Consider the following 72089-nt stretch of genomic DNA (forward strand, 5'->3'; position numbering starts at 1 on the left):
ATGCCTTTCAAATATCAAACATATTAGGAAAAAAAGTTTTCAATATTCAAAATCTTAGGAAATTCTGCACTTTTCAGTCTTACTTACAGAGTCTGCTAAAGAGGTTGATGTCATGTCATCGAAATGACTGAGAAAATTTTTGTCCAAAGCCTGATGGTGGGCATTTTAAAATATGTAAATGCTCACACACAATTAAACAAAGATGAGGATACAGGTAGACAATGAATGCATTATCATATGAATAAGTAGAAATAATTCAACTGAAATAATGGATGAGAAGACAGAAGAAAACAGGGGGAAAAAAGGTTATCATTATAAAGGCAACGGATGATTTAAAATCTCTTAAAAGGTAAAATAAGGAAACACAGCACTAAAGTCAAGAAGGAAGTTATAAGTCCAATTGTTGGCAGTAGAATAAAGACATGAGGAAAATCCAGTAAATATATTCCATTCCTAATTTTAATCTGAACATCAGAAGACACTTTGCTAATCATACCAGCAAGTAAGTAACAACTTAAAAGCCTGACAAGCTTGAGATGAGAGAAAAAAACCCAATACCTTATCTAAACTGCTGCTGCTGCTGCTAAGTCACTTCAGTCGTGTCCGACTCTGCGACCCCATAGACGGTAAACTAACCACGGGTAAGTCTGTATTTGCCCTCTGCCTCCACAACCAATATCACCATTGGCTGGCACTGTTTCCTTCATAAATTCACCCTGACTGCAAGATCAGGGCATCAGAACTGTGCTGACGCTGTGGTTTGGGATGATTTTCACTCATGTTGGAATCGGGCTGGGTCCAGGACTCAGTTACAACTGCCTACCTTGAACTACAGCCATTTGTGTGGGCCCATTTAGGGACTACCTAAGCAGTCCAGCAGTAAAGAATTTGCCTTCCAATCCGGGGGGTAAGGGTTCTATCCCTGGTTGGGGTAGCTAGGATCTCACACGCCTTATAGCCAAAAGCCAGAACATAAACAACAGGAGCAACATTATAACAAATTCAACAAAGACTTTTTTAAAAAGCCTCTTTCCACACTGTTCCAACCATGGCCACATCTCTGGGCTAGAAGACTCTAAAGAGGCGGAAGTCAGGAGGCAGGAGGCAGGAGGCAGCACCTGAGAGATACTGGGTTTGCTGTGTGTGATAGTTGCTTGGTCGTGTCCGACTCTTTGCAACCCAATGGACTGTATGTAGCCCACCAGGCTCCTCTGCCCATAAATTCTCCAGGCAAGAATACTGGAGCGGGTCACCATGGCCTTCTCCAGGGGATCTTCCTGACATAGGGATCGAACTCAGCTTTCCTGCAAGCAGATTCTTTACCATCCGAGCCACCAGAGAAGCCCCATTGGGTTTGCTATATCTGACTAAATGGCTCACGGATGCTGAGAGTTTTTTATGTTATTACTTCCCATCCAAAGCCAAAGGAAACACGCCTGTGCTTACCAATGGTGAATGCATGCGTTTGCCATGGATATGTCACAAATACGATGGTTTATCAGCTGTTACCTAGGAATAACACTGGGACCTAAAACTTGCAGGTTGCATGCTCTCCAGGTTTAACCTTTGAATTCATGCTTTACCACGGAAACTTCTTGCTCAGTACTTTGGAAGGGCCAAAGAAGAGCCTTTCCCCTTTCAATGTTCCTGATAATGACTTTCAAATGCTGGCATTTATGCATGAACAGAAACCACTTTTCAAAGGATAATGTATCTGAATTCATCTTCTTTTGACCTTTATATGACTTTCTGGTCTTGCCTCACTTATTTATCTTACTTCTTGGTTTTGCCATTCTCTCTCATCTTCTGAGATCATTGAGTCACGGTTTCAAGGTGATCCTCTTCAAAGAAAGAAGTCTTGGTATTAAGGCCTTGTCTGTTTTGGATCATGGCTTCAGAGCTTACTCCTGCAGAAAATTATAAGTAATATATCAGTTGTGCAATTACTTTTAAAAGCCTCCTCAAATGTAGACTTTCCTGCTTCTCAGGTAATGATCTGTATAGACTTTATTTGATATTTTAATGATGTTCCTCCCACAGAGTAATACTTTAAAAAATTTTTTCAAACTTCTAACTTTTTACCTAAACTTAATGAAGAAAAGCAGTATTTGGAGGAGGATTACAAAACAAAGTAGTTACACCTCTTTCTTATAACTATTATAAATTATAAAAATTACCAAATAAATACAAACAATGAGTGTAAACAGAATTTTCAGAGTCAATTTTCTGTCTGGAATTTCTTACTTAGACTATCAATGTGAGATAGACTATTGAATTATAAGAATAATAAACCATCAGAAATCCTCATTGTCTTTTATTGTTTTAGGTTGTGTCCAACTCTTTTGTGATCCCATGGACTGTAGCCCACTAGGCTCCTCTGTCCATGGGATTTTCCAGGCATGAATACTGGCATGGGTTGCCATTTCCTCCTCCAGAGGATCTTTCTGACCCAGGGATCAAACCTGCATCTCCTGCATCTCCACATTGCAAGCAGATTCTTTATTACTGAGCCATCAGGGAAGCCCATACAGCATGTACTGAGTTAAAAAAAAAAATTTTTTTTTTCAAAGCAAGTGAAATGTGATACCTATTGGAGGAATTGGGGGAGTTGTAATTTTAATAAATTATAATTTAGCCCAATAATTTTTAAGAGATCATCCATTTTTCTTGACTTTCATGGGTTTCAGAAAGTTAAATACATATAATCAAATAAAGTTCTATGTAAGTATATACATATGTGTGCCATATATAAATTTTCCTAGTAACAATAATTGTACAAAATATTCACCACTAATTCAATAAACTCCTCACTAATTATTCAAATATTTGCATATTAATCTTCTACTGGCTTCTCTGTGCCTTTGTAAGTGTGTGTGTGTGTGTGTGTGTGTGTGTAAAGAATCTTGCTTTAAAAAAGCTTTCTATTGTACATTAGGTTCAGTAAAACTTGAGATTTCAATATGATTGAAAAGCATTACCACCAGCTTACAAAGTGTCGGGTACTTTGCTAGATGCTGAGAAAATAAAGACGAATGTTCCTTATTTAGAGAGGAACACGGTCTAACAGAGGAGACTTTCATGTATATAGCTAAGTAAAGTGCAATATGCTGAGGGACAGGAGATCCCACAGGAAGGCGTGGTTTCCACCGTCTGCAGACAGTGAACATTCGTTTCCAAAGGGACTGTTAATAGCGTTGAATCAAGCTTTGTGAGACATGCTTTTCTTTTTACCCATGAACTGTGTATTAGCTCAACAAACTTGTGCTTGCATAGTTCCGGAATTCCATTTTCTTCCATGCTTTCGCAATTTTGGAGCCTGAATACACATGAGTCAGACTTATATGAAGACTTAGTGTGTGATGAGCTGTCTCCTTGATAATTAGTCTTCTCAATACTGTAAGATTTATAATTCTGACATCAGAGAAATGCTAAATGTCTCTAAGGAAATTATTTTATGGAGTGTCCTCATCTAATACATGATGAAACCAGGTACCAGAAGAATTATATTATTTTTTCAAGGTCACAGAATTAAAAAGTAAAAAGTCAGGAATGAGATTTAGCCATTTGGATTTCACGTGCTTAGTTTTATTTTGTTCCCTAGGTGACATTAATATCTTCCCAAATTTTATTTAGATTAAAAAATAAAAGTATCCTCTCTTCATTGTTTATTTGTGTGCTTATTGTCATCCCTAAGATGTCTACAGTCATTAAGAGAAATGATCCATGTAAGAGTTTATAGGCTGGAGATCAAAATATCATTCATTTCTTTTTTTTTTAATACTTTAACAGAGAAGGACCCTATGAGGCCTTCCCAGAGTAGACCTTCTGTTTTCTGCTTGTAGAAAACCTTTAGTCAAAGAATAAATTTAATCGAGAAGTGAGAAAAAGCAGAAAGAACGGAAAACATTCAGGCAAGGCAAAATAATAATTTAGCCATCAAAGTCAAGGGCTTTTTGTTCCTCTTCAAAGAGTATAGGTAATACCCTGAGCCATGTTCTTTGAGCTGTTTTGCAGATACTGAAACTCCCATTTGGAAGAAGTAATTGTGCACTGCCCATATGCATGTAGACCCCAGGCCAGTTGGAACCAGAAGGTTGCTAATTGTTGTTGCTCAGTTACGTCAACTCTTGGTGACCCCATGGACTGCAGTACGCCAGGCCTCCCTGTCCATCACCAATCACCAGAGTTGACTTAAATACACGCCTGTTGTGTTGGTGATGCCATCCAACCATCTCGTCCTCTGTCACGCCTTCTCCTCCTTTTCTCAATCATTCCCAGCATCAGGGTCTTTTCAAATGAGTTGGCTCTTCACATCAAGTGGCCAAAGGTTTGTAGCTTCAGCTTCAGCATCCATTCTTCCAATAAATATTCAGAGTTGATTTCCTTTAGGATTGACTGTTTTGATCTCCTTGTTGTCCAAGGGACTCTCAAGAGTCTTCTCCAGTGCCACAGTTTGAAATCATCAATTCTTTGGTGCTCAGCTTTATTTTTTATGGTCCAGCTCTCACATCCATACATGACAACTGGAAAAACCACAGCTTTGACTACATGGACCTTTTTCAGCAAAGTGGTGTCTCTGCTTTTTAATATGCTGTCTAGGTTGGTCATGGTTTTTCTTCCAAGGAGCAAGTGTCTTTTAGTTTCAAGGCCACAGTCACCATCAGCAGTGATTTTGGAAGCCAAGAAAATAAAGTCTGTCACTGTTTCCATTTTTTCCCCATCTATTTGCAATGAAGTGATGAGACAGTTGCCATAACTTTAGCTTTTTGAATGTTGAGTTTTAAGCCAGGTTTTTCACTCTCCTCTTTCACCCTCATCAAGAGGCTCTTTAGTTCCTCTTTACTTTCTGCCACTAGAGTGGTGTCATCATCATCTGAGGTTATTGATATTTCTCCCGGCAATCTTGATTCCAGCTTGAGCTTCATCCAGCCCTGGCATTTCACATGATGTACTGTGCATATAAGTTAAATAAGCAGAGTGACAACATACAGCCTTGACGTACTCCTTTCCCAGTTTCGAACCAGTCCATTGTTCCATGTCTGGTTCTAACTGTTACTTCTTGAGCTGCATACAGGTTTCTCATTCTTGCCTTGAGAACCCCATGAACAATATGAAAAGGTAAAAAGATCACTGATGCTGACTCCCAATTGGCTCACCATCAACCAATCAGAGGAAACATCCATGACTTGATCACAAATCCCACAAATACCCTTGCTCACCTAGTCTTTACAAACTTTTCCCTTTAAGCCTTCATGGAGTTCTGATCTTTTAAGCATTAACCTCCCTAGACTCCTTGCTTAGTGCCCTGTAATTAAGCTATTTCTTTCTACTTTACCCAGAACTCTATCATTGAGATTTAATTCAGTACTGAATTTTTCTTTTTTTTTTTTTTTTAGTACTGAATTCTGGTAGCACTAGTAACATCATGGTTTTGTCACTTGTTGATAAAAATATTTGCCATTTAATATTCTTTCCAGTAATTTCTTCATCCATAAAACAGTTACAAGAATTGAGGTGCTTGAAATATTCTGAATACTTTTTTCAAGTTCTTTATATATAATTATGAATAGTCTTAGCTGGTAAAGAACCCACCTACCAATGCAGGAGATACATAAGAGCTGGGTTTGAACCCTGGGTAGAGAAAATCCCCTGGAGAAGGAAATGGCAACCTGCTCAAGTATTCTTGCCTGGAAAATCCCAAGGGCACAGGAGACTGGCTGGCTACAGCCCGTGGGGTGGCAGAAGTGGGACGCGAGTGGACACCGACACACACCTGCACCGTGCACAGGCATGGATGGTCCGTATTTTCACACCTACGTAGGTCTTCACGACCACTTTACTTGTCCCTTATGTACTTGAATAGACCTTTATAATCTTCTTGAAAAACAATTCTGTAGCTCAGTTTGTCTATAAATTTTTGCCAAATCATTCCACTTTGCCCCTCAAGTTTTCTTGGACTGTCATTTCAGTATGAGACAAAACTCTACACAAACATATCTCTTCAAACAACACTTTTAGAAATTAGCAGATACTCCTCTGTCCCTGAGGTTCAGTCTGTTCAATATTTTAAAATATGGTCCTAAAACGTATAGCAGTTCTTTAAAGGCAACCCAACTTCTAACACTCCCAACTTTCTCTTTAGACTAATTGAGGTATATTGTTACAGAATTAAATAATTTGTTTCACTTACCTATCTGTCCAAATATTAAACATAAATAAATACATACATTTTAAAAGCAGATTATTTTAATTAAGTTTGATTAAGAATGAGAAGACTGTATATTCTAACAACCTTTGTAAGTTTTTCCTTAAATCTTTCTTTAATCGACGTTTTCTTCAATCCTTATCATTCTTTGTTTAATCTCATATGTTATCTTGTTTTAGGACAGTTTAATTTATTCCTTTACATTATTGATACTTAAAATCCATTAGGCAACAAAGAAATGTAAATTGATTTTAAACAGTTTCAAAATAAGGATGGAAAATAAGCAAGAAAAATTGAAAAATTCATAATTTAATATATAGATTTAGTAAAACAAGAATTAAACTCCTGTGAGTCAGCCTCTGAGCTTCCCAGGGGGCACTAGTGGAAAGAACCCTCCTGCCAATGCAGATAGACATGAGGCATGGGTTTGACTCTGGGTCAGGAAGATACTCTGGAGGAGGGCATCGCAACTCACTCCAGTATTCTTGCCTGGAGAACCCCATGGACAGAGCCTGGTGAGCTTAGGTCCATTGGGTCCTAAGGAGTCAGACATGACTGAGGTGACTTCACACACACGTGCGCACATATGTGTCAGTCTCTAGGCTAGCGATTCTTCCATGTATCTTGCTGAATACTTTCAATAACTTCATGAGCCAAGTTTTCTTAATCATGATTCACAGAAGAGGAGCTTCAGACTCAGAAAAGTGAAATATCATGGCTAGTGCACACAGATTGATTTTTGGAGGCCCTCACCTTGCTCTATGCTGTTTTCCAATTTTATTAAGTAGAAGATCTAGAAGTTGACTCATTCTTTTCCAGATTCCCCAGGCTATGCTCTAGTTCCCAATGTTTGGCTCTTTGTGGTACTCATAGGGTTGAGAATATTACGCTCTTGGTCATAAAAATGAAATTTCTGATTCAAGTAAGCATCACTCATCTACACACATGGGTCTAAACGTGATATTCAGCACAACAAACACCGCTTATAACATACACAGTAATCACATTTTAAAACATGGTTTCCCAGCACCACTTTTTGAAGAATCTGTGTTTTCTCCATTGAGTATTCTGGCCTCCTTTGTCAAAGATTAGGTGTCCACAGGTGCATGGGTTTACCTCAGGGCTTTCCATCTAGTTCCATTTGTCTCTATTTCTGCTTCTGTTCAAGTACCATACTGTCTTGATTACTGTAGCTTTAGTGTGCTCTGAAGTCAGGCAGCCTGATTCTTCCACCTTCATTTTTCTTTGTCAAGACTGCTATGGCTACATGGGGTTTTTGTGTGTGTGTTTCCATAAAAACTGTAAAATTTTTAATTCTAGTTTTGTGAAAAATGTCATTGGTAATTTGATAGGATTACACTGAATCTGTACATTGCTTTGGACAAAATAGTCATTTTCACAATATTCATTCTTCCAATCCGAGAACATGCAACGTCTCCATCTGTCTGTAGTGTCCTTGATTTCTTTTATTCATGTCATAATTTCTTCATACAGGTCTTTTGTCTCCTTAGATAGGTTTATTCCTAGGTATTTAATTATTTTTGTTGCAATGATGTTTGAGATTGTTTCCTTAATTTCTCTTTCTGATTTTTAGTTGTGAGTATATAGGAATTCAAGGGATTTCTGTACTCCAATGTTCAATCCAGCACTATTTACAATAGCCAGGTAATGAAACAAACATAAATGTCTACCAAAAAAATGAATGGATAAAGAAGTGTGGTACATATATGCAGTGAAATTACTCTGTCATGAGAGACAGAGTAATTACTCAGTCATGAGAAGGAACAAATTTGTCAGTTCTAGTGAGGTGGATAAATATAGAGTCTGTTCTACAGAGTAAAGCAAGTCAGAAAGAGAAAAATAAAATATTGCATATTAACACACATACATGGAATCTAGAAAAATGGTACTGATGAGTCAGTGTTTGAAGGTCAGGAATACAGACACGGATATAAAAGACAGACTTGTGGATATAGCAGGGAAAGGAGAATGTGGGACAGACTGAGGGAAGAGCACTGAGATATACGCATGGCCGTGTGTGGAATAGATGACTGTTGGGAAGGTGCTGTATAGCGTGGGGAGTTCAACCCCTTGCTCTGTGGCCTAGAGGGGCGCTGTCCCTAGATGGGACAGTGGGATTGGAGGGAGGCTCAAGGGGAGGGGATATGTGTATATTTGTGAGTGACTCATACAGCTCCAAGTAAATATAATATGCCTAGCCGCTGTTAACAGAGAAGGCAATGGCACCCCACTCCAGTACTCTTGCCTGGAAAACTCCATGGACGGAGGGCCTGGTGGGCTGCAGTCCATGGGGTCGCTAAGAGTCGGACATGACTGAGAGCAACTTCACTTTCACTTTTTCATTTTCATGTTGTTGTACGACAGAAGCCAACACATTATAAAGCAATTATCCTCCAATTAAAAATAAATTTAAAAAATAAATAAAACATGGCTTCCCAAGTATTTAAAACCGTTTAAATCTCTACCAACTGTGCTTCCAAACTTCCCTTTTGTATTTGGATTTTCTATTGATGGGCGGGGTTGTGTTCCCTCCCTGTTATTTGACCTGAGGCCAAACTGTGGTGGAGGTGATGAAGGTAATGGGACCTCCTTCCGAAGGTCCCATGATGCACTGCTGCACTCAGCGCCCCACCCTGCCGCAGGCCGCCGCAGACCCACACCTCCACTGGAGGCTCCTGGACACTCAGGGCAAGTCTGGGTCCGTCGCCTGTGTGGTCACTGCCCCTTTCTCCTGGATCATGGTGCACACAGGGTTCTGTTGTGCCTTCCAAGTGTCTCTTTCCCAGCCTGTGTAAGTTCTGGCGTCTCTATGGTGGGGTTAATGGTGACCTCCTCCGAGAGGGCTTATGCCAGACCCAGGTCTGTTGCACCCAGAGCTCCTGCCCCTGAGGCAGTCCACGGCTGACCCGCACCTCCACAGGAGACCTCAAACACAGTTCTGGCTCAGTCTCTGTGGGGTCTCTGGGTCCTAGTGCGCAAAAGCTTTGTTTGAGCCCTCTGAGCTTCTCTGGAGGGTGAGGGGTTTGATTCAAAACGTGATGTTGCCTCTCCTACCTTCTTGCTGGGGCTTCCCCTTTGCCCTTGGATGTGGGGTATCTCCTTAAAGTCACTCCAGCACCAGGCAGCCACTGCTCCAGCACCACACAGCCAATCAAGACCATCCTAAAGAAAAAGAAATGCAAAAACACAAAATGGTTGTCTGAGGAGGCCTTACAAATAGCTGTGAACAGAAGTGAAAGGCAAAGGAGAAAAGGAAAGATATATTCATTTCAATGTAGAGTTCCAGAGAATAGCAAGGAGAGATAAGAAAACCTTCCTCAGTCATCAATGCAAAGAAATACAGGAAAACAATAGAATGGGAAAGACTAGAGATCTCTTCAAGAAAATTAGAGATACCAAGGGAATGTTTCACGAAAAGATGGGCTCAATAAAGGACAGAAATGGTACAGACCTAACAAAAGCAGAAGATATTAAGAAGAGGTGGCAAGCATACACAGAAGAACTCTACAAAAAAGATCTTCATGACCCAGATAATCACGATGGTGTGATCACTGACCTAGAGCCAGACATCCTGGAATGTGAAGTCAAGTCGGCCTTAGAAAGCAGCACTACAAACAAAACTAGTGGAGGTGATGGAATTCCAGTTGAGCTATTTCAAATCCTGGAAGACAATGCTGTGAAAGTGCTGCACTCAATATGCCAGCAAATTTTAAAAACTCAGCATTGGCCACAAGACTAGAAAAGTCAGTTTTCATTCCAATCCCTTAGAAAGTCAATACCAAAAAATGTTCAAACTATCACACAAATGCACTCATCTCACATGCTAGCCAGTAATGCTGAAAATTCTCCAACTCAGGCTTCAACAGTACGTGAACCACGAACTTCCAGATGTTCAAGCTGGATTTAGAAAAGGCAGAGGAACCAGAGATCAAATTGCCAGCATCTGTTGGATCATCAAAAAAAGTGAGAGAGTTCCAGAAAAACATCTCCTTCTGCCTTGTTGGCTATGCCAAAGCCTTTGACTGTGTGGATCACAACAAACTGTGGAAAATTCTTAAAGAGATGGGAATACCAGACCACATGACTTGCCTCCTGAGAAATCTATAGGCAGATCAGGAAGCAACAATTAGAACTGAACATGGAACAACAGACTGCTTCCAAATTCGCAAAGGAGTAGGTCAAGGCTGTATATTGTCATCCTGCTTATTTAACTTACATGCAGAGTACATCATGAGAAGTTCTGGACTGGATGAAGCACAAGCTGGAATCAAGATTGCTGGGAGAAATATCAATAATCTCAGATATGCAGATGACATCACACTTAAGGCAGAAAGTGAAGAGGAACTAAAAAGCCTCTTGATGAAAGTAAAAGAGGAGAGTCAAAAAGTTGGCTTAAAGCTCAACATTCAGAAAACTAAGATCATGGCATCTGGTCCCATCACTTCATGGCAAATAGATGGGGAAACAGTGACAGACTTTATTTTTGGGGGCTCCAAAATCACTGCAGATGGTGACCTCAGCCATGAAATTAAAAAACGCTTACTCCTTAGAAGGAAAGTCATGACAAACCTAGACAGTTATTAAAAAGCAGACATTAGTTTGCCAAAAAAGGTCCATCTAATCAAAGCTATGGTTTTTCCAGTATTCCTGTATGGATGTGAGAGCTGGACTATAAAGAAAGCTGAGCACCAAATATTTGATGCTTTTGAACTGTGGTGTTGGAGAAGACTCTTGAGTGTCTCTTGGACAGAAAGGAGATCCAACCAGTCCATCCTAAAGGAGATCAGTCCTGAATATTCATTGGAAGGACTGATGCTGAAGCTGAAACTACAATACTTTGGCCACTTGATGCGAAGAACTGACTCATTTGAAAAGAGCCTGATGGTGGGAAAGATTGAAGGCAGGAGGAGAAGGGGACGACAGAGGATGAGATGATTGGATGACAACACGGACTCAATGAACATGAGTTTGAATAAGCTCCAGGAGGTGGTGATGGACAGGGAGGCCTGGTGGGCTGCAGTCCATGGGGTCGCAGAGTCAGACACGGATGAACGACTCAACTGAACTGATTTGGATTTTCACCTTTTATAGCCCAAAGCATCATTGTATATAAAAGACACAGAACAATTGATAATGAAAATATAGTTCTTTATACTGTGAATAGGAGCTTTCTAAACTTAAACAGAAATCAATTAAATGCCTTTCACAGCATCATGCAGGCTGATAGAATCATGCTTCATCAGTTCAAAAATGAGTAGGAAAAATAACTTTGTTAGTCAACTGCCTGAAGGGAATTTTAGGAGAGAAGCATCCACAAGCCAGTTCTCAGAGTTTATTTTCCAGTGTCTGTTATGACGCAGGTATGCTTTTGCTCTCTATAATAAAAGAAGGTAACTGTTCATTTTCTTCATCAAATTGCAAAGCAGAGAGGCAGAAAGGGGCTGAAGCAAGACCACTGAGCAAAAGGTCAGGTCTAAGCTCTCCTTGGTCCTGTCACTGACTGTGTTAAGCTGGAAAGGCCAGAGAGTTTCTCTATACTTCTGCTGATTTGCAAGCTAAAATTCTTAGTTAATTTCTAGTCAGTCTAAGAGTCCATGTTTTAAGGATGAGGTACCACTGAAAAATGAACAGAGATAGATTTCAGTGTTGGCTCTGCATATCTAAGACATCTCTGAGCGCAGAACCAGGGAAGCCCTCCTAAAAAAATTATACCTAATAGCCATTCTGAGAAGTGTCATTTGATGTTTGCAAAGCTATAATCAAATATAAACACTGGTATTTTAATAATTGTATTGATTTGAATCAATATATAAGACATAAAGTTTAAAATATTACCAAGCTGTGTTCCAAATGAGTGTGGATTGTCTTGGGCTCAAAGTTTGTTTAGAACTAATGATTAATGCATGCAAGAGAATGAAGTTAATAATAATAATTCTTATAATGAATAATTCTTTCAAGTTTAATTCTCACTATATTCTCTAGATTTCAAGACAAGTCCAAGTAGCATTAACACAATAAAAGTTTTTAATTATCCTATAACTTTAGTAACACAACATGTCTGTGTAATTGCCACTTTTAGCATTTTCAAATGTCAGTGAAATAATTATTTTCCTTTTAATTCAATGATGTTGATAGAATAATAACATTTTATTACCCTACAACATGCATTATATATTTCCTCAACCATAATTTATCAGAGATAAATGCAGTGAATTTTATACCATTTATTATAATATATAAGCAAGATAGTAATCTGTTACTGAGAAAAAATCCAAAATCATTTATCACATATTCTACTTACTGATTCCTCCTGTTAAATATTTCATGTACATAAAAACAATCTTAAATTTTTTTTTTCTAAAACACTAAGTTCCTGGAAATATTCACAAAGACAACTTAGAAAGGAGTTACCCATTTCAGTAAATAGGATGAGACCAATCATTATTTAGAAAGGAAGGAGAGGAAAAGACAAGTCAGAATTACAAGGCCTAACTCCTTCATCCCAGGATCCGTGCCTGAGGAATGAGGAGAGGGGGCTGGGGACCATGCCTCCATTTAAAGTCAGTAATGCCTAATGTGGCTCCCGACAAGAAATGAAGAATAACAAAATGAAACTAAAAGTTTGTTCTTTGGAAAGATAAACAAAATTGACAAACCTTTAGCCAGACACAACAAGAAAAAAAGGGAGAGATCTCAAATCAATAACAGTATTAATGTAAAGGAGGAGTTACAAATGTCACTGCAGAAATACAAAGGATCATAAGAGACTAGTAACAGCAACTATATGCCAATAAAATTGACAACCTGGAAGAAATGAAAAAATTTGTAGACAAATACTATCTTCCAAGAGTGAATCAGAAAAAAATAGAAAATGTAATCAGACCAATCATAAGTAGCGAAACTGAAATTGTGATTAGAAAGTTCCCAATAAGCAAAAGTTCAAAAATGAATTCTATCAGACATTTAGAGAAAAGTTAACACTTATCTTTCTGATACTATTGCAAAATATTGCAGAAGAAAGAATACTCCCAAACCCATTCTATAAGTCCACCCTCTCACTGATACCAAAGCTACACAAAGATACTATACAAAACCAAATTACAGGCCAGGAGAAGGCAATGGCAACCCACTCCAGTACTCTTGCCTGGAAAATCCCACGGTGGAGGAGCCTGGTAGGCCGCAGTCAGTGGGTCACTGAGAGTTGGACACGATTGAGTGACTTGGAAGTAGCGGCAGTATCACTATGAAGAGCGTGGTGGCAAAAACCCTCAACAAAACACTAGCAAACTGAATCTAACTCTATTCTGAAAGAATCGCACACCGTGATTCAGTGGGATTTACCCAGGAATACAAAGATTCTTCAAAATATATAAATCAATGAATGTGATACACCACATATTACAAACTGAAGAATAAAAACCATATGATCATTTCATATGCTGCAAAAAGCTTTTGACAAAATTCAACACCCATTTATGATTAAAAAAAATCCCATTATGATAAAAAAAAATGTCTCCGAAAAGTGGGTTTTGAAGGCACGTATCTCAATATAATAAAAGTCATGTATGACAAAGCTACAGCAAAAACTATTCTCAATGGTAAAAAACTGAAAGCATTTCCTCTAAGATCAGGATGAAGACAAGGATGCCCACCCTCACAACTTTTCTTTAACATAGTTTTTGAAGTCCTTGCCATGGCTATCACAGAAGAAAAACAATAAAAATAATCCAAATTGGAAAAAGAAGAAGCAAAATGTTCACTGTTTGCAGATGACATGATGCTATATATAGAAAATCCTAAATATGCTACCAGAAAACTACTAGAACTTACAGTGAATTTGGTTAAGTTGTAGAATACAAAATTAATACAGAGAAGTCTCTTCCACTTCTATACACTAACAATGAAAGATAAGAAAGAGAAATTTAGGGAACAAGTCCATCTACAATCATATCAAAAAGAATAAAGTACCTGGAAGTAAGTCTAGCTAAGGGACAAAAGAACTGTACTCAGAAAATTATGACACTGAAGAAAGAAATCGAAGATGGCACAAACAGTTGGAGAGATATACCGTTTTCTTGGATTGGAAGAATCAATATTAGCAAAATGACAATACTACTCAAAGCAGTCTACAGGTTCAGTCCAAACCTTTTCAAACGACCAAGAGCCTTCTCCAGAGAGCTAGAACAAAAATCTTAAAATTTGTGTGCAGACACAAAAGACCCCAAAGAGCCAAAGTAATCTTGAGAAAGAAGAAACAAAGCTGGAGGAATCGGGCTCCCTGACTTCAGACTATACTAAAAGCTACAATCATCAAAACAGTGTGGTACTGGCACAGAAACAAAAATATGCATCAGTAGAACAAGATAGAAACCCTGGAAATAAACCCACTCGCCTCTGGCCATTTAATCCATGACAGAGAAAGCAAACCATAAAATGAAGGAACGATAGTCTCTTCAACAAACAGTGCTGGGAAAACTGGAAAGCTACATGAAAAAGTGAAATTAGAACACTTTTAACATCATACACAAAAATAAACTCGAATTAAAGACCTATATGTAAGAACACATACTATAGAACTCCTGGAGGAAAACATAGGCAGAAGAGACTTTGACATAAATTGCAACAATATCTTTTTCAAGCAGTCTCCCAAGTCATGAAATAAAAACAAAAATAATTAAATGTGACCCAGTAAAACTCAAAGCCTTTGGCACCACAAAGGGAATCATAAACAAAACAAAGAGACAACATGTAGAAAGGGAGAAAATACTTGCAAATGGTGTGACTGATAAGGTATTTGTCTCCAAAATTTACAAACAGCTTATGTGGCTCAATATCCAATAAAGAAACAACCTAATCAGAAAGTGGACAGAAGACCTAAGTAGACATTTCTCCAAAGAAGACATACAGATGGCCAAGAGACACATGAAGAGATGCTCAACATATCTAATTACTGGAGGAATGCAAATCAAAACTACAAAGAGATAACACATCATTCAGAGTGGCCATCATCAAAAATTGGAAACGATAAATGATGGAAAGGGTTTGGAGAAAACAGAACCCTCCTACACTGTTGGTGGGAATGTAAACTGGTACAGCCACTGTGGAGAGCAGTATAGAGGTTCCTTAAAAATGAAGAACAAAGAAAGCATATGATCCAGTAATCTCAACCCTGGGATGTACCCAAAAAAAACCCATAAATTCTTTAGCATAATGCACCCAAATATTCATTTCATTTACAGTAACCAAGACACAGAAGCAACCTAAACATCTGTGAACAGATGTGTTATACAAAACCTTTTGAGTAAGAGACACAGTACATATATACAATGGAATACTGTGCAGCTAAGAAAAAGAATGGATTAATGCCATATTCAGCAATATCAATGGACCTGGAGATTATCATACTAAGCGAAGTAAGTTAGGCAGAGAAAGACAAATATCATACAATATCACTTATATGCATGATCTAAAAATATGATTCAAATGAACTTTTTTACAAAACAAACAGACTTAGAGAACGAACCAATGGTCAACAAGGAGGGAGGGAGGAAGGAAGGAATGACTGGGAGTCTGTGATTGACATATACACACTGCTATAGTACATAGATAACCAACAAGGACCCACTCTATAGCAGCAGGGAACTCTGTCTCATATTCTATAATAACAAGTGGGAAGAGTTTCAAAAAATTACATACATGCATAAGCATCTGGGGGCTTCCCTGATGGCCCAGATGGTAAAGAATCTGCCTGCAATCCAGGACACTTGGGTTTGATCCCTGGGTTGGAAAGATCCCCTGGAGAAGGAAATGGCAACCCACTCCAGTATTCTTGCCTGGAGAATCCCATGGACAGAGGAGCCTGTCCAGCTACAGTCCACAGAGGCATAAAAAGTCAGACATGACTTCATGACTAATAATTCCACTTTCATATGCATCTAATCGCTTTGCTGTGTACCGGACACTAACACAACACTCTTAATCAACCGTATTCCAATCTAAAATGACATTTTTTAATTTAAAAATAAAAACAAAACAAAGCAAAAAATAAATGTATATGTCCGTTGTTGAAAGGAGGTCCGATTCCACTGAACAATCCCAGTTAATTATCTATACGTTTGTTTCCGAGTTAGGGGCAGAAACACCACCACTTTCTAAAGATTTCAGGGTAAAATGCAATGTGACTAAATGGTGAGAATTTGCTATCAGCACAAGACCATCAGAAGTTCTTGTGGCCTATGTTCAGAACTTAAAGTGCCCAGCACAATTCTTTGCTTTCCCTTCTTTTTCCGTAAAAGGCCAGAGAGTAAATACTGTCTTCTTCATCTGCCCTATGGTCTCTATTGCCACCACTCAACTCAACCTGTCATAGCACCGAAACAGCCATAGATGACATGCTAATGAATAAACCATGGTTGTGTTCAGTAGATAAAAATGAGTGCATTGAGAGTGACATTTGAATTTCAAACACTTTTCATGCATCATGAAATACTACATTTCTTTTTCAATACTTTTCAACTACTGAAAAATGTAAAAATCATTTTGGGTCACAGAGATACATAGGGATAGATAGGGATACATAGAGACACGTTTAACTTGTGGCACATAGTTTGCTAATCCCCTTGCCAAACCCATGTCATACTTTGATATAAGTAAACATTTTCCCACTCTCCTATAAACTCTCAGAATTTTTGTTTTTTATCTGAATTTCTTTCTGTTTCTTTATTACTCAATAAATAAATGAATGACTTCGCCCATTGAGGGAAAAGATAACCATAACGGTATGAGTGTGAAGAGCTGACTCACTGGAAAAGACCCTGATGCTGGGAAAGGTTGAAGGCAGGAAGAGAAGGGGATGACAGAGGATGAGATGGTTGGCTGGCATCACCGACTCAATGGACATGAGTTTGAGCAGGATCTGGGAGATGGTGAAGGACAGGGAAGCCTGGGGTGCTGCAGTCCACGTGGTTAGAAAGAGTTGGACATGACTGAGCAGCTGAATAGTGGGAATGATGAACACATCCAGTGGCGGCCATAAGGTTTGTTTGCAGTATCAGATCAGAATGCTGTTACCCCAGAAGAGCTTTCAACTATCATTTGGTAGAGGACAATTACTGAATTTATGTTTATTCTCTGTGCTTATATTCAAGGTACATGTTACTAATAAAACAGCATTCTCCCAGTGGGAAATGCTGAAAAAACCATGGCAAAGGACAGAAAAACAGTTGAGTTCAAAGCAAACTTGTCACAGGATTTGAAAGGATATGCTGCATTGATTTATTTCTTAAGATATTAGAACCTGTCAATTTAATTCTTCCAACCTAGCAAATTGCTCTTCAGCATAATTTTTTCAATCTTTCTACAGAGAAAAGCACAGCAAGTGTAAAAGAGAGAAAAAGAAAGGGAAATTAGACTTTAAGAGCCTACATTCCTTTTTAATTCTTTTCTTTTTCTAATATAAAGGAGAATAATAATGTTTTTTCTAAGGCTTTATCTCTGTTGATTAACGCTATTATAGTCAGTTTCTGTTTGTTTCAGATCATTTCTCTTTGATAAGATAGCTTTTTCTTTTTCTAATAATGAATGGAATAAGTGTTAAAGATATTTTCCTTTATTCTGCAATAAATATTAAAAATACACTGGGACAGAGAAACATTAACCTTTGTAGGAATATCTTATCCTAAGATACACTTACTATAATATCAACTTATGAAAATGATCTAGCTTTTTTGAATGCTTTAGGTGTACCTAGAATGTTCACAGAGATTCAGCCCTGTTCAAACATCTGAGAGTGCTGCTTTGCAACAGAGATTGGGATAAGTAAGAAATACAATAAACATCCATGTTTCAAATACCCAGCACAGGAAGCCCCACTGTGCTTCCAATTTTACACCATATAGACAGACTGAAAACGTGTGAAACCTCATTCTAAAATAACTTGTGCCCACACGGTTGCCTGTAAAAGGCAAATATTTTAGTCAAACCTTTTCAAAAAGCCAGGAAACAAATTATACCTTTTGCTCCAAAATGCCTCCATAATTGTGCAAATCTCAGTGACATATTTATATTTCTCTCTATATAATGACTTGTCAGAGACATTAAAGTCCTCATTGCACCTGATGTATGCCTAAAATAAATATGAGGTCACCAAAAGAGTTTAAATAAGGCCCAAAATACAGATGTCTAGAATGATTTTCAGACCTGACTGAAGCCGCACCCCTTAAGGAATCAGTGGAAAAGCAGAGATCATCCCCCCTGTGCCCTGCACCTGCTGTTCCCAAAACAGCGACCCCGCAGCACTCAGAGGAAAGTCCCGTCTAGACTGACCAATGGGAAGAGCGGGATATGCGTTTGACCTTTGAACAACAGGGATTTGAATCGTGTGAGTCCATTTATATGCAGTTTTTATTTCTTTAGTAAATACTACAATAATACAACATCTGAAATTAGTTGAATCTGAGCTGCAGATGTGGAGGACACGTGGATACACAGAGTCTACTGTAAAGTATATGCAGATTTCCAACTACCCAGAAGATGTGCCCCCCTAACCACACTCCCCCCTACTCCCACCCCTACTGAGTTGTTCAAGGGTCAATTGCATTCCCTTTCACTCTTATTGCATGAGATATTTCAGCTCACCCTTTATCTTTTTGTACCTTTCTTTCCTGAGCTTTTATAATTATGCTTTCGATCTTGTTTCAGTTGTTTTATTAAACGTGTACTTTAAATGCTCCCCAAATGACTGGACACAGTTTTTATCTTCTCCTTGGCAACATGTGTTTCTTCTATTCGGTATCTATCTATCACGTTTACCTTTTACTTTCCTCTTTTACATTTTTTGCTGACTTTCAAATCCTGTATTGACTTCTTTGTGATCACTCATAGCTGAAGGACTAGTGATTTAGAGATTTATGTCTCGAATGATGTTCCAAGTTAACAATGACCTCCCTCACGACCAAAGATTTTTTGCCTGTGGTTTCATTAGCTTTAAATCTCCTTGGATAATAGAGGTGAGCAGATCGCTATTGTTCACAATGAGGTTTCTCTTCTTCCCAGTGCCGGGGGTGGAGATGAATATGATTCCTGATCCCTTGGTTAGAACTATTTCGTGGGCTTCCCAGGTGGCTCAGTGGTAAAGAATCCACCTGCTAATGCAGAGGATGCAGAAGATGCAGGTTTGATCCCTGGGTTGGAAAGATCCCCTGGAGGAGAAAATGACAACCCACTCTGGTATTCTGAACTGGGAAATCCCAGGGACAGAGGAGCCTGGCAGGCTAGAGTCCATAGGGTGGCAAAGAGTCGGAACCAACTGAGAGTCTAAGTACATAGACAGGATGGAATATTACTAATTATATTTCCTACTATTTATGTTATCTTTGTCCATTCATTCATCAATGGACACTTAGCTTATTTCCATATCTTGGCTGTTGTGAACACTTCAGTTCAGGCACTCAGTCGTGTCCGACTCTCTGTGACCCCATTGACTGCAGCACAGCAGGCCTCCCTGTCCATCACCAACTCCCAGAGTTTACTCCAGCTCGCGCCCATTGAGTCGGTGATGCCATCCAACCGCCTCATCCTCTGTCATCCCCTTCTCCTGCCTTCAATCTTTCCCAGCATCAGGGTCTTTTCCAACAAGTCAGTTCTTCACATTAGGTGGCCAAAATATTGGAGGTTCAGCTTCAACATTAGTCCTTCCAATGAATGTTCAGGACTGATTTCCTTTAGGATGGACTGGTTGGATCTCCTTGCAGTCCAAGGGACTCTCAAGAGTTTTCTTTGACATCACAGTTCAAAAGCATCAATTCATCAGTGCTGAGCTTTCTTTATAGTCCAACTCTCACATCCATACATGACTATTGGAAAAACCAAAGCTTTGACTAGATGGACGTTTGTTGAGAAAGTAATGTCTCTGCTTTTTAATATGCTGTCTAGGTTGCTCATAGCTTTTCTTTCAAGGAGCAAGCATCTTTTAATTTCATGGCTGCAGTCACCATCCACAGTGATTTTGGAGCCCCCCGAAATAAAGTCTGTCACTGTTTCCATTGTTTCCCCATCTATTTGCCATGAAGTAATGGGACCAGATGCCATGATCTTAGTTCTCTGAATGTGGAGCTTTAAGCCAACTTTTTCACTCTCCTCTTTCACTTTCATCAAGAAGCTCTTTAGTCCTTCTTCGCTTTCTGCCATAAGGGTGGTGTCATCTGTGTATCTGAGGTTATAGATATTTCTCACAGCAATCTTGATTCCAGCTTGTGCTTCAACCAGCCCAGCGTTTCTCATGATGTACTCTGCATAGAAGTTAAATAAGCAGGGTGACAATATAGAGCCTTGATGTAATCCTTTCCCATTTGGAACCAGTCTGTTGTTGTTGCTTCTTGACCTGCATATAGGTTTCTCAAGAGGCAGGTCAGGTGGTCTGGTATCCCCATTTCTTTAATAATTTTCAAGTTTTTTGTGATCTACACAGTCAAAGCCTTTGGCATAGTTAATAAAGCAGAAGCAGATTATTTTCTGGAACTCTTGCTTTTTCGATGATCCAATGGATGTTGGCAATTTGATCCCTGGTTCCTCTGCCTTTTCTAAATTCATCTGGAAGTTCACAGTTCACATACTGTTGAACCCTGGCTTGGAGAATTTTGAGCATTACTTTGCTAGTTTGTGAGATGAGTGCAATTGTGCGGTAGTCTGAACATTCTTTGGCATTGCCTTTCTTTGGGATTGGAATGAAAACTGACCTTTTCCAGTCCTATGGCCACTGCTGAGTTTTCCAAATTTGCTGGCATATAGAGTGAAGCAATTTCACAGCATCTTCTTTTAGGATTTGAAATAGCTCCACTGGAATTCTATCACCTCCACTAGCTTTGTTCATGGTGATGCTTCCTAAGGCCCACTTGACTTCACATTCCAGGATGTCTGGCTCTAGATGAGTGATCACACCATCGTGATTATCTGGGTCGTGAAAATCTTTTTTGTACAGTTCTTCTGTGTATGCTTGCCACCTCTTCTTAATATCTTCTGCTTCTGTTAGGTCCATACCTTTTCTGTCCTTTATTGAGCCCATCTTTGCATGAAATGTTCCCTTGGTATCTCTAATTTTCTTGAAGAGATCTCTAATCTTTCCCATTCTATTGATTTCCTCTATTTCCTTTCATTGATCACTGAGGAAGGCTTTCTTATCTCTCCTTGGTATTCTTTAGAACTTTGCATTCAAATATATATATATATATATATCTTTCCTTTTCTCCTTTGCCTTTAGCTTCTCTTCTTTTCTCAGCTATTTGTAAGGCCTCCTCAGACAGCCATTTTGCTTTTTTGCATTTCTTTTCCATGGGGATAGTCTTGATCCCCATCTCCTGTGCAATGTCACAAACCTGCATCCATAGTTCATCAGGCACTCTATCTATCAGATCTAGTCCCTTGAATCTATTTGTTGCTTCCACTCTATAATCATAAGGGATTTGATTTAGGTCATACCTGAATGGACTAGTGGTTTCCCCTACTTTCTTCAATTTAAGTCTGAATTGGCAATAAGGAGTTCATGGTCTGAGCCACAGTCAGCTCCCGGTCTTGTTTTTGCTGACTGTGTAGAGCTTCTCCATCTGTGGCTGTGAAGAATGCAGTCAGTCTGCTTGGGTGTTGGCCATCTGGTGGTGTCCGTGCGTGGGGCCTTCTCTTGTGTGTTTTGAAAAATGCTGCTATGGAACCCGGCAGTGCCGCCATCTCATCTGCATGACACCCAGTCCGTTTTCTTTGTGTTTATGCCCAGAAACGGAATTGCTAAATGATATAGTTGTTCAATTTCTTTTTATTTTTTGAGGAAACTCCAAACTTTTTTCTAGAAGAGCTATACCAATTTACATTCTTACTTTTGTTAGATATGTTCTCACTTTCTACGATTTTCACATAACATACAATTAACCATTTTAATGTGAACAATTCAGTGTCACTCAGTACGAGTTTTCAACCAATACCCCTATCTAGATCCAAAACATCTTCTTCATGTCTTTAAAAAAAAAAAAAACTTGTCCTCATTAAAAACTCCCTCTCCATTTCCCATGGCCCCTCCAGCCCCTGGCACCATCAACCCACTTTCTATATTCCTGGGTTTACATATTTCGGATATGTATAGATATTTTATATAAATAAAGCTGTATAATTAAATAGTTTAAAAAAGATTTGCAAATAATTTAATAGAAATGATGTCAATCTGAGTGTCAGAATCACTGGATTTATCTCTTGATTCTTGCATTGACTAGCTGTATGAATTTATACAATTGTCTTCTTTAAAGTTTAATTTCTTTTAGTTTGAAAACTGTGTGTTCCTATTAATCAGTAATAATGATTTTTAGATAATAGTTACCTCTCTATTGGTAAAATATAATATTAAGCAAGTTCTTAAACATAGACATACTTTCTCCATAAAATGTTGTAATTTATTCCTTTGTTAGGTTAAAAGAATACAGTTTTAAATGGTGATCATAATGACTATATAAAACTTTAGCAATTCATGCCTTATTTTCCCTATTAAGCTTTTTTGTCTGGGGCTGGGATCATGTCTAATTCATTTTCACATAACTCACTTCACCTCCTATGGAGTTTGGACCATTATAGTCTTGGAATATGCCAATTAATTTCCATGTTTGTGCCCTACCAAATTCAAAATGTTCAATAAGCCAGTTACCAAATTTTGTTTGAAATCTTCCAAGTAAAAAAGAGAATTTTAAATATGGTTATAGATAAGCATGTGTATGTATGGGCTTCCCTGGTGGCTCAGATGATAAGGATTTTGCCTGCAGTGTGAGGGACCTGGACTTGACTCTGGTTTGGGAAACGGCCACCCACTCAGTGTTCAATTGCAACCCACTCAGTGTTCTTCCTGGAGAATCCCATGGACGGAGGAGCCTGGTGGGCTACAGTCCATGCCACCCACTCAGTGTTCTTCCTGGAGAATCCCATGGACAGAGGAGCCTGGTGGGCTACAGTCCATGGGCCTGGAGAATCCCATGGACGGAGGAGCCTGGTGGGCTACAGTCCATGGGGGGTCACAAAGAGTCAGACACAACTGAATGACTTTCACTTCACAAAAATATATAGGGTACTACCACAACAGTTAAAAAAAAAAGTTTACACACCATTAAGAATAGTTCTTTGAAAAAAAAATAGTTCGAAAAAGCAAGAGAGTTCCAGAAAAACATCTATGTCTGCATTATTGGCTATGCCAAAGCCTTGACTGTGTGGATCACAATAAACTGTGGAAAATTCTGAAAGAGATGGGAATAGCAGACCACCAGACCTGCCTCTTGAGAAATCTATATGCAGGTCAGGAAGCAACAGTTAGGACTGGACATGGAACAACAGACTGGTTCCAAATAGGAAAAGGAGTACATCAAGGCTGTATATTGTCACCCTGCTTATTTAACTTCTATGCAGAGTACATCATGAGAAACACTGGGCTGGGAGGAGAACAAGCTGAAATCAAGATTGCTGTGAGAAATATCAATAACCTCAGATATGCAGATGACACCACCCTTATGGCAGAAAGTGAAGAGGAACTAAAGAGCCTCTTGATGAAAGTGAAAGAGGAGAGTGAAAATGTTGGCTTAAAGCTCAACATTCAGAAAACTAAGATCATGGCATCTGGTCCCATCACTTCATGAGAAATAGATGGGGAAACAGTGTCAGACTTTATTTTTCTGGGCTCTAAAATCATTGCAAATGGTGATTGCAGCCATGAAATTAAAAGATGCTTACTCCTAGGAAGGAAAGTTGTGATGAACCTAGATAGCATATTCAAAAGCAGAGACATTACTTTGCCAACAAAGGTCTGTCTAGTCAAGGCTATGGTTTCTCCAGTGGTCATGTATGGATGTGAGAGTTGGACTGTGAAGAAAGCTGAGCACCGAAGAATTGACGCTTTTGAACTGTGGTGTTGGAGAAGACTCTTGAGAGTCCCTTGGACTGCAAGGAGATCCAACCAGGCCATCCTAAAAGAGATCAGTCCTGGGTGTTCATTGGAAGGACTGATGCTGAAGCTGAAACTCCAGTACTTTGACCACCTCATGCAAAGAGTTGACTCATGGAAAAGACCCTGATGCTGGTGAGAGAGTTATTTCCTAGGCAGGTTGATAGGGAGTCTAGGGGTCCCCAAGGAGAGAGGGGTCTGGAATTCTCAAGGAGGAAGAAAGGACAAACTTTTTTTTTTCTCCACATTCCTTAGGATTATATAACAATAATGTATCCTGCCTAAGGACAGTCTTTGGATTCAACCTTCTGTTATCTTAAAATGTAAATTATGGGAGTAGGTCTGATGAGGTCTTTACAACCTCCAGACATTCTTTGGATTATATAACCTCATTGTTAACACTAGCAAGCGGGTACTCTTTCTGCCCCCTTCTGATGCCTATGTCAGAAGCTTTCTCTATCTCCTTTATACTTTAATAAAACTTTATTACACAAAAGCTCTGAGCGATCAAGCCTCGTCTCTGGCCCCGGATTGAATTCTTCTCCTCCGGGGGCCAAGAATCCCAGTGTATTTGCGTGATTCAACAACAACCTTTCACTGGGAGGGATTGGGGGTGGGAGGAGAAGGGGACGACAGAGGATGAGATGGCTGGATGGCATCACCGACTCAACGGACATGGGTTTGGGTGGACTCTGGGAGTTGATGGACAGGGAGGCCTGGCGTGCTGTGATTCATGGGGTCGCAAAGAGATGAACATGACTGAATGACTGAACTGAACTGAACTGAAGAATTGTTCAGCTCTGGTAATTAGCATTCCAGATTTCCAAAACTGTCCTGATTATTGCCATCTAGACCTTTATTTTATCCCTGTGGTACTTGCTTTCAAGGCTAAAGAACAGTAGCCTTGAGTGGCAGCAACTTAGGAGAAACAAAAGGCTTCTTGCAGGTCCATATCAGGAGGACTTTACCGTGAGTGGCTTGATACAAAGCACGTGACCTTGGCCTTGTCCTCTATGGGTGAGCTTGCAGTGACTTTCAGAAATTAGAGAATCATGAACACATATTAAAGCAATTTTCTCAAAAATATTTTACAAGTCAGATTTCAGTCAGAATTTTAGCCTATCCTTCTCTAGTTATAGCTGTTGTCATTAACAAAAGAAAAATAAATCAAAAGAAGTGACAGATTAGTTGATGAAAAGACCACAAGTTGAGAATAAAAAAGATGGATATAAATAAACTCAATCTATAAAAATAAATGTTTCTCGAGAGTTCCCTGGTTACCTAGTGGTGAGGATTCAAGCCTTCACTGCCTTGGCCCAGGTTCAATTCTTATTTGAGGAAATGAGATCCCAAAAAGCAGTGGCCAAACAACAGCAACAACAGTGTTCTGTCTTCAGAACTCAGAAAGAATCTGGTGATCTTTAATGCCACATGCTCCTATGGGCGTACATTCTGATAGTGAGTAGCATACCACAGTCAAGTGTATTTCACCACTATTGTGACCGATGCCTCACTTTCTCTATTAGGCTATACTTGTTAAACCTAGTACCACAACTGTATCGAGTCCAAATATTTTGTTTTGGTTACTGGTCCAACCTAGTTAAATTGAACTAGCCTCCAAATCTCCTTACCTGGATGCTCTCAGGTTAGGCGAGAGTTGGAAGGCAGAGAGAGGCAGAACCATTTCTCCTGAAGGTCAGTGTAGGGCATCAGAGACTATTGAAACTCACTTTATTGGCTCAGATCTGCTGTCTCACTTTGGGGCGTTGGGAAACAGCTGGGTTAAATGCCTCCAGATTTCACTGAATTGCCTGTCTGCAGCCCGCAGCAGGCTGGGAAGTGTTGGCATGCACGACTGAAGCACAGCGCTACAGATGGCGCAGGAGTCCTCATCATGGAGGCTGGAAGTGGCGAGTGAAAGACGCAGCTTCCAGTTTATCTTCCAGAACCCCACTTTATCCTCTCTCCTCTGCCATCCTGGAGGCTGGAAGTGGCGAGTGAAAGATGCAGCTTCCCGTTTATCTTCTAGAACCCCACTTTATCCTCTCTCCTCTGCCATCCTGGAGGCTGGAAGTGGCGAGTGAAAGATGCAGCTTCCAGTTTATCTTCCAGAACCCCACTTTATCCTCTCTCCTCTGCTTCACTCAGGGCTTTCTTCTTGACGACCAGCCTGCTGTTCTACAGCAACTTCAGGACCTTCACCAGATACAAAGCAAAACTCTTCCATAGTCTTTTTAATTGACATCAAAATTGTGCACTCTCTGATAAATTCCATATTCCACATAATTCATTGCAGTTCTACTGTCTTGATCAAATCAAAATTGCTATAAAAACAAATTCTAATACTCAAATAGATTTTCTGTTAAATATATATGATAGTCTTGTACTGCTACAATAGCAGCCTTTTGAAAAGTGCCTACTACCTCACTTAAAGCAAATCTATGAAAAATATTTAAAAAAATTAAGAACTAACAATCTTGGGATGACTTGAGAGAATAGCACTGAAACATGTATATTACCATATGTGAAACAGATCACCTGTCCAGGTTCGAGGTATGAGACAGGGTGCTCAGGGCTGGTGCACTGGGATGACCCAGAGGGATGGGATGGGAAGAGGGTGGGCGGGGGGTTCAGGATGGGGAACACATGTACGCCCATGGCTGATTCCTGTCAATGTATGGCAAAAACCACCACAATATTGTAATTAGCCTCCAGTTAAAATAAATAAATAAATTAAAAAAAAAGAAGAACTAACAATCTATAACAATCTAGTTTGTATAGTAAGTGAAATTTCAGACGACACTTCTGTGTCTAACTGAGAAATGGCATGATGTCTATGTCATTCTTTCTGTCATTGTGGTTTCCTTATATGTATCTCCCCTTTCCTGACATCCTAAGGATTTGCTGCAGTTTGTCAGATATGAGTCTCTTTTCCTTATCATCCTTTCCACTTTTAATGGATTCCTTCAATTAAAATCTCTTCTCTTTAAAACAGTTTTTTATTTAATCAATTTAATCATTTCCCTTTTTAACTCTTTTCTCTATTTGTAAAGTTATCTGGATATTTGATGCCTCAAATTAAACCTTTAAGTATTTTATCTTTCCTTTCATACTTTCCACAACCATTGGCTCTTGTTCTGAAAGATTTCTTGAAAACTTCTAACTCTTCTTTAATTCAAAAGAACTTTTCAAGATTTCCTGCCTGTTGCTTTTTATGAAATTCTCTTCATAGACAGTCAGGATCTTTTCTAATCTCATCCAGGATATTAATCAGTTTTTTATGGTTCTATTTTTCTCTATTAGATAATTTTATTTCCCTCATAATCAGACTTTCTATTTTTGTTTGTTTTTAATCTTACATATTGGGATTTCTTCAGAAAATTGTAGCCTTAAGCTTTCATGTGTTATGGATTGAATGTCTGTACCCCCTCCAAAAAAAAGTCATAGTCTATAAGTTGAAATCCTAAACTTTTAATGTGATGGTATTAGAAAATGGGGCCTTTGAAAAGTAATGAAATCATGAAAATGGACCCCTCATGAATTGATGCTTTTGGACTGTGGTGTTGTTGAAGACTCTTGAGAGTCCCTTGGACTGCAAGGAGACCCAACCAGTACATCCTAAAGGAGATCAGTCCTGGGTGTTCATTGGAAGCACTCATGTTGAAGCTGAAACTCCAATATTTTGGCCACCCAATATGAAGAGCTGACTCATTTGAAAAGACCCTGATGCTGGGAAAGATTGAGGGCAGGAGAAGAGGACAACAGAGTATGAGATGGTTGGATGGCATCACCGACTCAACGGACATGAGTTTGAGCAAGCTCCAGGAGTTGGTGATGGACAGGGAAGCCCGATGTGCTGTGATTCATGGAGTTGCAGAGTCAGACACAACTGAGTGACTGAACGGAACTGAATGGGATTAGTGCTTTCATGAAAAGAGATCAGAAAACCTTGTCTCTCCTCTGCTGTCTGCCATGAAGATGACCATCTGCGAACCAAGATGTGTGTTCTCACTAGACGCTGGATCTACTGGCACCTTGATTTGGGATTTCTCAAACCTCAAAACTGTGAGATATAAATGTTTGCAGCTTAAGTCAGCCTGTCTATAATATTCTATAGCAGCTTCCCAAATTGGCTAAGATACTACTTATATTTGAGAACAAAAGAAAAGGAAATCCACCTCGATACTATATGTCTATAAGTAAAGCTTATTGAAAACTGACACATTTTACCTTAGAGTTTTGGTGGGATGCTGGCCGCCATTATGCATGAAGCACCCAAAACTCTATTAGAAAAGGAAAAAGCTTTAAAATGACGATACCAATGCTAGCGTGAGTGGCCCTCGTTTCCCTGCATGTATTATTTTACAGCTTCTTTGCGGGACAATCTTTCTTGATTTCGCTGTCTTCACTAAAATACAGTTTCAGCCTCATACACCAACGTGATTGAAGCACTTTCAGCTGTTAAGTCTGCATCCCAGCCAGGCTCTCAACCAGGTAAGAGAGGAGACAGAGAAAACTCCTCCCACAAATACACATCCCAGAAATTATACATACCACTTTTATCTTCTACCTCTCTTTCACATGACCACAGCTGGCCAAAAGAGAATTGGCAATTGGGTCCTTGCTTTAGATATTTTTTTGGTCAGCTAAATGTCAGGGATGCATTGATAAAGAAGAAAAGGAAGAGGCTCTGAGAGGGTAACTTCATTTCTATCACATCCAAGTGTTACGGGCCATCAGGAAGTCCAGAACAAGGAAGTGAAGGTTTCTAGAATATCAGGTCATTTCTCAAGGTCATCTTAAAATTAAAATCTATGGCAACCCACTCCTGTGTTCTTGCCTGGAGAATCCCTTGCACAGAGGAACCTGGTGGGCTACTGTCATGGGGTTGCAGAGTCAGACACGACTGAGCAGCTCACACACACACACAACTTTGACTTTTATATGAAATAGCTGAAATTACTTTTCTTAGTCAACTTTCTTACTGACCTTTAGAAGAATTCATATACCTTTGAATATAGACGCAGTACTAATTCTCCATTGGTAGGTACGGAGAAAGCTATAGGTTGAATCAGCAACAATATCATCTATTGTTGGAGTAAATTTCAGAGATCTAAATTTTCTTGGAATTTTTTGTGAATTAGCTAAAAAATGAAAAAATAAAAGAAAATGATATATGACCGTGTGCCAATTGCCATTCTTTTTTCTCAATGCGGAGATGTGGCTCTTTAATCACTCACTGGTCAGCACCTTGCTGTGGGCCTTCAACTCTAAAGGAATTTTGTGTTCAGTGAACTTACTGAAACTAAACAATGTCACTGATACATGGAATTAATTACTCTGTTAGCTAATGAGCTACTTTTAATACCCAAGTGTATTGTAAGTTTGCGTTGTTTGCTTATTTTAGAAATGTTGTGTACTATTTTTAGTTATAAATATTATGCTAAAAGAGTTTCTTTTTCTGTTTTTTTTTTCTTATTGAAATATAGTTGATGTACAAGGTTGTGTTAACTTCTGCTCCACAGCAAAGCAACTCAGTGACACATATATATTCATTCTATTTTATATTCTTCCCTTCTGATGGTATAAGAAGGCTTGAGATTTATACTTCTCATAAGAAACTGCTTTTTTTGTGTGTGTTTTAAGAATATAGCACTTTGTTTTTTTTAATTTATGATCCAAAACCTTGAAATCAAAATGGAATCACAGAAATAGAATATAGCACTTTAAAATAGATGTAGCTGATCTGAAAACAAAACTGATTATTTTCGCATTATGATTGGTTGTTCAAGCCTTAAGGACAAGTTTTGGGTTAATAAAACCTCTTTCTTGTAAGCACTCAAAATACTGTTTTCAACTACTCTCATTAAACATTATATTACCCTTGTGTGGAGGATTATAGATATAATGGTGACATTTCTTTGAAAGTGAAAAATCCAGTCAAGGGGACTCCAAGTGATATGCTGATTACAGATTGCAAATCAGAGTCAGAATTAAGATAAATCTCATTGACTTCCAGTTTGGTTCTCTATTTTTTGAGACCACATACTATTGACCCTTCTTCTGACAATATCTAATTTTTATTATTGGTCTATAATTTTCTGTTACAATTATTTTTAATAATTTTATCTCTCCAAATGATAAAATAAAGCTCCATAAAATTTTATTTTATGCATATGGATGAAATTTTTATTATTTGTGAATACAAATTTAAAGAATAGATGATATTTACAGCAAAACTGATCATAGTTGAGTTTAATTTTATTTAAGAAAATATGTCCAAGTTACTAGTCTAACTAGTCTAACATCACAATGAAGTAATAATTGAGATCAGCAGCATTGACCATGGAGACTATAGTTTATTTGGTAATTATGAATATAAGCAGGAGGATTTTTAATTTCTATATTATATGAAATGAAGATGAAATCAATTTTAAAAGGCCTCGATTTCAAGCTTTTTTGGGACACAGTTAGCTATACAATATTTCATGGCTTTAAAAGGTTTAAACAAAGGTACAAATAATACTGCTATTGCCTAAGGACAGTGGATACTTACAAAGCATTCAATCCTACGATTTTTTAGATTGAAATAACAGCAAGCGAAGTGTAAGTACACTTTCTGAGTCATTTATCAGTCCAAGGCTGCACAAAACTATAAAGTCCTTGACATAAAATACTATCAAGGAACTTGTATAGATATACCTATATGACAGGTAAACAAAATTCATCAGCTTTTATATATAAATCTTGATCTGGCTTCTGAAGGTTCAGATTAATGTACTGTTTATATTGATGTTCCTGAACAAAGGAATAAAAACCAACTTTGCTGCTCTTAGAAAATAAGACAATGCAAACAAAAAGCAAATGAAATGTTTACCTTTGCTTTTAGAAAACTCATCAAAAATATTGATATTTACCTTGAATTTTTAATATGATCTCTGGACATGTTTCTATTGTATTTATTTCTGTGCCCAGTCTCTCTGCATTGTGATTTCACAAAATGGGGAACAATAGAGGCTCCTTCTGACACAGGTTTTAATGTTAGTTTATCAAATGCTATTAGTAAGTCACTGAATGATTTTTGTGATCGTCAAAATTACATACTAACAGTTTAAAATCCCACTCTATAGCAAGAGTATTTGCTTACTAGTGAACCAGTTATATCAAATATTTAGGACTTTTCTGGAATGCTTATTTCTTGAAGCATTGTTCTTTTCTCTCAAATTCACCATTACTATTTATCTCAGACTTGTCCCAGAGAACAGGATCAATGAATTCAGATCTTATTCCTTAACTTTCAGGTCTGCAATATGTATCTAACACGGATTTTAGATATTAGCAATCATGATTTTATACATGTATTTTATCCATATATATAATATGGACTTCCTAGGTGGCTCAGATGGTAAAGAATCCTCTTGCAATGCAGGAGATCCAGGTTTGATCCCTGGGTTAGACCTAGGAAGATTCCCTGGAGAAGTAAATGGCTACCCACTCCATAATTCCATGGACGGAGGAGCCTGGAGGGCTGCAGTTCATGTTGTCACAAAGAGTTTTACAAGACTGAAGCAACTTAGTATGTGTGTGTGTTTATACATATATATATATATTCTATATATATATATATATGTGTGTGTATATATATATATATATTCTCACTAAGTTGATTTCCATTGGATAGTAGAGTTCACCATTGCTATCTTATTAAGTATATATATATATGTGTGTGTGTGTGTGTGTGTGTGTATAGCTCAACATTAAGAAAACGTAGATCATGGCATCCGGTCCCATCACTTCATGGGAAATATATGGGGAAACAGTGGAAACAGTGTCAGACTTTATTTTTCTGGGCTCCAATCACTGCAGATGGTGACTTCAGCCATGAAATTAAAAGATTCCCACTCCTTGGAAGGAAAGTTATGACCAACCTAGATAGCATATTCAAAGGCAGAGACATTACTTTGCCAACAAAGGTTTGTCTAGTCAAGGCTATGGTTTTTCCTGTGGTCATGTATGGATGTGAGAGTTGGATTGTGAAGAAGGCTGAGCACTGAAGAATTGATGCTTTTGAACTGTGGTGTTGGAGAAGACTCTTGAGAGTCCCTTGGACTGCAAGGAGATCCAACCAGTCCATTCTGAAGGAGATCAGCCCTGGGATTTCTTTGGAAGGAATGATGCTAAAGCTGAAACTCCAGTACTTTGGCCACCTCATGCGAAGAGTTGACTCATTGGAAAAGACTCTTAGGCTGGGAGGGATTGGGGGCAGGAGGAGAAGGGGACGACAGAGGATGAGATGGCTGGATGGCATCACTGACTCAATGGACGTGAGTCTGAGTGAACTCCGGGAGTTTGTGATGGACAGGGAGGCCTGGCGTGCTGCAATTCACGGGGTCGCAAAGCGCTGGACACGACTGAGTGACTGAACTGAACTGAACTGATATATATAGCTGTTGTTCAGTCACCAAGTCTTGTCTGGCTCTTTGCGACACCGTGGAGTTCAGCAGGCCAGGCTCATGTGTCCTCCACTATCTCCTGGAGTTTGTTCAGATTCGTGTCCATTGAGTCATTGATGCATCCAACCATCTCATCCTCTGCCACCTCCTTCTCCTTTTGCCTTCAGTCTTTCCCAGCATCATGGTCTTTTCTAATAGGTCAGTTCTTCACATCAGGTGGCCAAAGTATTGGAGCTTCAGCTTCAGCATCAGTCCTTCCAGGGTTAATTTCTTTTAGGATTGCTTGGTTTTATCTTCTTTTATCTCCTTACTGTCCAAGGGATTCTCAAGAGCCTTCTCCACCACCACAATTTGAAAACATCAGTTTTTCAGCATTCAGCCTTCTTTATAATCCAAGTCTCACATCTTTTGGAGAAGGCAATGGCACCCTACTCCAGCACTCTTGCCTGGAAAATCCCATGGATGGAGGAGCCTGGTGGGCCACAGTCCGTGGGGTCGCTAAGAGTCGGACACGACTGGGCGACTTCACTTTCACGTTTCACTTTCATGCGTTGGAGAAGGAAATGGCAACCCACTCCAGTGTTGTTGCCTGGAGAATCCCAGGGACAGGGAAGCCTGGTGGGCTGCCGTCTCTGGGGTTGCAAAGAGTCGGACACGACTGACGCGACTTAGCAGCAGCAGCAGCAGCTCATGTTTACATGACTACTGGAAAAACCATAGCTTTGATTATATGTGCCTTTGTCAATAAAATGATGTCTCTGCTTTGTAATACACTGTCTAGGTGTGTCATAGCTTTCCTTCTGTAACATATATGTTTGTGTGTGTGTGTGTGTGTGTAAAATACTCTAGCACTTGAGTTTCAAGAAACTGTATTTTCTTGACAGCTGTCACTTAATACATATTTTCTGACAAAAATAGATATATTGGCCTTTTATTAAATGTATCATTTATCTTTTGTATCAATACATAAGGTTTCTCATATATTACAATTGTCAGTTCTTCGCATCTTGCCTTATGGCTATTTTCTACCTCCTTCTCTAAAATATGCCAATGTTTGTGATATCTTTTCCCAGACACAACATCCATCCATTTCAAATCTAATGCGTAGTGAATGTAAAGCACCACTAATTGTGCTCCCTCGCTGTGAATCACAGTCCCAGAATCAGCGTCCCCAGAGAGTTGCTGATAAAGCAGCATTTCTCAGAATAGGCCTTTAACTCGTCTCCGACACTCTGATATATTTCCCTTGCTGAAAACACAGTATTATTTTTAATGCAAGTCTGAGCATGATGATTCATTTTAAAATCCCTCACTGACTTTTCACTGTTATTAGGATAAAGGCCCAAATCCATAATTATGATTCACAAGCCCTGACTCAATCTGTCCCCGGAAAACACTTTCCTTCTTCCCCATGGAAGTCTTTCCTTTATTCTGGTCTACTGACGCCCCTCCCCTCAGAGCCATTTACTCCACACCCATTTCTAGCTCCCAACTTCAGCGTCACTTTTTTGAAGAAATCTTCCCTCCCCTCTCAGACAAGGTGGGGTGCTTCACTCATCTCCATCAGAGCCCTTCTTTCTAAGCCTTTGCACTCCTGATCCCAATTGGGATTGCCTACTAATCCATGTATTTAACCATTGTTTAGAGACTTTTATTTGTTCTAAACCATCAGTATCCTGAGGACGTGAACATCATGTGTCTTGTTCATCCTTGAATCTCTCTTGCTAGCGTGAAGCCTGATACTTGGTCAACACTCAGTGGAATAGATGAAGGAAATATATTATACAACAGAAGGTCAAGTCAGATTCAGAGCTTTCTACCTTGCAAGGATGTTTAGACTTAGTGTGCAAACTTGCCTTCTGGCTTTCTAAGGAAAGGGCTGTAGTACAAGCTCACATTCCCTTAGCTACAGTTCCTAAAGCCAAGCCCTGAAATCAAAATTGCTTTGCCATAACTAATTTAGTAGTAAGATCTGGCCAAAATCAACGTGAGGTGATCCAGAACCTCTCATTGTTTTGCCTTTATGTGAATTTTCATACACAGCGTGTAAGAATTCTCTCAGATGTCACATAAGAAGTGCATTCCCTCTGAAAAATCAAAGCGAGATTCCAGCTTCCCCATAGCATTCCCAAAAGTTTTAGATAAGGTATTTGGAATCTGCAAATTGAATTATGTAACCTTATTTCACTGAGTCATTTTTTTCCCAACCACTCATCTTATTATCTCCAAGAAGTACTCCAGGGAATAAAGTTTTGGAAAAACTGAAAAGTCTGGTAGAGAGTATGTGGGGAACAAAGAAGAAAAGCCGACAGGGCTGAAACAGATCTGGGTTCTTTGAGCCACAACTGCCATCAGAGAAGTAGTTGGAATTATTAGCGTTTTCAACCTGGGGGGACTGCCATTCTGCCTCAGTGCTGTGATTAATGGAGATTCTTTTTTTTACTTATTTTTGTGATTTCTGGCATGTTGTTCATCAATAGCACTATTTGGTGTATTATATTTCATTTGTTTTACTTGAAATATTTTCATAAGTATTTCAATGGGAAATGTGGACTATGAATCATTAGCAGCTAGTTTTCACCATTTTTATTCAAAATTGATTGAATAGAGTAGTCTGACTTTCTAACCTGACCTAAGCTTTTGATAGTCATTATTAATTCTAATATTGAAGAAGGAAATGGCAACCCATTCCAGTACTCTTGCCTGGAGAATGCCATGGATGGAGGAGCCTGGTGTGCTACAGTCCATGGGGTCACAAAGAGTTGGACACAACTGAGAGACTTCACTTTCACTTTCATTAATTCTAATATAATAGAAATAATATAACAGAAATATCTTATTGAGAATGCTATCTTTTTAAAATAAATTTCTTCTCTCTGCCAAATTTTATAATATAAATGCTTTATATTCTATATTTTCTTAATTTTTTTCAGCAAAAATACATAGTAGGTATTGTCTCTATATTTATAGATAAAGAAATTTAGAGACAGAAAAGTTGATCAACTTTCCTAAGATCTCACACATGGAGCTTCAATTGGAACACAGGATATTCTGACCTCAAAGTCCATCTTACCTAAAAACACAATGATTATTTTTCTACATGGAAAAGTAAAGTGGAAAAACTAACTTAGATATTAGAAAATGCAGATGAGTCAAATTTTAAGATCTTTTAACAATCAACAGAAATATTACCTGTAACAAATTGCTTCATAAAAAAGTTTCCCCAATAATATGAACTTAATTACCTGATATTTAATCCCATAGCAGATTCAGAGTGCTATGACAAGTTATCTAATTTAATTTAAGGTACCAGACCGCCCTACTTGTCTCCTAAGAAACATGTATGTGGGTCAAGAAGCAACAGTTAGAACCAGACATGGAACAACTGACTGGTTCAAAATTGGGAAAGGAGGCTACATTTTTCACCTTGCTTGTTTAATTTACATTCCGAGCACATCATGTGAAATACCAGGCTGAATGAATCACAAGCTGGAATCCAACTGCCTGGAAAATATCAAGAACCTCAGATATGCAAATGACACCACTCCAATGGCAGAAAGTGAAGAGGAACTGTAGAGCCTCTCAATGAGAATGAAAGAGGAAAGTGGAAACCCTGGCTTAAAACTCAACATTCAGAACACTAAGATGACCGCATCCGGCCCCAGCACTTCATGGCAAACAGATGGGGAAACACATGGAAACAGCGACAGACTATTTTCTCGGGCTCCACAATCACTGCACACAGTGGCTGCAGCAATGAAATTAAGACTCCTGCTCCTTGGAAGGACAGCTCTGACCAACAGAGACACTGTATTAAAAAGGAAAGACATCACTTTGCCAACAAAGGTCATTATAGTCAAAGCTCTGGTTTTTCCTGTACTCGTGTATGGATGTGAGAGCTGGACTGAAAAAAAAAGCTGAATGCCGAAGAATTGATGCTTTGTTATTGTGCTGCTGGAGAAGACTCCTGAGAGTCCTTTAGACTGCAAGGAGATAAAAACAATCAATCCTAAAGGAAATCAACTCTGAATATTCATTGGAAGGACTGTTGCTGAAGCTGAAGCTCCAATACTTTGGTAATCTAATGTGAAGAGCCAACTCATTGGAAAAGACCCTGATGCTGGGAAAGATTGAAGGTGGGAGGAGAAAGGGACGGCAGAGGATGAGATGGTTAGATTAGCATCACGGACTCAAGGAACAAGAATTTGAACAAACTCCCGGAGACAGTGGAGAACCAGCATGCTACAGTCCATGAGACTGCAAAGAGCTGGCCTCAACAACTCAACAATAACAACAACAGTGTAAAATGAAATCCCTGTGGCCGTTGTCGTAGGGTGAGATCTCTAGTCAAACAGGCTGTGTGTAACTGAATCTGCAACGGCTAGTACCAACTTGTAAATCAGTCATGTTGTTTCCTTATCTGCAAAATGGGTGGTGAATTTGTCTAGTCTCTTAAGGCATATGTAAAATAAGTGGACTACTAAGGTCCATTCGTTAAAGTAATGGTGATGGTGGTTTAGTCACTAAGTCGTGTCCAACTCTTGTGACCCCGTGGACTGCAGCCCGCCAGGCTCCTCTGGAGAATCCATGGGATTCTCCAGGCAAGAATACTGCAGTCAGTTTCCATGCCTTCCTCCAGGGGATCTTCCCAACCCAGGGATCAAACCCAGGTCCCCTGCATTGCAGGTGGATTCTTCACCAACTGAGCTATGCAGCAAGCCCTTGTTAAAGCAAATACCATTAATCTAATGGATCCTTCTGAAGTCAATTCCAATCTAATAACATAATGGAGACTTATTTATGACAAGTATTTGCTGTAATTATTACTATTGTTGACCAGTTATTATTACTGTACACTCTGAATATTTCAGTCAGTGAAACATACTTACAACATTTAAAATACCACTGATGAAGAATAACTATTAGTATGAACACATTAGGAAAAATACATCTAGATGCAAAAAATATTCACTTATTTAAAAATCTTAAGCACCTAATTTAAGAATATTTAATGTCTTGATGAAAAGCATTTTTTACACTTGAGTTGGCAGCATTTCTAATTATATGTAATACGAAGTTGAAATATTTATATTCAGTTAAATGGAAGTAAAAGCCATATGAACATTGTATTGAACATCATCATACACTGTTAGGATGTGGTTTAAAATAAGTTTATCAAAAGTCTCAATTTATCTAGCATTCTTTCAATAATAATATAATTCACACAAATTTTGATGCATGCAGTAGGACTTTGCATTTATATGAAATTCAGTATCCTATTTAGCAAAGGCCTGAATGTTGTTTGAAATCTACCTTATTTAGACATTATGCTATTGATCATCAGAATCATTCTGTTGAAGGATCCTGGGAATATGAGCTAGTACTAGCTGATACTAGATTTAAAGCTATAGTTTAAAAAGGTCCTTTCCTTGAAGTGACGTTTCATCATATTTTTCATTAAATTTAAGACTACCATCTGCAGTAAAAAAAGAAAAATATATTAGGTAAGAACATATTATTGAGAGTTTAGTTCTTCACAATTAAGCTTGTGACCTTGTTACTATTTCTGACTTCAAATAGTTTTAAAAGTATATTTTCTTAACATAAGACATAAACAAATGCATGTGATGACCTCAGACAAATGACTACCTCTCTGAGCTTTGGTTATCTCATCTTAAATGACAATTTGCTTATTGAACCATAGATTATTTTGTTTCCTTTTTCATTTTCCATTCATTTTTTCCCCCTCATTTACAAATATCTGAGTAATTATAAGATTCCAGGCATAGTTCCAAGAATCTGGGGTGCCCAACAGAGAAACAAACAAACCCTAAATGATGTTTTCATTCTATTGGGAATACTAATAATGTCTGATTAATAATAATTTTATTCAGACTAATGTGTATACAGGAAATAATGTATCTCTGCTCCCTTCTCTAATAATTCTTAGTTTTTTGTTAGTCTCCTTCATACAGACTTTCTATTTCTTAATTAGATTTGATTCTCTGTGTACTGGGGCACAGGATCAATGGCTTTTAGTGCAGCATTTTTGGTTGGCATTTGAGTAAATAGATGAATAAATGATATTGAGCAGATATTCAATTCCAAGGTTGAAAATAAGATTCTGTCCAAACAAGACATATGCTTTTTATATAATTTTTGACAGTCTAAATAAAAGTGGGTATGAATTCCAAAGTCTGATTTATGCTACATTTTTAAAACCCACCCTTTATTTTGTCAATAGATGATACTTTACATTAACACAGCAATGGGCTTCTCTGGTGGCTCAGTGGTAAGAATCCACCTGCCAGTGGAGGAGACGTGGGCTCCATCCCTGGGTCAGGAAGATCCCTGGAGAAGGAAAGAGCAACGCACTCCAGGATTCTTGCCCAGGAAATCCCACAGACAGAGGAGCCGGAGGGACAGTCCACGGGGTCACAAGGAGTCGGTCACAATAGCAATGCACTCCAGGATTCTTGCCCAGGAAATCCCACAGACAGAGGAGCCAGAGGGACAGCCCACGGGGTCACAAAGAGTCGGTCACAATAGCAACGCACTCCAGGATTCTTGCCCAGGAAATCCCACAGACAGAGGAGCTGGAGGGACAGTCCACGGGGTCACAAAGAGTCGGTCACAACTGCGCAGGAGCGTGAACGGGACCAGAGGGACAGTCCACGGGGTCACAAAGAGTCGGTCACAACTGCACAGGAGCGTGAACGGGACCAGGATAGTCTGATGACAGCACATTAGGGATTCTGCCAGGCTGCATCTTTAATGTTCCTATCACTGCTTCCTCTTTCAAAAAGAGAAGCATGTACTATGTCAATAGGCAAAATTCAGTCATTAAAATGACTGTTGATAGAGAATATGCAACAAATCTGAAAGAGTTTTGTGGGAACAACTCAGTTCTTATAATAATGTAGTTTAAATTAATAACCAATTTAACTTCAATAGCAAGCTACTGACTTGTGATTCTCTTCTTTTTTAATGTAGACATGTATTTGCTATGAGAAGCTGATGATCTGAGCCATAGTCAGCTCCGGGTCTTGATTTTGCTGACTGTATACAGCTTCTCCATTTTCTGCTACAAAGAATATAATCAATTTGACTTTAGCATTGGCCATTGGGTGATGTCCATATGTAAAGTCGTCTCTTGTGTCGTTGAAAAAGAGTGTTTGCTATGACCAGTGTGTTCTCTTGGCAGAATTCAGTCAGCCATTGCCCTGTTTCATTTTGTTCTCCAAGGCCAAACTTGCTTGTTACTCCAGGTAACTCTTAAATTCCTGTTTTGCATTCCAATCCCCAGTGATGAATAGAGCCCCCCCCCTTTTTTTTATGGTGTTAGTTCTAGGAGGTCTTCTAGGTCTTCAAAGAACTGATCAACTTAAGCTTCTTCAGCATCGGTGGTAGGAGCATAGACTTGAATGACTGCGGTTACAGTACTACATGTTAAGTGGCTTGCCTTGGAAATGAACCGAGATCGTTCTGTCATTTTTGTGGTTGCACCCAAGTACTGCATTTTGGACTATTCAGTGATTATTAGGACTACTCCATTTCTTCTATAGGATTCTTGTCCACGATAGTAGATATAATGGTCATCTGAATTAAATTCGCCCATTCCCGTCCATTTTAGTTCACTGAGTCCTAAGATGTTGATGTTTATTCTTACCATATCCTGCTCTCTTAGTAAATTAGCCTGGTGTAAATTGTGTTGTGGAGATATTAATAAAATCTTAACTTATTTGGATTAGTCAAAGGGCCATGAACTATCTGTGAATCACTTGACCAGTTGTTCCTGACATCTCTCTTGTTTGATATCTTCTCTTTGCCTCTCATAGCCACTGTGCACTTGAGTCTCTGAAGAACTTGTATAAAGGATATTAAGGGACAGCCATGTGCTCAGGATTCTGGGTGGATTTAGTTAATAGGAAAACTTTTTTGAAGATTCATGGGCGAATACATTAGATATTTATTTCCTTGCTCCTTTATTTGGGGTTTGCCTATGTCCCTCACCCAAATGGAACTTCTCTTTCCAAGGCAGCTCTCTCCAGAAGAAATTTCCTTTCTAGCTTCCAGAAATGCTTCCTCCCCATGCTCATGAAGGGTTCCCTGGTGGCTCTGAGATAAATAATCTACCTGCAGTGCAGGAGACCCAGGTTCAAATCTGGGTCAGGAAGACCTGCTGGAGAAGGGATAGGTTACCCACTCCCCTATTCTTGGCTGGGGAATCCCATGAACAGAGGAGCCTGGTGAGCTACAGTCCATGGGGTCGAAAAGAGTGGGACGCGACTGAAGCACCGAGCGGCGTCAGCAGCACGCCCATTAAGAAGGGGCGAGGCTGATGGCAACCGCTCCTACTAGCCTGGGAGCCCCGCCGTTTCATGCAGTTCCCTTGTATCTTGCCTTCTTTATATTTGGTCCCTTTATAAAATCTTCCTTCAATTATCCTCATTTTAGCTTGCCGTCTGCTTCCAACTGGGACTCTGACTGATAAACACACTAAGTACAAGTCGTTGAAACTTAATATTTTAATTATCCATAAAGATAGCTCTAAGAATAAAGACATCAAAAAGATAAACATCCGGCCTTCCTTTTAGGAGATAGTTATAAAGTCATTTGGTAGTAACGAAATGATAAAATGCATTCCAAAGCTCTCCATGACTATACATCTTCTAATCCCGAAATGCAAATATGTCTAATTAAATATTTATATTTATAGCTACAATGTAATTATATTATCCACAACTGTATTTGCTGATTTAACAAGGTATACTCTGCACTGCCAGCATATTAAAAACAAAATCAAATTAATGAAAATAATTGCATTTTTTGGTTGAATAGCATATAGAAATACCTGTAGAAATATAATTGCTATAAGTGATGGTATGGTACTTTGAGCAATAATGAAAATCTATTAGACAAATACAAATTCAGACATGTTGAATATTGCTTCTAAATTAAAGTAAAAAGGAAGAAGCATGACTTCTTTCTGCACTGGGGTTTTCAAGGTCACATATGTTTGTCTCAGTTTAATTAGAATTTGAAATCCAATTTCAGGGTACATTTGGCCGGTTTAAAGTCATATGTGAAGAAATGATAAAATAAATATTTGAGCAATATGTTGAGATAATCATCTCAAAACTGTATAAAATAAGATACAAGATTAAAATTGTTGAGAACTGTGTAAGCAATACTTTTATTTTAAAAGAACTAAGGACAAGTGAACTTAGTTCTACAGTCAAATAAAGTAGCAGAGAGAGGGAGGAAATCAAGAATAACACACTGTGGGGGTAATAGTCTAACCTCTTAATCATGAATTAGTTACTATAAAATTTGCCAAAGTTAGATGTTCAGAGGAGTTCAGAAAACTAATCACCACTTCATATGTTCCAATTTTCCTTTTTGCTGTTTGTAGTTTATTCCACAGATTGTAGATTTCTGAAAAGGGCAACCCACACTTAAGTTTACTGATAATATATAAGGATTGTTGAAAAAATATCAAGATATTCAAGTTTCATTTCACATCTTGAGTCACCATTAATCATCTTTCTCCAGCATCCTTCACAATGGATTCCCACTTCCCTTTCGACAGGCTGCATCGTAGGCCTGGAATTACAGCTATTCCAGAAGCACGTGTGTCTCTCTTCTAAGGTGGAAGGGTCTCTTTGGGAAGCACCTAACTCAGTTATTTTTGCTTGGCTAAATACTGAACACGTCTTTGCACAGAGAAGGTACTCCAGAAACTATTAAATTGAAACATTATGTTGCTGAAACAGAAATATAATCATGCAATACAGATATTAAAGCTATCATGTTTGGGATATTTTCCTACATAATATACACTCCTAAATTAATATTCCCTCACTTTCCAGAAATAGAACTCACCTATTCATATATGAAAGAGAATTGTGGGTTTAAATAAAATGACAGTGATGATAATCGCAACTCAACTGGTATATAATTCTGAAAATGTGGATAAATCACAGACTTTGATTTGCTGAAATGTTTCTTCCTTATAAAATTAAGGAATCCAAAATTAGAAGGGGACTGAATATTTGCAAAATGCTTGCTTGATAATATAAAGCTAATCTACTTTAATGCATGCAAATCAATTCATAGCATTTTAATTCAAATATACACACTTGGAGGTAATATTCTATAGTTTTGTGGTAATTTTATGGACTATATATTTACATGTTTAACATATATTATATGATATTGTTTGCTTTTTGCTGAAGTTAAAATCTTGATTAAAAAATTGTAAATACATGAATTTGATTAAACTGCATGAAAGAAGTATGTGCATTCAGATGTTGTATATATGCATCAGAATTAAAATTAAATTGCACATGGCTTGTTTTAATGAAATTCATTTATAATAGATAATCCAGAAGCACTTCCAATACTGATTCCTGATATAAGGTTATTGCCTTTACCAGTAGAATTTATGCATATTAAAAACATTGTGGAGCTGATTTTGAATATCCTTCATTAAGATGTAACTTGTAATATGACTATTAAATACCAAAAAAAATTTTTAATTTATATTTTTAAAATCCAGCTTTATTTTATGCATTACTATTTCAAATACAAGTACACATTCCTTTCTATACTACCACTTAGTAATATCCCAGATTAAAAGGAAAGACAAACAATTACATATTCTACATATTTTTATTAGATATTCTTCCCTTAATGTTTTCTTTCTAGGAGAGATGAGGGTAACGACTGTATTTCTGAATTTATAGTCTAAGATCATCAGCTATCACTCTGGTAGTCCTTACCGCTAGAAGGCAGGTTTCTCTGTCTGAAGAATCTCCGAGGAAAGTGGTAACAGGATGGTTTTGGGAGGCAGTCAACAGTTTGGATTTGCAGTTTACCAAGTTTACTCTATGTTTGGAGAAACAGATAATAGGGTTTTTACCCTCTTCATACCTCTTTACAGCATATTCGAAAAAGAAAAATCTCAGAATATTATGGAAAAGCTGTAAAATAACTACTTCCTCAATGTTCTTGAGGAAAACTAGTCTTTGAATTCCTAAGCCTATTAATGATATCTTTCTCTTAGTTCATGTAGCAAAATTATCGCAGCCTGGGCGGCTTCATAAACAACGGAAAATCGTTTCTCATGGTTCCGGAGGCTAAGCTCAAGCTCAAAGCCCCGGCAGGCGGGATCTGGTGAGAGCCCACCTCTCCGTTCACAAACAGCTGTCTTTTCTCTGTGGTGTCACTTGGTGAAAGGTGCGAGAGCGTTCTCTGAAGTCTCTGTTATAAGGGCATCCATTTTAATCATAAAGTTTCCACCCTCGTAGCCTAATCACTTCCCAAAGATTCCACCTCCAAATACTATCACATTGGAAACTAGGATTTAACACATTAAATGTGAGAAGACGCAAACATTCTATCGCATTATTTTAATTTTTCAAAAAAGTGCATTTTTGGAGGAAAAAGCTTCTTTGATTAAGCACTAAAAATTATTTTTTTAGAAAACAGAGAATGGACTCAAAAAGCCATCGTTTACTTCTATAGTGAACACTGTAATTCCTGCTGAAAAACCCCTTGCCTTTTCTCCATGTGTGTATGTGAGTGAACAACTTTATTTTTATTTATTTTTAATTGAAATATAGTTGATTTATAATACTGTGTTATTTTCGAGTATACGTTAGTTTTAAGTGAGATAAAATCCAGTTCACGTAACAGTACTGCACTGAGTTCAGAGACCTGTCAAGACGGAGTGAATAAAATCTCAGCATCGAATAAGAGGATGGGATATTGAGTTAGCAGGTGGGCTGCAGTGAAAGAGTTAATTGTTGGGGTGCTGGCAGGACTGATGGAGGATTTCTCCAGTCTATAGAATGCAGGAAGGACCAAGGAACAGAACTAAGTTCACTTGTTAGAAAAATAATCCTTTTATGGTTCTGGGCAATTTAAACTCCTCTGTAACAGGAATTCTTTTTTTTTTTTTTTTTATTGTAGGTATCATAAAATACTTTCAGATGTTCACTGGCATCTTCAGAACTCTTTTAAAACCATTTTAGGTTCACTAGATAGGAAGTAGATAAATCAGTACATAGAGTGCATGGGTCAAAACACATTTCTTGAACCATAAAAATGGGATTTTAACCAAAAGTATAAAACATCAAAGACCATTATTCTGCATTCATGGAGTGATTCCATAGATGTATAGCTATATTAGATGATATCTTCAGAGAGCTGGTGAGATGATGCTTCATTCTCGTTTATCTAAAAGAGAGTCATGCTTAACTTACATAAGCTTTCTTATAAATATGGACAAAATTTACCAGATCCTGAAATATTGTTTAATCACTGTGCTGTGCTCTATAGAACTGCAGATGTATAATATAGATATTATTTCTTATTTTTTTTCTGTTAATATGCATCATCCTTCAGATGAATTCCTCTGAGATACTACCAAGTGCTTGTTTCAAAGGCATCATCAGTTTTTAAAAATATTACCCATGGAAATAATCACACAATTAAAACAGCCTAAAACTCATTTGAATATAGAAAGTTTCAGACTTAATTTTCCTTAACACATTGAAATTTTTAATTTAATTAAACCATTGCTCTGTATGACTTTTCTTTTTCTAAAATAATAGGTGGCTTTAGTTGATTCATCCCAAGCCATAGCCCATAAAATTATTTATTATACATAGGTTTTCAGGAAATAAAAGTAAATATATGCAGATGATTTAGGACATAGGAAGACTGCCAATAGGTGTCCTTGGGCAGGGGTCCCCAGCCTCTAGGGTCTAACGCATGATGGTCTGAGGTGGAGTTGATGTAATAATAATAATAAAAAAAAGTGCACAAAAAATGTAATGCATCTGAATCATCTCAAAACCAGCACCGCTACCTGCCGTCCATTCGTGGAAAAATTGTCTTCCACAAAACAGGTCCCTGGTGCCAAAAAGATTGGGGGCCACAATACTAGGGGATTTGAACCCATAATAGAGCAAGAAAGAAGAAAGAAAGTGAAGTCGCTCAGTTGTGTCTGACTCTATGCGACCCCGTGGACTATATAGCCTGCCAGGCTCCTCTAATCCAAGGGATTCTCCAGGCAAGAACACTGGAGTGGGTTGCCATTTCCTTCACCAGGGGATCTTCCCATCCTAGGAATCAAACCCGGGTCTCCTGCACAGCAGGCAGACTCTTTACTGACTGAGCTACGAGGGAAGCGTAAGTGATGTATTTCATCAGCGTCAGCAGTTGCTGGCACACGCCACACACAGCCGGGAGAGCACTGCCCTGGACGCTCAGGGTTCTCAGCCATTTTTCACTCTTTAGGCTCCAAATTTCAGGCTTCTGTAGTGGGAGCCAATCCTTTTCAGATATTTTAGGTTAAAAATACCCTTTACCTTAAAGCTATCCAGTGATTACTTATTTAAAAAAGAAAAAGAAGAAAACTATATATTGCCCTTAAAAGAAGCTACTAACATTTGTTTTTCACTGGGACTTCATCACTCTCTAACGTCCCTTCCCACTGAACTAGTCTCCGGGCTGTTTTTCAATCATGTACTTTGTCTCTTCAAATGTGCTCGCTTAATGTGACACTGGGCACTTCAGGAAGATTGCTAAGTACCAAATGCTTTCTTAAAAGCCACAAGATCTTTTGAGAAAGGCTCCAAAGAGCTCTGTTGCCAGCTTCCTGATGGAAAGGGAAGCTTCTGTATTATCTACTGTGTTAAAGAAGCCCCTCAGGACATCCGCAGATAATAACACACAGCATCCCGCCCACCGTCTCAGCTCCTCGCACCCTGGGGCCTGACCTCTATTGTTGCTGAGATGCCAGCCTGTCCAGGGACTGCTTAGGGACCAGACTCATCCCGGACTAGCCTGGCTGCTTCCCTTTCCCCATGAGCTGTGCTTCACTCCGGGAACAAGTGTTCCTCTAAGAAACTGGGCGGGCTTCCCAGGTGACACAGTGGTAAAGAGCCCACCTGCCAATACAGGAGATGTAAGAGACGCGGGCTCGATCCCTGAGTTGGGACGATCCCCTGGAGTAGGAAATGACATACTGCTCCAGTGTTCTTGCCTGGGAAATGCTACGGGCAGAGGAGCCTGGCAGGCTACCGTCCATGGGGCTGCAAAGCGTCAGACAGGACCGAGCGCGCACACGTTAAGGAGCTGGGGAGCACCACCCGGAAGAGGAGCGTGGTGGATGACCGATACAGCGGCTTTCTTTAAGGGAAAATGAGACACATACAAATGATCTCCTTTCCTCTTCTTTAGTCAACTATTTGGAGACACAGTGGTTCCTTTTGCCTCTCTGAGGACCCTGTGAACCCAAGCACTACTTAACATACTTCTGAAGCTGTGATCAGCTCAGTAATGCATTAAGTTAAATGTTTGCTCTTTGCTTCCTGCTTCATTCTAAAGTCATCTTCTCCCTTGCTTCCCTAATATCTTGCTCCCAACTGAAGTGTTAGCACTTAAATTTTGGCATGGGCTGAAAATACACCCAACCAAAGCGTTATTTTTTAAAAATCTGCAACTTATTTATAGAGTATATAATACACACTACCTTTTTGTGAATGAAAGGTATAAAATATAATAAAAATTGAAATTAAAAAAGATAAAATGAAGATAATTTTCAAAAAACATGTATTAATGGTATAACTTTTACTAAATATATTAATTTTAAATATATTAATATTATCAGTAATACCTTGATGGAATCATTGTAACTGACTATATGTCATAGTTAAACAGTAAAAATCTTAGTCTTAATTGTCTTGAATCTGGGACTTAAGGAATTATATTTGTATCTAAGTTAAATATATATTTGGAAGGATTGATGCTGAAGCTCCAGTATTTTGGTCATCTGATGCGAACAGCCAATTCTTTGGAAAAGTCCCTGATGCTGGGAAAGATTGAGGGCAGGAGGAGAAGAGGGTGTCAGAGGATGAGACAGCTGGATGGCATCACCGATGCAATGAATACGAACTTGGGCAAACTTCAGGAGACGGTAAGGGACAGGAAGTCCTGACACGCTGCCATCCATGGGGTCGCAAAGAGTCAGACACGACTGGACAACCAAACAGCAACATAAATACGTACTTTAAAATGGCTTTAAAGTTGTCGTAAAAGATAAAATTAAATAAACATAAATTATCTTTTGTATACAGGTTTAGTTGCTTTAGGAGAAATATTTGTTTATAAGCAACATATACAGCTTTTCTCTCTCAAGTAACTACCTAATGATGCTGTCAATGTGATATTGAGAACCCACTCTCTTTTGGACTCTAAAGAAACAAATTGGAAAAGTAGCATTGACATTTAGGCATTATTACGTCTGAAACAGATAACTGGTGTGAAGCTGCCGTATAGCCCAGGGAGTTCAGCTCAGAGCTCTGTGATGACCTGGAGGGGGGTGGGGGATGGGAGGCAGGTTCAAGAGGGAGGGGATATAAGTCCACATATATCTGATTCACTTTGTTGAACAGCAGAAACCAACACAGCATTGTAAAGCAGTTATATGCCAATAAAAGTAAACAAAGGCATTTATAAGTGCATATTTAACTTAGATACAAATGTGATTTCTTAAGTTCCAGATCCTAAACAAATATGCCAAGCTTTTTTATTGGTTCTCCTTTTGCCCAATCAAGGCTTGGATTCCATATGCCATGGTCTAATACATGCATGATAACGTACAACATCTCTCATGCATTTGAGTTAATCGAAAGGAATTGAGAGGGGAAGGTTTGACACAATTCTTCTCATAAGCGTGAGTCAGGAATCACATACACAACTTTCTCTCATAGCCCCAGGCAGAACTTAGTCATACCTACCTGCAAAGCAGATTTGAAAAGGAAGTATCCCCATAGATATACCATTAACTAACCTTTGAAAGGGCACCGAGTATACACAATGGGGAAAAGACAGCCTCTTCAATAAATCCTGTTGGGAAAACAGGTATCCACATGCCAAAAAATACTGTGGAAGAGAAGGAGAAGAAAAAGAAGAAAGAATGAAAAAAAAAAAGGGAAAATTGTGGATCTTTAATATATACCATACATAAAAATCAATTCAAAAGTGATTAAAAACTAAAAGTAAGGACTGAAACTGTACAACACTTAGAAGAAAATATAACTATAAAGCTGCTTGATATTAGCCTTAAAAAATATTTGGATGTAACACCAAAAGTAAAGACAGAAAAACCAAAAATAAACAAGCTGGACTACATCAAATAAAAATCCTCTGCATACAAAAGAAATAATCAAAAGACAAACTATTTATGAAATGGAGAAAATATTTGCAAACTATGAAGAAGGGTCAATGCCTAAAATACGTAAGGAATTCTTACCACTCAATAACACGATAATAAATAACTAGAGTAAAAATGAGCAACAGATTTGGACAAACATTTTCCTAACAATGGCCAAGCAAGAGCTAACAAGTGTATGAAAAGCTGCTCACCTTCAAATATTATCAGGGAAATATGAATCAACACCACAACTAAACATCACGTGCTTGGCCGCCGTATCAAAATACAGACAACAGCAAGCCTCGGCGAGGATGTGCAGAAAGGGGAACCCTCATGCACTGTTGCTGGAAATGTAAACTGGAGCAGCCAATATGGAAAACAGTATGGAAGTTCTTTAAAAATTAAAGCTAGAGCTACCATGTTATTTAGCAGTTCCATGTCTTGGAATTTGTCAAAAGAATACAAAAACACCAACTCAGAAAAAACATGCACCTCTGTGTTCATTGCAGCATCTTCTGCAAAAGCCAAAGTACGGAAACAAACTACATGTTCATCGACAGATGAATGGATTAAAGAAGACGCAGTAATTTTACATGAAATAGAATGCTATTCATCAACTGTGGAAAACAGTAAAGAGGTTTTTCAAAAAGTTTATTTCAGGATATCATATGATCTAACAATCCCATTTCTGGATATTTATCCAAACCACTTTGCTGACAAATTTCCATATGGTCAAATCTATGATTTTTCCAGGAGTCATGTTCAGATGTGAGAATTGGACCCTAAAGAAGTCTGAGCACTGAAGAATTGATGTTTTCTCATTGTGGTGCTAAAGAAGACTCTTGAGAGTCCCTTGGACTGCAAGGAGATCAAACCACTCAACCTTAAAGGAAATCAAGCCCGAGTATTCATTGGAAGGATTGTTGCTGAAGCTAAAGCTCCGATACTTTGGCCACCTGATGCAAAGAGCCGACTCATTGGAAAAGATCCTGATGCTGGGAAAAATGGAGGGCAGGAAGAGAAAGGGGAAGCAGAGGATAAAATGGTTAGGTAGCATCACTCACTCAATGGACATCAATTTGAGCAAACTCTGGGAGAAATAGTGGAGGACAGGGAGACTTTTGTGCTACAGTACAGGAGGTCTCATGGTCAGACATGACTTAGTGGCTGAACAACAGCCAGATTGAAATCAAGATCCTGAAGATATACCTACCTGCACTTCTACGCTCATTGCAGCATAGTGCACAACAGCGAAGACATTGAAACGACTCAACTGTGTATCAGGGGATGATAAAGAAAATGTGGGATACATATGCGATGGAATATTATTCAGCTTTTAAAAGAGGGAGATCCTGCCATTTATGACAATATGGACGGTCTTGGAGGACATTATGTTCGTTGAAATAAGCCAGATACAGACTGACAAATACTGTACAATCTCACTTACATGTGCAACCTAAAACAGTCATAGTCATAGACGCAGAAAATAGAAGGGTGATTACCAGGGTCTAAGAGCTAGAGAAATGGAGACGTGTTAGTCAAGGGCTACGCATTTGAGTTATATAAGTGCAGGAGATCTAATGCACGTAGCATGGTGACTGTAGGTAACAGTACTGTAACTAGTACTTGAAATGTGATAGAAAGTAGATCCTAGGCATTCTTGCCATTCACGCGCACACACACACACACACACACACACACACACACACACACAAACTCATACAAAGGTAACTGTATGAGGTGACAACTATCCTATGTTGTGGTGACTATTTAAGAATCTTTACATATAATAATTAATTTGTATACTTTAAATATGTATGATAAGAAAAAAGGAAATAAAATGCAGTCTTTAGCTAAGAAAAGAAGTGCCCAGCTGAAATGTATTAATCCTTTTAATAGTGGAATAAAGTAGAATTATTTTCAAGAAGGGCATATGTACCTTCACTACAGTCTCCACCAACCACCCTATAAGCACATAGACTTCCCCAAGGGAGTCCCTCCCCTTCTACTCAGAAACTGTGTTCATGTCAGCGTCCAGGACCTCTGGGTCTTCTACCTAGACTAGCTGTGGCTACCTGTGGTTTGATTGCTTATAAAAAAAAAGAAGAAGAAGAAGAAATAAGATAAGCACCATGATTATTTCCAATGACTGTTATACAGAATACGTAACGTCCAAGTCAATGATCTTCCGCAATTACAGAACCCACCCCGGCAGGGATGGTGAACACAGCCTGCTTTGATGATAGAAGAAGATCCTCGGTGAACACGTCGGCCATAACTTGATTCTGCTCTTTGCAAGAAATGTCTTTGCTCACTGTTTTCCCAATCATTTGCCTTTCGTCTCTGAATATTAGTTTTATAAAACAGACTGTAAGAAAGAAAAACGAAAACAAAACAAAAAGACTCCACAATAAGAGTGTCACTGGAATGCAGTATGAGTTACTCTTTTTTCAGTTTCAGTTTTATTTTATTTTTAATTGGTGGATAATTGCGTCACAATATTGCCATGGTTTCTGCCATGCATCCATGAGTCATTCGCAGGCACACACTCCTCCCCTCCCTGTTCCACTTCCGTGCCGCCTCCCTCCCCATCCCACCCCTCTAGGTTGTCACAGAGCACTAGCTTTGGTTCTCCATATCATACTTGAGAGGGCAGTTTTGAAACATGTACCTTGCCATAGGTAAAACAGATAGCCAGTGGGAATTTGCTGTGTGAGTTATTCTGAATGGGGGTGGGGGTGAAGATCTTTAGGGAAAGCCTCTGTTCAGTTCAGTTCAGTCGCTCAGTTGTGTCCGACTCTTTGCGACTCCATGAATCACAGCATGCCAGGCCTCCCTGTCCATCACCAACACCCAGAGTTCACTCAAACTCACATACATCCAGTCAGTAATGCCATCCAGCCATCTCATCCTCTGTTGTCCCCTTCTCCTCCTGCCCCCAAGCCCTCCCAGCATCAGAGTCTTTTCCAAAGAGTCAACTCTTCGCATGAGGTGGCCAAAGTACTGGAGTTTCAGCTTCAGCATCATTCCCTCCAAAGAAATCCCAGGGCTGATCTCCGTCAGAATGGACTGGTTGGATCTCCTTGCAGTCCAAGGGACTCTCAAGAGTCTTCTCCAACACCACAGTTCAAAAGCATCAATTCTTCGGCGCTCAGCTTTCTTCACCAACAACCCTATAAGCACATAGACTTCCCCAAGGGAGTCCCTCCCCTTCTACTCAGAAACTGTGTTCATGTCAGCGTCCAGGACCTCTGGGTCTTCTAGCTAGACTAGCTGTGGCTACCTGTGGATGTGAGTCCAACTCTTACATCCATACATGACCACTGGAAAAACCATAGCCTTGACTAGACGGACAGTTGTTGGCAAAGTAATGTCTCTGCTTTTCAATATGCTATCTAGGTTGGTCATAACTTTTCTTCCAAGGAGTAAGCATCTTTTAATTTCATGGCTGCAATCATCATCTGCAGTGATTTTGGAGCCCAAAAAAACAAAGTCTGACACTGTTTCCCCATCTATTTCCCATGAAGTGATGGGACCAGATGCCATGATCTTCGTTTTCTGAATGTTGAGCTTTAAGCCAACTTTTTCACTCTCCTCTTTCAATTTCAAAAGAGGCTTTTCAGTTCCTCTTCACTTTCTGCCATAAGGGTGGTGTCATCTGCATATCTGAGGTTATTGATATTTCTCCCTGCATCTTGATTCCAGCTTGTGCTTCTTCCAGTCCAGCATTTCTCATGACGTACTCTGCATAGAAGTTAAATAAGCAGGGTGACAATATACAGCCTTGACGTACTCCTTTTCCTATTTGGAACCAGTCTGTTGTTCCATGTCCACTTCTAACTGTTGCTTCCTGACCTGCATACAGATTTCTCAAGAGGCAGATCAGATGCTCTGGTATTCCCATCTCTTTCAGAATTTTCCAGTTTATTGTGATCCACACAGTCAAAGGCTTTGGCATAGTCAATAAAGCAGAAATAGATGTTTTTCTGGAACTCTCTTGCTTTTTCCATGATCCAGAGGATGTTGGCAATTTGATCTCTGGTTCCTCTGCCTTTTCTAAAGCCAGCTTGAACATCAGGAAGTTCACGGTTCACATATTGCTGAAGCCTGGCTTGGAGAATTTTGAGCACTACTTTACTAGTGTGTGAGATGAGTGCAATTGTGTGGTAGTTTGAGCATTCTTTGGCATTGCCTTTCTTTGGGATTGGAATGAAAACTGACCTTTTCCAGTCCTGTGGCCACTGCTGAGTTTTCCAAATTTGCTGGCATATTGAGTGCAGCACTTTCACAGCATCATCTTTCAGGATTTGAAATGGCTCCACTGGAATTCCATCCCCTCCACTAGCTTTGTTCATAGTGATGTTTTCTTGACTTCAAGCAAGGCCCACTTGACTTCACATTCCAGAATGTCTGGCTCTAGGTCAGTGATCACACCATCATGATTATCTGGGTCATGAAGATCTTTTTTGTACAGTTCTTCTGTGTATTCTTGCCACCTCTTCTTAATATCTTCTGCTTCTGTTAGGTCCATACCATTTTGTCCTTTATCGAGCCCATCTTTGCATGAAATGTTCCCTTGGTATCTCTAATTTTCTTAAAGAGATCTCTAGTCTTTCCCATTCTGTTGTTTTCCTCTATTTCTTTGCATTGATCACTGAGGAAGGCTTTCTTATCTCTTCTTGCTATTCTTTGGAACTCTGCATTCAGATGCTTATATCTTTCCTTTTCTCCTTTGCTTTTCACTTCTCTTCTTTTCACACCTATTTGTAAGGCCTCCCCAGACAGCCATTTTGCTTTTTTGCATTTCTTTTCCATGGGGATGGTCCTGATCCCTGTCTCCTGTACAGTGTCACGAACCTCCAAGGCCAGGGACAGCGGCTGGGAGGAGCAACCCCACGTCCAAGGAGCGGTGGCTGTGCGGGCACCGGAGGGCCTAGAGGAGTTATTCCATGTTCAAGGTTGGGAGGGGTGGCAGTGAGAGATACTCCTCATCCAAGGTAAGGAGCAGTAGCTGCATTTTGCTGGAGCAGCCGTGAAGAGATACCCCACGTCAAGGTAAGAGAAACCCAAGTAAGATGGTAGATGTTGCAAGAGGACATCAGAGGACAGACACACTGAAACCATAATCACAGAAAACTAGTCAATCTAATACTAGGACCACAGCCTTGTCTAACTCAATGAAACTAAGCCATGCCCGTGGGGCAGCCCAAGTCGAGTGGGCATGGTGGAGAGGTCTGACACAATGTGGTCCACTGGAGAAGAGAATGGCAAACCACTTCAGTATTCTTGCCTTGAGAACCTCATGAACAGTATGAAAAGGCAAAATGATAGGATACTGAAAGAGGAACTCCCCAGGTCAGTAGGGGCCCAATATGCTACTGGAGATCAGTGGAGAAATAACTCCAGAAAGAATGAAGGGATGGAGCCAAAGCAAAAACAATACCCAGTTGTAGATGTGACTACTGATAGAAGCAAGGTCCGATGCTGTAAAAAGCAATATTGCATAGGAACCTGGAATGTCAGGTCCATGAATCAAGGCAAATTGGAAGTGGTCAAACAAGAGATGGCAAGGGTGAATGTCGACATTCTAGGAATCAGTAAACTAAAATGGACTGGAATGGGTGAATTTAACTCAGATGACCATTATATCTACTACTGCGGGCAGGAATCCCTCAGAAGAAATGGAGTAGCCATCATGGTCAACAAAAGAGTTTGAAATGCAGTACTTGGATGCAGTCTCAGAAACGACAGAATGATCTCTGTTTGTTTCCAAGGCAAACCATTCAATATCACAGTAATCCAAGTCTATGCCCCAACCAGTAAAGATGAAGAAGCTGACGTTGAACGGTTCTATGAAGACCTACAAGACCTTTTAGAACTAACACCCAAAAAAGATGTCCTTTTCATTATAGGGGACTGGAATGCAAAAGTAGGAAGTCAAGAAACACCTGGAGTAACAGGCAAATTTGGCCTTGGAATACGGAATGAAGCAGGGCAAAGACTAATAGCGTTTTGCCAAGAAAATGCACTGGTCATAGCAAACACCCTCTTCCAACAACACAAGAGAAGACTCTACACATGGACATCACCAGATGGTCAACACCTAAATCAGGGAAATCCTACTTCTCCCAAATGTGAAAAGCACTGTAAAACAGAATGGGAGTAAAACAGCCACAAAAGATAATTTCTTATAGAGCAGCTCTTCCAAAATTGTCTCTGTATTTCAAGTTTCCTCTCATCCTGATTTATGCATTATAAACCCTAATTAGAAATTAGAAAATAATCAATATATTGAAATTAATATATATTTTGGGCTTCCCTAGTGGCTCAGAGGTTAAAGCATCTGCCCGCAATGCAGGAGACCTGGGTTCAATCCGGGGGTCGGGAAGATCCCCTGAAGAAGGAAATGGCAACCCACTCCAGTATTCTTGCCTGGAGAATCCCATGGGCGGAGGAGCCTAGTGGGCTACAGTCCATGGGGTTGCAAAGAGTCGGACACAACTGAGCGACTTCACTTTCACTTTCACTTTTTCATACATTAGAAACATAATTTAGTCAAAAATTGCATTAAAGTCCTATAAAATATTGCAGAAATATGTAAAAGCTACACAGTGAAATCTACAAAACCTTCAGGTCAGTCGCTCAGTCCTGTCCAACTCTGCGACCTCATGAATCGCAGCACGCCAGGCCTCCCTATCCATCACCAACTCCTGGAGGTCACCCAAACTCACATCCATCTAGTCAGTAATGCCATCCAGCCGTTTCATCCTCTGTCGTCCCCTTCTCCTCCTGCCCCCAATCACTCCCAGCATCAGAGTCTTTTCCAATGAGTCAACTCTTCGCGTGAGGTGGCCAAAGTACTGGAGTTTCAGCTTTAGCATCATTCCTTCCAAAGAAATCCCAGGGCTGATCTCCTTCAGAATGGACTGGTTGGATCTCCTTGCAGTCCAAGGGACTCTCAAGAGTCTTCTCCAACACCACAGTTCAAAAGCATCAATTCTTAGTGCTCAGCCTTCTTCACAGTCCAACTCTCACATCCATACATGATCAATGGAAAAACCATAGCCTTGACTGGACAGAACTTTGTTGGCAAAGTAATGGCTCTGCTTTTGAATATGCTATCTAGGTTGGTCATAACTTTCCTTCCAAGGAGTAAGCGTCTTTTAATTTCATGGATGCACTCACCATCTGCAGTGATTTTGGAGCCCAGGAAAATAAAGTCTGACACTGTCTCCACTGTTTCCCCATCTATTTCCCATGAAGTGATGGGACTGGATGCCATGATCTTCGTTTTCTGAATGTTGAGCTTTAAGCCAACTTTTTCACTCTCCTCTTTCACTTTCATCAGGAGGCTTTTTAGTTCCCCTTCACTTTCTGCCATAAGGGTGGTGTCATCTGCATATCTGAGGTTATTGATATTTCTCCCGGCTATCTTGATTCCAGCTTGTGTTTCTTCCAGTCCAGCGTTTCTCATGATGTACTCTGCATAGAAGTTAAATAAACAGGGTGACAATATACAGCCTTGACGAACTCCTTTTCCTATTTGGAACCAGTCTGCTGTTCCATGTCCAGTTCTAACTGTTGCTTCCTGACCTGCATACAAATTTCTCAAGAGGCAGATCAGGTGGTCTGGTATTCCCATCTCTTTCAGAATTTTCCACAGTTTATTGTGATCCACACAGTCAAAGGCTTTGGCATAGTCAACAAAGCAGAAATAGATGTTTTTCTGGAACTCTCTTGCTTTTTCCATGATCCAGTGGATGTTGGCAATTTGATCTCTGGTTCCTCTGCCTTTTCTAAAACCAGCTTGAACATCAGGAAGTTCACGGTTCATATATTGCTGAAGCCTGGCTTGGAGAATTTTGAGCATTACTTTACTAGCGTGTGAGATGAGTGCAATTGTGTGGTAGTTTGAGCATTCTTGGCATTGCCAAAACCTTACTAAAATACATATAAAGCCGTAAGTAACTTGGCAGATATTTTTAGCATGGGGAAGCAGCATTGGAGCAATGGAGATACCTAGTTTCTCCAAATTAATCCATGTTCAAATAGTCAAAATCACAAAAAGAATTTCTATGGCTGTGTCCAGTTATATTTTTAAAAGCTCCTGGAAGTTAAAATCCTAGTAACATCTAGATGCAAGAATATTTGAAAATATTTTTGGAAACATATGAAAATAAAGATCTTTTTAGCTAAAATTGGCAACAAAATGTACAAAAGAGACTGAAGACTTGGAAGAACAGATCTGAGTTGCAGAACACTGGGCTAACAAGAATGGGTGGTTAATCAACTTTTTTTCCTGACGCGTGGAAAATAACTAGTCATCTGTGACTCAGCAGAAAACGCATGAACACCAGATGCTGCTCTTCTGCTGTTTACTATGAAAATAATGAAACTACTGGAATAGACTTAATATCATATGGTGATTCCATCTTTATATTAAAGAAAATTCCTACCATAGTGGTAACATTTTTGAATTAATATGAGCAGATTAATTCACTGTTTTACACCATTAAGTTTCGAAAAGACTATTAACAGTTAATTATCACTTATCTATTCTTATTATATCTTTAATAAATCTTATACTCAAGGTACTTCAATTGTATAGCACAAGGAGCTCTGAGAATAAAAATATAGAGGTTATAAACATTTTTGACAGAAAATTTAACCACTTCAAAAAAAAAAAGAAAAAAACTTTGAGTTTTCAATGTCATATTTTTAAGATCAATAGACCCTAATGTAAACAAACCAATAAGAGGACATTAAGATAATATAAGACACAATTTTCAAAAACCTATGCCACCTCTTAGGAATCTGGCTTCTGTGTGATAATATATCACCATCTTTATCATTAATACTTTGAGGCATCTCTCTTACTTGTCACATATCCAAGAAAATCCCTTTGCTGTATGATAATTATTATAGTTTATATTATTTATTTACTTGAATATTTTATTATTTCTTGTCATTAGAATAATAAATCATATATGCATAATTGAACGCATCATGTGAATTAAAAACAAAACAGTATCCATAACACTCTCCTTAGTTTTGCTTGTTTTTCAAGTTTTACCATAATGCTACGTGGACTCTGTGGTGTTTTCGGACTTACATCTTTACTGACTTCATTATTTTTCCATGATTCATAATGCTATTGTGCTAGTTCACTTACTTTTTTCCCAAATACTTAACTATTTTATTTATTAAAATATATTAGACATACACTATACTGAACATATTTAACTTATGCAATTCGATAAGCCACGACATGCAGGTATGCCCTTTAGACAATCACCTTATCCTGATAGAACAGTAGTAACCCTCGGAGGCTGGCCAAGAGCCGTGCACAGCAGCGGACCGGGGAGTCACCCCTAGACACAGAACTGGGGCTTCAGTCAATCCCCAACCCCAGAGTACTAGAACCTGGGAACATCAATGCAGCTGGACTCAGAATTGCTCAGACAAGAGCTATATACTTTCATTTTTTTCCCACTTTGTGTTTATAGAAGGATTTACAGAAGTGAAGTGAAAGTCACTCAGTTGTATCCGACTCTTTGAGACCCCATGGACTATACAGTCCCTGGAATTCTCCAGGCCAGAATACTGGAGTGGGTAGCCTTTCCCTTCTCCAGGGGATCTTCCCAACCCAGGAATTGAACCAGTGTCTCTTGCATGGCAGGTGGATTCTTTACCGGCTGAGTCGTGAACAAGGTAAATAATAAAAGCACTGTATATTAGTTCTGTGGAGAGCAGATAGCTTATCTTTTCATTTTATAGATCCAGAAGAGTAACTTCCAAGGAGAACCATCTGGAGTTGTTAAAGTGTTCAGGTCTTTGAGCCTAATAATATAATTGAATGATTCATTTAAGTACCTTAGAAGATAAAAAAATCTAAAAAAAAAAAAATTCATATTGAATTTGGGAGGAAAAAATGAATAGTCGTGGTCAGAGTGGACTAGGGTAGAATAAGTGAATTGATGGCTTCGGGTGATACCTCCCAGATCTTGTCATTTTTCCTCCAAAAGTGTCACTTTCCTCCAGCTTTCCCCCCTAGTTTTCTACGTTTATTGTGAGTATTCAGTCAGCCTCCTAAAAGAAGGGAGTCTGTTTAGCAAAGCCACACCCTCCTGGATGAGAGCTTCCCAGCCATTGAGCCCTGAATTCAATGCTCTGGAAACCCTAAAGTATGCAATACACAATATACAAAGAGAAAACACTGAAGTTTTTAGGAGAAATGCAAAAAAAAAAAAAAAAAAACTTTCATGAACTGAAGATAAGGAAAGAATTCTTAAACAGAGTATAATTTGGAATAATCATAAAATAAGTAACTGATAAATTGAACATTTTTAGAATTAGAGATTCCTTAAAAAACTGGAAATAGAACTGCCATATGACCCAGCAATCCCACTGCTTGGCATACACACTGAGGAAACCAGAATCGAAAGAGACACGTGTACCCCAATGTTCATCGCAGCACTGTTTATAATAGCCAGGACATGGAAGCAACCTAGATGTCCATCAGCAGATGAATGGATAAGAAAGCTGTGGTACATATACACAATGGAGTATTACTCAGCCATTAAAAAGAATACATTTGAATCAGTTCTAATGAGGTGGATGAAACTGGAGCCTATTATACAGAGTGAAGTAAGCCAGAAAGAAAAATACCAATACAGTATACTAACGCATATATATGGAATTTAGAAAGATGGTAACGATAACCCTGTATGTGAGATAGCAAAAGAAACACAGATGTATAGAACAGTCTTATGGACTCTGTGGGAGAGGGAGGGGGGGATGATTTGGGAGAATGGCATTGAAACATGTATAATATCATATATGAAAGGAATTACCAGTCCAAGTTCAATGCATGATACAGGATGCTTGGGGCTGGTGCACTGGGACGACCCAGAGGGATGGTATGGGGAGGGAGGTGGGAGGCGGGTTCAGGATGGGGAACACGTGTACACCCTTGGCGGATTCATGTTGATGTATGGCAAAACCAATACAATATCGTAAAGTAATTAGCCTCCAATTAAAATAAATAAATTTATATTAAAAAAAAAGAATTAGAAATATTTTTTGTCTGAGGATACCATGAAGGCAAGGCTTCCCAGGTGGTGGCCAGTGGTAAAGAATCTGCCTGCCAATGCAGAAGATATAACAGATGTTGGTTCAGTCCCTGTGTCGGGAAGATCCCCTGGAAGAGGGCATCCAACCCACCCCAATACTCTTGCCTGGAGAATCCCACAGACAGAGGAACCTGGCGGGCTACAGACCACAGGGTTTCAAAGAGTCGGACATGACTGAAGTAACTTAACACCGTGAAAGCACTGAAAAATCAATTCATATCTGGGAATAGATATTTATGTTTATAATGCTTACTTTATTATAACTATACTAACATATTTTATAGTATTTGGTTTTAAATGCAATATAGGATAAAAAGATACTGTTACATAAACTTTTCATATACATACATGAACACACACACACATATATATAACTCCTACTATACGTAATTATGATTGGTGACTTAATGGCTAAGTTGTGTCTGACTCTTGCAACCCCATGGACTGTAGCCCACCCATCTCCTCTGTCCATGGGATTTCCCAGGCAAGAATACTGTACATGGTTGCCATTTCCTCCCCCAGGGAATCTTCCTAACCCAAGGATCAAACCTGAGTCTCTTGGATTGCAGGCGAATTCTTTACCAACTGAGCCACCAGGAAAGCTCACTATACGTATTTAAGCCCTAGTCAATTTGACAGGGACATTAATGTTTACAAACAACTATTCAAGGTACCATGATTTTATATTCTTGACTGCCTATGGTATGCTATCCTTTGTCCATATGGGCTTGCCTGGGACACACATCCATTGTTCCACACCGTGTTTAAGAGCACATTAAAAACTGCTGAGCAAGTGTTACATAGTCTAATTCTGTTAAATTTACTGACCCTAAAACCATCTGTGCCGAACTAAAATGCTCAGAATATCAATAGGTAGTTTATTTATATGGTAATAAATGATGTACCATGTGAATTAAACCAGAGAGGTAGCATAAGTGGCCCCAAATTAGTCAAATGGGACCTCTCTCTTCCAGTTCTGGGGCATAATAAAATTTGCCTAGCTACTGAAAGATTGATTGGCCAGATGTGTTTTACATCTTAGAGAGAATGCAAAATCTGACTCTAGAACATGGATCAAATTAATTCAGAACAAATGTGCTTTTATGACAGCTTTATTCTGTTTAGTAAATATTTAAGGCATTACAAAATAAAAAGAATACTCACAAATCACCTATGTAGGCACTATCTAGCTTAAGATATAAAACATTATCAATAGAATTAAGATTGTATTGTAGCCAAACCTGATGCATCCCTTTTCTGCATAGAAATCCCCGTGGTACTCTCATGGATTAGCAGTCACATGCAACATTTTTATTTCCCACAATTATAGATCAAATACAGTAATAATATTCTACATATCTAAAATGTGTGTAATCTGTGTATATGCAAATATATTTGTGTCTGAATATATACAGAAGGCTTTAACTTTTTCAAGTGTCATATATTTAATGATGTATTTATTTTACTTAAAAAAGGTATAATTTTAGTTTTCAACATGCAAAATTAAATACATCTCAACCAATTATATCTAACTGTACTGTTGTATCTAAACTGGTGCATGGGTATGCTCAATGCCAGAGAATGAAAGAAAAGTATCAGGAGAAAAGTGATTGTTTTCCAAAACCACCCTCCCAGGAAAGCTCCTTTGACATTCACCCATATCAGTTCAAAAGAGCCTTAGTTCCTCTAAGTGTTTCTAATGCTAGGGATGACATCCTATAAAATCCATACTTGACTCTTCTGTGTATTTTTTCAGGATTGATTTCAGGGGAAGAATTCAGCAATCTGAGTTAAATCACACTGTTATCACTTGCTGACTTTTTCAGTGTTAAGATTTTCAAATGTTAGAACATGGTTTACTTTATTTTTATTGACTTTTATGGATAATTTTAATAGCAAGTTGTATGTTTAGGGTTCCAGTCATATTTGAATAACTTTAAATAGTATTTTTCTAAGAGATTTATTTCATTTGAATTTTAAATGTATCATCATTAGTTATTCATAACATTTTCTTATGATATTTCTAACTGTTCATCACCAGATATATATCTTTAAAAATATTTCTAATACTGTTATTTGCATTCTTCACGTTTCGTCTTGAGCATTGAGACATAAAGTCGTCTATTGGTATTCCCACTTGTATTCTTTTAATTTATTTTTATTAGTAATTGGAGGATAATTGCTTTGCAATGTTGTGCTGGTTTCTGCCATATGGCAGCGTGAATCAGCCATAGATATATATATGTTCCCTCCCGCTTGAACGTCCCCTCCACTTCCCCACCCGACCCTCCAGGTTGTCACGGAGTGCCGCGTATGAGCTGCCCGCCTCACACAGCAAGTCTCCCGGTCTGTCTACTTTTGCGCACTGCGAGGCAAATGTTTCAGGGCTGCTCTCACTCTGCCCCACCTCTCCTTGCCCCACTGAGTCCGTACGTCTGTTCGCTCCGAGTCTCCACTGCCGCCCAGCAGACACGTTCATCAGCACCATGTTTTTGGATTCCACATATATGCATTAATATATGGTATTTGTTTTTTCTCTTTCTGACTCACTTCACTCTGTATAATATGCTCTAGCTTCATCCATCCTATTAGAACTGAGTCAAACGCATGCCTGTTTATAGCTGAATAATACTCCACTGTGTCCATGTACCGCAGCCTCTTTATGCGTTCGTCCGTCTGTAGACATCAGCTCGTTTCCGTGTCCTCGCGGTCGTAAACGGTGCTGCAGCGAGCGCTGGGCTGCACGCGTCTTTGTCAGCTGTGATTTCCTCGGGGCAGATGCCCAGGACTGGGACTGCTGGGTCACACGGTGGTTTCATTCCTAGTTTTTCAAGAAATTTTAACACTGTCCTCCACAGTGGCTGTTCCAATTTGCCTTTCCACCCACAGTACAAGAGGGTTCACTCTTCTCTGCACCCTCTCCAGAATTTATTGTTTGTGGGTTTTTGTGATGACGGCTATCCTCTCTGTACATCTTTTGGCCTGGGTTTTCCACAAAATACTCTTTTTAATTGAATTTCCGAACATCTATATCTTATGGCATTTTTTTTTCCTTTTCAAAATCCTTGGGTTAAATGATTTTATAACTTACCTTAACTTTCTTTATATTCCAACAAAGGCAATTACAATATAAATATTCATTGAATTGTCTAGCTGCATCTCACATACTGTGATATTTTAAAATGTATGTATAATGTTTCAAAAGTTTATTATAATTTAAAAACTCAATTCAAAATTTACAATGTGATTTTGTTTGTCAGTTTGTGAAATATTTGTGCTATATTTATTCTTTTATTTCTAATTTTGGTTATTATATTCAAGACATAGTGTCTGTATGATATTGTTTCCATGGAAAAACCAATTTCTGCAATATTCAGATATGCTTAAGAAATATAGCTCTTTACTATTGATTGGATTCATGTTTGTGCATAGTTCTATTACGACAGTCTTATTAAGTGTGCAGCTCCTAAATTTATCTCTTTAATATTCTTGCCTGTGTGAGCTATCAATTTGAGAAACACGTTTTTCTAACAATACCCTCCTAAATTTCTGGCTGTGACTATCTCATTTTTTCCATTTATATACATTGATATTATGTGTTACATGCTAACTTGTGTGTGTGTGTGTGCTAAGTCACTTCAGTTGCTTCAGTTCAGTCACTCAGTGGTGTCCGACTCTGTGACTTCCTGAGCTCCTGCACACCAGGCCTCCCTGTCCATCACCAACTCCCAGAGCTTACTCAAACTCCTATCCATTGAATCGGTGATGCCATCCAACCAGCTCATCCTCAGTCGTCCCCTTCTCCTTCTGCCTTCAATCTTTCCCAGCATCAGGGTCTTTTTAAATGAGCCAGTTCTTTGCATCAGGTGGCCAAAGTATTGGAGCTTCGGTTTCAGCATCAGTCCTTCCAATGAACACCCAAGATTGATTCCTTTAGGACGGACTGGTTGGATCTCCTTGCAGTCCAAGGGACTCTCAAGAGTCTTCTCCAACACCACATTTCAAAAGCATTAATTCTTTGGCGCTCAGCTTTCTTCACAGTCCAACTCTCACATCCATACATGACCACTGGAAAAACCATAGTCTTGACTAGATGGACCTTTGCTGGCAAAGTAATGTCTCTGCTTTTCAATATGCTATCTAGGTTGGTCATAACATTTCTACCAAGGAGTAAGCGTCTTTTAATTTCATGGCTGCAGTCACCATCTGCAGTGATTTTGGAGCCAAAAAAAATAAAGTCTGACAATGTTTCCACTGTTTCCCCACCTAAGTCACTTCAGTCATGGCCAATTCTTTGTGACCCTACAGACTGTAGCCCGCCAGGCTCCTCTGTCTATGGGATTCTCCAGGCAAGAATACTGGAGTGGGTTGCGATTCCATTCTCCAGGGGATCTTCCCAACCCACGGATTGAACTCAGGTCTCCTGTGTCTCCTGCCTTGCAAACAGATTCTTTACTGCTTAGCCACCGGAGAAGCCCTACATGCCAAGTTAAGTTAGCTTAATACCTAAAAGCACTGGAGTTAAACTGCCTGGGTTCTCAGAATGGCTCCCTCACTTGCCAGTTGTGTGACCTCAGGCAGGTTACTTGTTTCCTATCCCTGAGTTTCCTAGAGGATAAAAGGAGGGTGATAAGTTTATCTAGAGTGAAGCTTGCTAATTGGATTTCATAAATGTATAGGGGTTAAATGGTGCCTGGAGTACAGGAGGTGCTGTGTAAAAGCTTAATAATGCTACTGAACATATATAAATGCATATACACATGAATATCCATGTATATAAGGTATAATTCAAGTGCATGATTGTTGTATTATTGATAACTTTTTTATCATGATATCTTTTTCTACTAATTTTACTTGTGCAGATTTATTGAGATGTAATTTACAAATAAAATGATAATATATTTCATGTATAAAACATGATTTGGCTCACTTATACATAGTGAGAGGACTCCCACCATTGAGTTGACCGGCATGTCCATCACCTTGTATATTTACAGTTATACAAAACAGCAATGGCAATTATAGTCACCATGTTAAACATTAGGTCCTCATATTATGCTCCCCTCACAACCAAAAGTGTGTACTTTTTTATTAACCTATCCTTATTCCTTGCACTCCTCAGTCCCTGGCAACTAACACACTGCTTTGTGTATATATCTGTTCAAAAAAATGTTTTGGTTCCATATATAAGTGATACAATGCAGCAAATGTCTTTCTCTAGCTGAAATCTTCCCCTTAACATGATGCCCTCTAGGTCCATTCATGGTGTCACAAGTATCAGAATCTCCTTCTTTCTTAATGGCGAATAATATTCCTCTGTGTGTGTGTGTGCGTGCGTGCACACACCACATTCTCTTTATTCATTTTTTCCACAAACACTTAACCGTTTTCAAACAGCTATTGGCTATTGTGAATAATTCTTATGTTTAGATCTTTAATCCATTTTGAGTTTATTTTTGTGTATGGTGTTAGAAAGTGTTCTAGTTTAATTCTTTTACAAGTGGTTGACCAGTTTTCCCAGCACCACTTGTTAAAGAGATTGTCTTTAATCCATTGTATATTCTTGCCTCCTTTGTCAAAGATAAGGTGTCCATAGGTGCGTGGATTTATCTCTGGGCTTTCTATTTTTCTATATTTCTGTCTTTGTGCCAGTACCATACTGTCTTGATGACTGTGGCTTTATAGTAGAGCCTGAAGTCAGGCAGGTTGATTCCTCCAGTTCCATTCTTCTTTCTCAAGATTGCTTTGGCTATTTGAGGTTTTTTGAATTTCCATACAAATTGTGAAATTATTTGTTCTAGCTCTGTGAAAAATACCATTGGTAGCTTGATAGGGATTGCATTGAATCTATAAATTGCTTGGGAGAACATAGGCAAAACAGTCTCTGACATACATCACAGCAGGATCCTGTATGACCCACCTCCCAGAATATTGAAATAAAAGCAAAAATAAACAAATGGGACCTAATTAAACTTAAAAGCTTCTGCACATCAAAGGAAACTATCAGCAAGGTGAAAAGACAGCCTTCAGAATGGGAGAAAATAATAGCAAATGAAGCAACTGACAAACAACTAATCTCAAAAATATACAAGCAACTCCTACAGCTCAATTCCGGAAAAATAAATGACCCAATCAAAAAATAGGCCAAAGAACTAAATAGACATTTCTCCAAAGAAGACATGCAGATGGCTAACAGACACATTAAAAGATGCTCAACATCACTCATTATCAGAGAACTGCAAATCAAAACCACAATGAGGTACCATTTCACGCCAGTCAGAATGGCTGCAATCCAAAAGTCTACAAGCAATAAATGCTGGAGAGGGTGTAGAGAAAAGGGAACCCTCTTACACTGTTGGTGGGAATGTAAACTAGTACAGTCACTATGGAGAACAGTGTGGAGATTCCTTAAAAAACTGGAAATAAAACTGCCTTATGATCCAGCAATCCCACTGCTGGGCATACACACTGAGGAAACCAGAAGGGAAAGAGACACGTGTACCCCAGTGTTCATCGCAGCACTGTTTATAATAGCCAGGACATGGAAGCAACCTAGATGTCCATCAGCAGATGAATGGATGAGAAAGCTGTGGTACATATACACAATGGAGTATTACTCAGCCATTAAAAAGAATACATTTGAATCAGTTCTAATGAGGTGGATGAAACTGGAGCCTATTATACAGAGTGAAGTAAGCCAGAAGGAAAAACACCAATACAGTATACTAACGCATATATATGGAATTTAGAAAGATGGTAACAATAACCCTGTATGCAAGACAGCAAAAGAAACACAGATGTATAGAACAGTCTTTGGACACTGTGGGAGAGGGAGAGGGTGGGATGATTTGAGAGAATGGCATTGAAACTTGTATAATATCATATAAGAAACGAATCACCAGTCCAGGTTCAATGCAGGATACAGGATGCTTGGGGCCTGTGCACTGGGATGACCCAGAGGGATGGTATGGGAGGGAGATGGGAGTGGGGTTCAGGATCGGGGACACGTGTACACCCATGGCAGATTCATGTTGATGTATGGCAAAACCAATACAATATCGTAAAGTAATTAACCTCCAATTAAAATAAATAAATTTATATTTTTTAAAAAAAGAATAATTCTGCAATGAACATGAGAGTACAGCTGTCTCTGAGGCAGTGATTTCTTCTCTAAGGACACATGCCCGGAAGAAAGCAAGCTGATCATGTGGCAGTTCCATTTTGAATTTCTTGAGGAACCTCAGTACTGTTTCCCCAGTGGGGTCAAGTCCTCTCCACTCACTGAAGTGCTGTCTGTTACTCCCTTCTGATTTGTTAGGATTTTCTCCCTATAGTTAGGCATTCTGATGCTGGGTGCAGGGATATTTAGAACTGGTATGTCCTAGAAATGAATTGACCTCTTTATCACTACAAAATGACCTTCTTTGTCTCTTATTACAGTTTCTGGCTTAAAGTCTACTTTATGTGATATAATTACCCCTGCTTTTTTAGTTTCCATTTGCATGGATCATATTTTTCCATCCCTTCACTTTCAATGTGTGTCCTTGAAGCCCAAATGAGCCTCTTGTAAGCAGCATTTATTTGAATCCTTTTTTAAACCCATTCAGCCATTCTATGTCTTTTGATTGGGCATGTTAAATTCATTTAAATTTACATTTAAAGTAATCATTGGTAAGTATAGACTTAATATTGCCATTTGATTGATTGCTTTCTGTTTTATGATTCCTTTGCCCCTTCCTCCTCTCAGTGACTTGATGATTTTCTGTAGTGACATACTTTGATTCCCTTCTCTTTACATTTTGTGTGTCTACTATAGGATTTTGCTTTGTGGTTACCATGAGATAATACATCTAACAGTCTATTTTAAGCTGATAACAACTTATCTTGAATACATACAACAGCTCTACATTTTTACATCCCTCAAAATGTACGTCTTTTTTTATATTATTTATCTATTAACAAATATCTGTATAGTTATTTTTATTACTTTTGTCTTTTAACCTTTATCCTAAAGTTATAAGTGTTTATCCAGCACCATTATTCTAAGTACTCTAACTATGAAAACTTCTTCCAGAGGCACGCTGGTACCTTTGTTTCATTGCTGGAGGGAGCTGGGGGAAGAGGGTGGCAAAGTAGCCAAGGCTCCCGAACGCTCCAGAGAAGATCACAGAGAGCCCCCTGGCCTAGCTAGGAAGTGCCTAGTTCCTAGGGAGTGTACCTAGCCCCCAGGCTCCAGGGAGAATGCATGCCAATTGCAAGAGTGATCCTCAGACAAAGGTTTGTAAAGTGTGCAACCAGCCTCTGCCAGGAAGGCTGAGTGTGTTTGCGGGCTTAGTCGCTCGGCTGAAAGATGAGGGTTTTGCCTGCTCTCTCAACACTGAGCCCTGGAGTTTAGCCAAAGTCACTGCCCTGGTACAACTTGGGGGCTCCTTTGCTGTTGGCTGTGGTCCTGGAGGACTCTTGGATGCAAGCACCACTGGCTTTCAGAGCCACATGCTTTGCGAGCCTGTCCCTCAATGAGAAACTTAAAAGTTGAGGCACCATATGAAATCCAAACAGGTTGCTCTTCATGGAGAGGTTGGCAGTTGAGAATTTCCTCCCTAGTGGGCTCAGAGCTGCGCTTCCCTGGTGGCTCAGCAGTAAAGAATCACCTGCCAACGCAGGAAACACAGGTGTGACCCCTGGGTCTAGAAGATCCCCTAGAGGAGGAAATGGCAACCCACTCCAGCGTTCTTGCTTGGAGAATCCCATGGTTAGAGGAGCCCTGCAGGCTATAGTCCACAGGGATGCAAAGAGTCGGATATAACTGAAGCAACTTCACATGCAATATTTACGTACTTGGTTCAGTTTTATTTTTTGGTTGATATTTTCTTTTCCACTCTTTAATTAAGGTATCTAATTTAGGTGTAGGCATATTATTGGTAAAGACAGTAGGAGTGAGATTTTTTTAATTAAAATTCTAATATGGGTATCTGTGTGTTTAAACAAACATTTAGTTTTAGTTGGTAAAATTTTATGTATTTGGACTTTTAATACTGTTTCTCTTCTCTGTATTTTTGATCCCCTGTGTTGTACTTAGATTTGCAGCATTTGGATGTTCTTATGTTGGAAGGAACAAAACACTTTCTGATTTTTTTCCATGACTAAATATTTGCCATACAGGTGCCACACACTGAGTATTGATAAATGTATTGTTAACAGTTTTATTAGAATTGTGATTATGTTTATTAGAATCATAGAATCATAAATCATCTAAGGAAGGAAGTGAAACAACGAGGAGAAATAAAGGTCATTAGTGGGTAGCATTTATAATCTGGGCTCTCCTCAGAGGTAAAGAATCCTCCTGCAATGCAGGAAATGCAAGTTCAATCCCTGGGTCGGGAAGATCCCCTGGAAAAGGAAATGGCAACTCACTCCAGTATTCTTGCTTGGAGAATTCCATGGACAGAGGAGCCTGGTGGGCTGCAGTCCGTGGGGTTACAAAGAGTTGGACATGATTTAGAGACTAAACCACCACCACATTTATGACCTAGTTTGGAAGAGCACAGGCTTCCCTGGTGGCTCAGATGGTAAAGAATGTGCCTGCAATGCGGGAAACCCAGGTTCGGCTCCTGGGTCAGGAAGAGCCCCTGGAGAAGGGAATGGCAACCTACCGCGTAGTCTTGCCTGGAGAATTCCATGGACGGAGGAGGCTGGCGGGCTACAGTCCATCGAGCCGCAAAGAGTCATGAATACATGACTGAGTGACTAACACTTTCACTTTTTCTTTTTGGAAAAGCACTCATTTTGAAAAAGGGCATTTTGCCAAAAATCTTCTAATTAATCATTCAGAAAGTAAGATGATGTCATGCTCTCCTTGGTAGCAATGTCATGAACAACGAAAGCACAGAGCCGACTGCTAGAAAGGAGACACGAGCCGAGAATCCAGTACCGCGCATGCCGATCTTGCAGGACGCTTCAGTCTGTGAGGCCTTTCTTAACAAAGTGCCATAGACTAGGAAGCTCGAACGACAGAAGTTTACTTTTTCACAGTTCTGGAGGCTAGAAGTCTGAGCCACGGCGTTGGCTGCATTGGTTCCTTCCGAGACTGTGAGGAAGACTGTATTCTGTGGCTCTCAGCCAGCCTCTGGAGGGGTTGCTAGCAATTTCTGTAAGTGCTTGGATTATAGATGTGTCACCTTGATCTCTGTCTTCACATTCACATTTGTTTACAGATGTGAGCATCTACTCTTGTAGGACTGCTTCTCAACCAGTTAGATTTACAATGACGCTATTTTCAAATAAGATCACATGCTGAGATACTGGGGGGATTGAACTTCAACGTGTGACTTTAAGGGAGAAACAGCTCAAAACCTAACAGAAGGTTTTCTACAACGATCATGGCAGAGAGTAAAGTAAAAAACCCATTAATAAATTTTAAAAAGTAATTGATAAATGAGAGAGATAACTAAAATATGGGTAAGTCTCCTGGGGGGAGGCAGGAAATATGATGGTATAAGTGTATTTCATTATGCTCAATGCATCAAGTTATCTATGTTTCTTTGCTTTTATCAATTTCAGAAAGGGGCAAGGGAGAGCAAGGAGAATGTCACCCCACAAAACAAGGTAGAGAGGTCTTAAGAACCAAGAAGCAATCTAAATAAAATAAGAATAAAATAGTGGTGTATGACAGTTGTGCACCAAGGCTTACTAAAATGCAAGTAATTAAACCAGTGCACCAGTGCAAAGGCTGATGAATTGTTAAATGACTGAGAATAGACTTCAGAAATAGGTGTGCGTATGTGATACTTGACCGATGGCAATATTGACCATGCAGATCAATGGGAAAATGTATAGTGTTGAAAACTTTACGTGGATTGTAAATCCAGATGCAAACCGTAGAACAAAATGTTCTTGATATAGCTAGATGTAATCTGAATTTGCTATTTTTTACATGGAACACATGAACTTTAAGGATGAAGAAATATATTGCCAAATTGAACGGAATTAAATTAGATCATGAATAGGAACTCTCCATGCTTTCTACTCACCTTTTCTATGAAACTGGAAATGCTCTTTAAGAAAACCTATTCATTTAACAAAAGTTTAATTTAAAATGATAGACATCATGTTTATAAAATGTGGTATTTAAATAGTGAGAGACAAGCCAAAAGAATATGTTTATTGCATATACTTGGCATATAAATCCTACAGAAAAGCGTTTCCACTTTTGAATATATATCCAAGAGAAATGCCTTTGAAAGTCATATACAACAATATCCCAAGGAGCATTATTCATAATAAGCCCAAACTCTGTCATACAAATGTCAAATAATAGTAGAATGAATAAATATATCGGGACATGTTCATATCACCAGTTATTCTGTAGCAATGGAGATGAACAATTTACTGCTAAACTCAATCATGATAAATCTCAGAAACATGAGCAAAAGCAGTTTCTGTTAGAATAGCATTACCCCCAAGAAGATGGGTGGGAGTAGAGACCAGGAAAGGGCATGAGAGAGGCTTTGACTTGATAATAGTCTATATATTGGCCAGGTAAATGGTTAAATGGTGCTCACTTTGAAATGATGCATTGACCTAAATAAAAACTTATGATCTGTGCCCTCTTCTGTAAGTATGTTATACTTCAAATTACATTTATTTTTAAAGATGCACATGACCTGCACCATCCAAGTTTATCCTGGGAATGGAAACTTAGCCCAGAACCGCAAAGGTATTTCATACGTCACGTAACTTTCAATGAACTGGTTGTAACTTCTACACTGTTAGGCTCACAAAAATTATAAAGGTGAAATGTAATCCTTAAAAAAGAGTGTTTTGTCATGGTAAAGAGGTCGAGATTCACTGTGCGTGTGGTGAAAAATATCTCGTGTTTTAACTCATGCTTTCCTTTAATTTCTTACATAGAAATTGCTTTCGTGAGCAAATCATTAGACAATGCATACATTGCCAAAAACTAATTTTCCAGGATGACAGTGGTCTGTATTCTCATTTGTGATTCCTTGTCTGTCTTCTGTATTTGACAGGAAGGAAAGGAATGTTTTACTCATTTTTGTGCTGCAGAGTTTTGGCGAAGGGTCAAATA

The sequence above is a fragment of the Bos indicus genome, chromosome 14 (genome assembly GCF_029378745.1).
Source record: "Bos indicus isolate NIAB-ARS_2022 breed Sahiwal x Tharparkar chromosome 14, NIAB-ARS_B.indTharparkar_mat_pri_1.0, whole genome shotgun sequence".
Lineage (NCBI taxonomy): Eukaryota > Metazoa > Chordata > Mammalia > Artiodactyla > Bovidae > Bos > Bos indicus.